General features: G+C 41.9%; 1 protein-coding gene across 1 annotated transcript; it reads right to left on the minus strand.

Moving 5' to 3' along the window:
- Positions 1–4476: 4476 nt before the first annotated feature.
- On the minus strand, positions 4477–57971 carry NDRG1 (N-myc downstream regulated 1). The gene is made up of 16 exons (XM_034763656.1): positions 57942–57971; positions 43254–43332; positions 39528–39563; positions 26059–26164; positions 23642–23762; positions 19576–19638; positions 18140–18200; positions 17607–17693; positions 14646–14702; positions 13202–13305; positions 12695–12751; positions 11423–11474; positions 10558–10605; positions 8022–8057; positions 6495–6546; positions 4477–5156 (listed from the first exon to the last, which is right to left on the minus strand). The coding sequence occupies exons 2-16, from the start codon at positions 43314–43316 to the stop codon at positions 4891–4893; spliced, it is 1209 nt and encodes a 402-aa protein (XP_034619547.1). The 5' UTR covers positions 43317–43332; positions 57942–57971; the 3' UTR covers positions 4477–4890.
- Positions 57972–72089: the final 14118 nt, after the last annotated feature.

The following is a 72089-nucleotide window of genomic DNA, read 5'->3' on the forward strand; positions in this document are numbered from 1 at the left end:
TAGGAACTAGTTTGTCTTCTTTGAGCAGGAGACTTACTTTTTAAATCAGCTCTAACCATCTGAAAACGAAGTAAACTTTGAAAGGCCAGTCCCACAATTCGTTAATCTGATGAAAGTCACAGTCTCCTAGTAATTTAAGCTTTTCTGAAGCACTGGGGAACACTGACCCTTTTTGTATACGTGTAGTTGCATCATGCCATAAAGTTATTAAAAGAAAATCTATTTAAATGTATAGTATCAGCTAATGTGCTTATTGAAAACTGACATCTACCAACCCTGGCATTAATGCCTGACACACACACACACACACACACACACACACACACACCCCCTTAGTAATGTAGTATGACATATCACTATAAGATGCTTGCTAGGTAAATTCTGCTGTAGCTTAAGAGGAAAAGTCCTCTGGACAAGATTTGGAAAAATGATTGGGAATTTTGGATGCTTCTGGCCTCTTTAAGACCTGTTTATTTGGGCACCCAAAAATTGGTATTTTCAAAAATCTTGACTCTGGATGAGATTCTTTAGTTTTGTACATATTGAACAAAAATTCATCCTAGCAACATGATTTGTAAAGTAGGGATGTGAAAGTAGTACAGCTGCAGAGACTTGGGTGCAGGATCATGAGGAGTTAGACCTGAGTGCTAACTCAAACTAGAAGCTACAGTTCTTCAGTAGCATCAATCCTAGCTCTTTGTATAGTTCAGCATTGTTCCTTGCCAACTGAGTGCTTTTGTTGCAAAGTTGCCATTCGTCACAGAGGCCCTGAGCAGCAGGTCTCTTTATTGCAAGAGGGATTGGATAGCTTCCTGCTTGTCTTAGGGTACGTCTTCACTACCCGCCGTATCGGTGGGTAGCAATCGATTTATCTGGGATAGATATATCGCCTCTCGTTAAGACGCAATATATTGATCCCCGAACACACTCACCGTCGACTCCGGAACTCCACCAGAGTGAGCGGGGGTAGCGCAGTCGACAGGGGAGCCGCGGCCGTCGATCCCGCGCCATGTGGACCCCAGGTAATTCGATCCAAGATACTTAGAGTTCAGCTACGCTATTCGCATAGCTGAAGATGCGCCTCTTGTAGCCCCTCCCCCCCCCCCCCCCCAGTGTAGACCAGCCCTTAAAGTCAAACAGTTAATTTTTGTGTAACAGGCAGACTATACTCCCTGGTAGGAGTGTTTACCCATTCCTGGAAGAGAGGAGAGAAGGGCACACTTGTACCCTTCTTTCATAGGATGGTTTGGCACACATTCACACTTGGGTTTTACAGACTGGTTATTAAAAAACGAGTCCAGCTCTTAGGATCATGCTGTCTAATCACTGCTGCCTGAAATGCTGTTACTAGGCTCAGAAACATTAATGATTTTTAAATGATTTATACTTAGACCAGAGGGAGAAAAAAAATGGGACCAATAAAGTCAGAGCAAAGCTGTAAATCCATCTATTGAAAATCCTGATCCTTAAATCACTCCCCATGTAAGGACAGTTTATTTATCCAACATGTACTTACTAAGCTCTCTTTATCCAACACACACACACACACCCTTCTTCTGTTAACCTACTTCAGTTCTCTACAGAACCTGCACACAGGGAAATATTGATCAAGTTCAATATTTCCCTATGTCAAACACTCACTCACCATACCATTTTTGAACTCTACTGCTAACTAGAGCTTGTAGGGACTGCTCCTCAATGGAGTGTGAAGGTCATGGCTGTCCCAGGGAGAATGATTCCAGTTCAGGCTTCATGTGACTTATGATGCCACTACATTGCAGAATAAAACTAGGGTTTTGCAGTAAACAGACACTCAATGTCTGTAACATCCTATGCCCTGGAAAAACATACAATTCCAATTAGTTTTAAAATGGAGTTGGGCAGAGATTGGTTTAAGAACAGACTTAAGTTTTAGTTAACAGGAAGCTGTATTTGAGACATGTTCTGGACAGGTCTATTAATAGGACTGAGAAAAGGAGCTGTAGTTTAGCACTCAAGACCATAATCTCTTCCCCCATGCTCCCTTTGCAGGCATAGGACAAAGGGCTCTTCTCCAGATCTCCACCAAGGGAATGCAAGTCCAGACTCCTGTATTCCACTCCCAGCTTTACTCCCATGTGACCTTGGCCAAGTATTTTCCCTATTTATAAAATGGTGATAACATCTCCCTCCCCTGCAGGGGTGTTGTGGAATTCAACTTCTGTTGAGTACTTGGTCACAGGATTTCAAATTCAAATTAGAAATTCAAAGTATTATAGTGTGGGACAAGCTAAAGTCCCCATTATGCCTACACATGGAAAAACAATTCTTGCACTGAACAGCTTACAGCGAAAACGGACAAGGGGGAAGAGGATCGTAGAACTGGAAAAGGCCATGAGAGGCCATCTGGTCCAGTCCCCTGCACTCAAGGCCGGACTAAGTATTATCTAGACCAGGGGTTGGCAAACTACAGCCCGGGGGCCACATCCGGCCCTTCAGACATTTTAATCCAGCCCTTGAGTTCCCACTGGGGAGCAGGGTCTGGGGCTTGCCCCACTCCGGTACTCCAGTCAAGGAGCAGGGTTGGGGGCTTGCCCCACTCTGCGCCTTCTGTGGCTCCACGCAGCTCCTGGAAGCAGCAGGTCTCCCTTCAGGCTCCTAAATGTAGAGGCAGCCAAGGGGTTCTGCATGCTGCCCCCGCCCCAATGCCACCACCACAGCTCCCATTGGCTGGGAACCACAGCCAATGGAATTTGCAGGGGCAGTGCCTGAGGCCAGGCCAGCATGCAGAGCTGCCTAGCCATGCCTCCGTGTACGAGCCAGAAGGGGGTACATGCTGCTGCTTCTGGGAGCTGCTTGAGGTAAGTGCTGCCTGGAGCCTGCACCCCTGAACCCCTCCCAGGCCCCAACCCAGACCTGATCCCCCTCTTGCCCTCTGAACCCCTGGGTCCCAGCGTGGCACCCCCTCCTACACCCCAAACCTCTCATCCCCAGAGCCCTCACCCCCTCCCCCGAACCCTGTGCCCCACCCAGAGCCCCTTCCCACACACTGAACTCCTCATTTCTGGACCCATCACACAGCCTGCACCCCCAGCTGGAACCCTCATCCCCTCCCACACCCCAACCTGCAATTTCATGAGCATTCATGGTCCGCCATACAATTTCCATACACGGATGTGGCCCTCGGGCCACAAAGTCTGCCCACCCCAGGCTAGATAGCAGGCAGGGTAAGCTTAGCTTGAGAGTTAAGACATGTGGAAAGGATAAAGTGCAATCATCTTGAAAGATTTCTCTGCTCAGGATACAGGATTAAGACACAAGACATTGCAAAGTTACAAATTTATTTGTTTTGAAATAAATACAAATAGTTCGTTAAGAAAACTTTTGATAGACTTTACACAATAGTTCATTCTCTTTAATATCTGTTCTTCCTACCAACCACCATGGAAACTCTGCACAAGAGTAAGTTAGTCAATGTGGAGTAACCTAACATTAAGTTGTGTTCTTCTGAACACAGAGAACTACCCAAAAAATTTAGGTATTAACACTTGCTATTTAATTACTCAGAATCTGATTTTTCATAGCTACATAAGAATTGTGATGTAGCAAATATATATCAAAGCAAGTGAAAGACTGTCCCAGTATGTATGGAAGAAAAGCTGAAGAACACTATGAAAACTGTGGGTGCCATGCCCACTTACTTACTTCCAAAAGAAGATAACCTGGGAGATATCAGTAGGTTACACTGAGATGCAGAATCAAGCATTGCTAAATTTACAGTCACTAAATATTATGTTTATCAATTACAAAATTGCTCCTCCCACCGCTGTGGAATACACTTCTCAGCACCAGCAAATTCAAAATCAGAGATTTTAGGAGCTAGTAATTAGTGACAGTTGAGTGTACAGTATTTAATTACAAGCCATCCCTCAGTTTTTCATCTTTCCTCAACAATTAACAGCTGCATCTGGCTTTGTTTACAGAATTCTGAGATTTACAATTGGGCTGGATGCACAAAACACCTCAAACTCCAAAGATTAAAAGCCACTGAATGTGAAAGTAAAACTGCTTCCACTGAGCAGTCATCATTGTCATGTACAGCTACTTAAGTGTCAACTACGTCACCAAGCTTTGCTGTGTTGTGAGCTCTTTGGTTTAAGATCCCGCCAAAGAGAAAATATTAACCTGCTTATAAAAAGTTAAACCTTCACTTTGTTAAGCAGGTCTTAGGAATGGGGAGGGTTGGGGGGACTAAATCTCAAAAAACCCATCAAATACAAAAAAGTTGCCTATTTTAGTAACACATTACTGTACTTAGGTAAAACAGGCTCAAATACTAATTAGAAGACCTATAAATGCACAAGTTTAATTTCAAATAGGAAAAAATTAAACTATATACAGTTTGAGTTTAACTCCAGCTTCAACGTGAGGCTGGACCATGTTTTGTTGTTTTTAAAGTCACCCATAAAGCACTGCTTTCCCTCCCCTACCCCCAAATTTTTTTTTTTTTAAATATGTGCCACAAACTGGGTCACTTTATTTAGCCAAAGAAATAAGAGATAAGAAGTGGGCATATCCTAGTTTCAAATCTTTGTTTGAACAGGATGTTCGGTAAGTCTGGTTTGATTTTGAAATGTTCACAGCCATGTTAACTTTTGGCAAGCAGCCCTTAAATTGTGGCATCAGTTGGAGGGCACAATAGCAGCAACCATCCGTATTAAGTAATAAAAATAGAGCAATTGAGATGTTTGCTTTCTTTGGTCCCTTTTAAACTCTGGTGAACAGAGTTCATCTTACAGGAAAGCTTGAGATTAATACCAGCTATGTGTTGTGATACACAGTGGGCAACCATTAAAAAGGTTTACAGTTTCAAACTACATCCAGGTTTTTGGTTTTTTTTTAAAAAGGTATTTAACAGGAAACTTCCATGGATTTGGGGCTAGGTTGTTCAGCATTGCTTGCAGAGTTAGGAGTGAGCTCAACGCGTGTGTCTGTGTGAGCGCGGTTCCTGGACCCATCACCAGTATGGGATCTGTTCCTGTCACCCTCACCGGTATGGGACCTGCTTCTTGTTCCTTCCCCAGTGTGAGATCTGCTCCTTTGTCCCTCCAAAGATGTGACACTGGAACCAGATGCTGTACGGGACCTCATAAGCCTGGTCATACTAGCTGAAGGCACTGAAAGAAGAGTCCTGTATTAGTGGATTTGTTTAGAACAATTCAGTGTGCTTGAAAACAAGCCCTTGTCTTGAATTCCCAAGCTGACAGACTAAGGCCCTGATCCTGAACACTTTTGCACATGCTTATTTTACACATGTAAGTAGTCCCACTGTTCATGATGCATGAAGTTAAACAGTGCTTTGGTACTACAGTACATGTGGGAAATTGGGTATAAACTGAACAAACAGGACTAACTTCTTAGATGTGCAAACTGAGGGGCAGTCTTTTTTTTTTTTTTTTTTTAAAAACATGCCTCAGTGTTTAAAAGCAGACTAGTAATTTTACTCCAACAACTGACCTTGATTTTTCAGTTCCAATTTACACACTCCAAGTCAACTGTGTCTGATGGTTATTACAACGTAAGAGAATGTGTAATGTCTAAAGCTAAGTAATTTTAGATTCATACTACAGGTTTTCTGCATGCCATAGCAGAGCCAATGCTGTATACAGAAGATGCCAACTCAAACATTTAAAGGAGGGTTAAGTTTTCCCCTCAATTTTTAAAATTCAATTTAAATATCCATTCATTATGTGAATACAGGGGATAGGCACAGAAACCAAATACCAAAATGTCTGCTTTGCAACCAAGTTGTGCATGTATTTTTACAATTCGCACACATTTCTAATTGGGTGCACAGACAGCCAGTGTCCTATCTACCTGGCCTTTATACAGCCAAGTCAGATGTTTACAAGTTTGTGCACAGCTGCTAGTGTGCCAAGATGACCCATAGTTGCATGATCAGTTTGAGTCAGGCTCTGAAAATACTGGTTCAAATTGTGCAAGAGATTAATTTCTTCAATCCATGAGGCAAAAACAGAGAAAGGGGAATAAAAGGCAGTAAAGAGATTCGACTTAGTTCAGTTCATCTCGGATGATTTGATATAGCAGTAAGAGACTATTTCGTTCTGTGTCTTCTAGTTGGAAAGGAGCACTTTAAAGGGCATCTTTACAAGCCATGCATCCAAACAACCTCTGAGTTGGCACCATGGCAATTTATTACCACTGAAGTACATACAATAGTCACAGTCAAGTCACACTGAGATAGCAGGGACAAGACAGGAGAACTGCAGTATCTCAGATATCACTACATATAATATCTGTGGGCAACAATATCACTGATTGGACTAAGAGTTCTCATGCTACTCTGCTATGGTCCACAAGCCCTTCCTTCCCTCACAGACAGCAGAAATTTTGTGGTGTAATCTAGATTTTCACAGACAACAACAGGTTACTCTATTAGTCCACTTAACTACAACTTAACTATAGCTAGTAATTTTCTTTTAATAAATACTTACTATATCCCATTCCCTGAACAAAATATTTGAAAGCTTCTGCAAGTTTTGCAGGCTGTAAAAGGAAATGGAAACATATTGAATACAGTAATAGTCAAGTGAGAGACCGTAGTATATACTGTCTTACTGTCTCCCTGGGTTCTACTCAATAGAGTTACACATGTAAAGAATGAGTACACAACTGAGAAAATTCCCCAGTTCCGATTTTGTTCTCTCCTCTGCCCTGCTTCCCCCCCGTCCCCGGTTATATACCTATTGTACATTAATATTAGCATGCAGCATATTAGTTCAGTCAATTCTCCAACTGATCTCAGCCTGAACCAGACCCAAGTTTTGCTAATGCAGTTACTGAAGCAGAAGGTTCAAAGGACCAGTTTGTCTCACAAAGCACATAGGACAGTTTATTTATAGCAGTTTCTAGACCAATTCCAACTAGCTGAAGTTTTAAGTGTGTTCTGCATTGACAAGTTTTTCCCGCCATAAAATGAGTGAGACTATACAAGCATCATTTAATAGCCTGCTACTACTCTTGAACTGCTGCACTGACACAAGAATGTTTTCCTCTGCTGCCAGGCAAAGCAGTGACTCAAGTAACAAACTGAGGTGACAATATTTGTAATTGAACTTATGCAAGATTGTAGCTTGCAGTGCAGGCAACTTTCTTTTTTACACCCCAAATCGAGAGAATAATGGCTCTTTTTGGTCTAAATTTACATGCATCAATTTGAGGGGCAGAATAAGCTCTACATTGGTATTCAAGCTTCTTACTTAAAGTTTTGCCATTCAAAACAACTTAAAAAAAAACAAGGATGGAGTGTCTTTCTTGCACCCCTCTGTCACTAATCACACTATACAATGCTAGCGCAGTCGTCCTCTTTTCAATTGTAGCTGTTTACAAATTCCAGTTTCTTCAGAGTAACAAAAATTCAGGCCTACATTTCAGAATGCCTCCATTTGGCTCAGACTATAACAAAATGTATACCCTACAAGCTAATGTAGAGGTCAGCTTCTTTAGTAAATCACCACTAAATAATATAGTTAAAATTGTAGTGTACATAGCCTGTTGTATTGGGAGCCTTGGAATTTATGTCTAAACATGTTTCAAAAACACTTCATTCTCCTAAACCAGATTAGTGCATGCAAGAACAGACTAGTTATTTCCTGCCTCCCACCATGAACTATAAATAGCACAAATAACTAAATGTTTGACTTAATGATCATCCAGAAGCAGTAATCCATGTTAGTTTAGTAGGCATTCCTAATTCATTCTACATTCCCAATGCAAACCTTTACACAGTTAAGGCTTAATTAGTGGAAATATATATCCCATCCTAACCTTAATTTTGTGCTTGGTTGGTCTTTAGAGAAGTGAGATCAGGTGACTGAATGCCATCATTACTCATGAATGGCCACCAGTCACTTAACACTTGGGAACAATGAATACCCTTCAAGATGGAGCCCATTTGTCACATTTTGCAAAACAGACTAGTGTAAGTAGCATTAGCAAGTTTTCAGTCAGTCAAATCGTACCTGGGAAACTTGAGGGAGACCACCACAGTCTGCCATCTACGAGAAAGTAAACAAAAAATAGGTCAGCATAATGCCAGACCAGGAGTTCCTTTCTGAATTCAGAGATTGTACCAAAGAAATATATTCAAGGTTTGTTTATCTGGCACTTCAAAGCACTTTAGAAACAGACATTTATTCTCATCACAGATAGGAAAGCTTGAGTAGAAGGCAACGTGTAAGGCTTTTTATAAAGTGAACACCAGTTTCTTAATGTATTACCCTAGAAATCTGGATATCCAGCTCTTTTTACTGGATTTCAGTGGTATGCCTTGGCGATGAACAGGGAGATGGCACATTGGTGAAGAAAGAAAGTACCTAAGATCCTTACAGGTGAGGGTATTAAAATCCAGCAGCAATGGCTGAGACGGTGGAGGACTCTAACAGAAGGTAGATTTCTTAAAGGACGCCAGATCCGTGAAGGCAGTCCGACTGCCTTCACATTTTTTGTACCACTTCAATTTTCCTGCTTGTCCACCCCTCAACCAACAAGAACAGGGCTATTCTAGTGAAAAACTATGAACAGAAACAGTCAAATTGTGAATTACAGAAAGCCTGCAGTCCTATCTGGGATTAGCCAAAACAAATCCTGCTAAATTCAGGGCTTTGGAGCGGAGCCCAGAGCTGGAGAGCGGAGCAGCAGGTTTACCTGGAGCTGGAGCACAGCTCCAAAACCCTGCTAATGGTCTAGAAATAGAACTATAACATAATTCAGAACCTCAACCTCAGAAAGAGTGGTCATGTAAGGAGGTCTCCAGCTGAACAATGGCAGAGATGAAAATTTATGATTGCAGTGAAGGGGGCAGAAGAGGATTTGGATGGCTAAAATTCTCTATTAATGTTAGACAACAAAAAAACATTGAGAGTCTATTGCTTAGGCCAGGGGCAGGCAACCTCTGGCACGCGTGCCGAAGGCGGCACGCAAGCTGATTTTCAGTGGCACTCACACTGCCCAGGTTCCTGGCCACCAGTCTGGGGGGGCTCTGCATTTTAATTTAATTTTAAATGAAGCTTCTTAAACATTTTTAAAAGCTTATTTACTTTATATAACTAAACTTTGTTGTATGTATTACAGACTTCTAGAAAGAGCCCTTCTAAAAACGTTAAAATGTATTACCGGCACACGAAACCTTAAATTAGAGTGAATAAATGAAGACTCGGCACACCACTTCTGAAAGGCTGCCGACCCCTGGTTTAAACATTAGCACTGACTAACTGCCTTCTTTAATTATATCCTAGTAGGGAATATGGCAAGAACTCCAAATCCTGAGCAGACACTTTTTTCCTATAACTTTTATTTAACAATGGTTAAGTACTGCAAACTACAGATGCACCCACTCCATGACTATCAAATAAAGGGAAATATTAAAATACATTTCTGATTCTGAGCTATCTGGAAAGTAGCCCAGAGTAACAGAAAAGGTAGCCAGGTAGGACAGTGCATGTAAATCAGAAGATTATGTATTTATTCTACAGAGTAATTACAGCTTGTTTTGTTACTGCAGGAAGAGGTAGTGAGAGTATGGGTACGCATAAACAAGGAACTCACATGACGCTAGCACAAGTATAAATGCTGGTTGCAGGTGGGTTTGTACTTGGTATAGAGCAGTAATACCTCCACTGCCACCATGGCTAAGCTGCTGCTCTGGGCTGTAGCCTGTGTCTACCAAACTCAGTAAAATTGATTTAAGTCTGTTTCTTTATACATGTAAAATATTAAAATGGTTTTCATTTTACTTCCGATATAGCCTAGGTCTTGACACAAGACAATTAAGATAAAGTTGTTCACTTGCGATTAATAGATTCTACAAAATGTCCGGCTACTAAAATCCAGAAGGAAAGAAAGACATTTGTGACTATTCCTTCGGAGGCAAAAATATCCTAGTAGCAGAAGCCTGACTAGTTCACTCTACAGCAGCATTTTACACTGACAATACAGTTTTACTTCATTAAATGACCTCCTAATCCTGTTAAGTTCCAGTTTTTAAAAATAGGATAGTTTCTAAATATACAGCCAGTATCATCCGCCTCTGAATGTTTAGCTCAGGGTTTCAACCCCTGAGGTTCTGTATGTTCATGAATAGGGAATCTACAGGTTAAAGCCACTTTTGTCCGCAAGTTTAAAGTACTGTGTACATATGTTGTGTATAACGAAAGCGGTCTCATCTTTTTTTTTTTTAAATTAGAGTGAGCCCACAGCTATTTCCCCTCCCTGCTAAGTCTGAAGCACGCAAGCAGATTTTTCTCCTCAAATATTGTTTCTGCAACTACTGACCTATTTTCTATCCTCCATTCCAGTAATGATTTCATTCACTAGTGCTGACTGCTCTGTGCTCAAGAAAACACTTTCCCCAGTTTACTTAAAACTAATCTTAAACAAATGCTCAGTATGTACAGTCACACACCACATTGGGCTAACTTGTGCTCTCACTTGTTTAAGACCAATGAGGTTGCATCATTGTAATACAAATATGTACTTTACAGTTCTTATTCCTATTACCTTTAGAAGTGTGGTCTTTGTTGGGTCCAGTTTAGAGTTGCACTCTACCTATATGGAAAAATAGCACTGTTAGCATCTTATTCTCATCTTCAAGACCATTATTCTGAACTAATTAGTTCTTCACGGTTCTCTCATCCAACTACTTTTTCCTTAACTTAATTGTATTAATATCTGGTTCTCCGAAAGGGTTGGTATATCCTAAAATTCCCCCCCCCCCAAAGCTTTTCTAAAATATTATTCAAATTTTGCTCTAATAGTCTATTCCCACATGTACAAGCAAGTCCATTAGCAAGGAAGTAGGAGAGTTTTGTGCTTCACACACTGTAGTGGCAACAAACCCTGTCATGTGACTGGGGATCATGTGTTAGAATCCCAGATAGTAAGCAGCCATATGGCCAAAGAATGGACATACCCATTAAGGCACAGTGTTTTAAGTCATTCAGCCATTGAGTCTAGCTATATCGGCCAAAGCAACACACCGCTTCCAGAGTAACCGAGGGCAAAACTCCATTTAACAGCAGAGAACACCTTACAATACTGGCTACAGATTCTCCTCTAAAGGAAAAACATTTGTAGTTTACATTTTTCTCAACCAGCTCCTTATATGCCTAAAGTACTGCTGTGGCAACTGTCCTAGAACAGTAGCCATTACATAATGGTAACCAGACAGAGGCAGAGACATCTAACAGTGACAGCTCTGTCTTGAAAGGTGGGAAAGGGAAGTGTTAACTGGCCTGGGTCAATAGCAGGAGACTTTCCTATATGGGGTATGATTTCTGCAATGCCAGCATGACTTCCCAGTTTGCATACTGATTAATACAAAGGAAAAGAATGCTCTTTATTATGAAAGTCTGACTATACATACCACAGCATCAACAGCAGGAGAACTGTCACCAACCACCAACAGTGAAGGGCATCTGCAAAGAAGGGGGGAGGGGGTGAGAAAGAGTGGAATGAGTTTGGTTACAGAATTTTATTTACATGTTACATTTCATGAAACTTGTTTTTTCTACTAGCTAATGTGCAAGTTTGTTTTCTTATTCCCTCCCCACCCCCAGTAAATAAAAGCTTTGTAAAAGCACTCATGCTTCTATTTGTCATATATTATTCATACTTCTGTTCAAATTGCAAGGTGATTGACATAATTTGGAGCCTTACCCCACATAAGGGAACAATTACATCCACTTCCTAAGTAAAGCAGTTTAAACACCTTAAACTCAGGTTTGCAAATCCATCATGGGTAAGAGTACAAGCACCACCAGGCATCACCATCTTCTCCACATTTAATCCCCATTTGAAGAGCTACCCATCACCGGCATGCTTCCCCTGTGACAAATTTAACTAGAGACTCTTGGGGGGTGGAGGGGGGGAATGGATTAGAGTGACAACACACACAGAGATTTAAATGCTTGCAATTGCTCCTCCCTTCAGGCTAATTAAGTTTTTAAACAAAACACTATACTCTGATCCCTTCGCTATTCAAGTTTGAGGGTCACTTTACACCCAACTTGTGAGACTAGGAGGCACAACAAACTCTTCCTAAGGAAGTCCAGGATGTGCAGCAAGTTTTTAAACCCCAAATCCAAATTTTGAGACCCCTTTGTACCCATAAGCAGCAGCATGCATCTGCAATACTGAGCTTTAAAAAAAAAGTCTACTGGAAGCTTTTATTTCAATTACAAACCTGGAACGTGTATATGCAAAACACCCACCAATCATACCACTGCTTTAAGGCCTTTAACACAGTGATACTCAAGAGGTGCTCTTTAATGGGTCTCCTTGTGGCATATTATATTAAAACACTTATTAACCAACATTAATCAATCAGGATGCTTTTATTAGGTTATTAACCAGTTGTAATTGGGACAATACTTGGTCAGTCATTTTATACAAATATATTTCCCATCATACTATTTAAATATTAATATACTAGTATTATAGTAAATGAAACAATGAGTTCACACTCATGTGGTTCTTTGGGGGTAATGCTGATTGCTAATTTGGCTCCTGAACCACTGAGGTCTGAGTATCACTGCTCTAATGACTGTCCCCATAACAGTGTCCATGCCATTAATAGTTACTCAAATCTAGCACAGATTTTATATTTTTCCAATTCATATGAACCAGTAATACTTACTGTAGAGTAACAACATTTGCTCCAGGAATAGGACGCTCAATCTCAAGATCTCTTCGACTGAAGATTGAGAGACAAAAAGCTTATTGATACATTGGGATTCAGGTATTCATGTGAATTTCTACACATTTCCAAACATTAAAATATACAAGTTACTTAAAGAAAAGTGTGTGTGTATTTTATATATATATATATAAATATATATATATAAATATATATATATAAAATACACACACACGACAATGAGAGAGAAAAAGATCTATAGCTATACACACAGCTGAGTTTTCTTTGGGTTTTAGTTTAGTCAGCCCCTGAAGTTAAAAAAAAAAAAAAAAAAAAAAAAGACACTATAGGCAGTGTCAAGATGACCCTTTGCCAGAATTCCAATACAATTCTGCTTGACCTTTCATTAGAGAGCATCTCTGCTGCATAAATGATATTTGCTGGTCCCCTGAATGATTGCTTAACATGTTTCACTGTAAAGACTAATTGGAGAACAAAGTATATTACCTGTTGTACGAGTTGACAAAGAGATGAAGATTGGTTTGATTCATATCGTTGACAATATGTTGGCGATAAGTATGGATCAGATCATGGTTGTTATGAATCTCTTCCTAGATTAAAAAGTGTAATTTAATATTAAGATACTACTATGATAAATGGCATTGTAGCATTGCTTAATTACAAATAAAGACTTATTAAAAACAAGCAAGCCCCTTTAAGAAACTTTTCAGGTATTAAGTGTTCTCAAACCATTAGTACCAATATTTTTTTTTCAGGGTTGAAGTAATGCAAGTTGTCTGAAAGTCAGTTCCAGACTTAAATACATTGTACAGTTTTATTAATTTAAGGCACTTAATCTCATAACATTGCATGGTTTGCAGTTTGCTCGTGCAGTGTTGATGATCAACCTGAAATCCACATCCTTTCTAACAAACCAAAGGATGCAAAGAAAAGTCATTGAAGAGATGTATAGTATCAAAGAAATACAGTTGAAACTGCTGAGAGACTGCAGGATTAAAGAGCCAGATTTTTAAAAACAAGTCAAGTTAAAAAAAAAATATTTAGTAAGTTCAGACCAAAACAGATGTTCAAAGTGTGACAAAAATTAGTGAACATCTACAAAACTGAGCTCAATTTTGCAAGACAAGAGCAAGTAGCAGAGCTTCAAGGTCGTTAAAATGGCTGTCTTTGAAAGTTAGTACTACTTTATTTTCTAAGGCTTGTGTAGAGGTAGACTCTAGAGTATTTGACATTAAGGTAGACACACAAAAAAAGCTTAGTTTATACCAGTAACTTGTTTTCCAGATTTATGACTTATTATGGTGCCAAAATACAGCAGGAGAGCTCTTATCAGGAGCTAAAACAATAAGCCGTATTGTACTATCAACGTTTAGAGCAGAAATTGCCACTGAAATCACTGAGGAGTTCTGCTTAGAACTTTATTTAAACAACCAATTTAACAAGCAATTAAATCTCTCCACTATGGCTATATGCTGCCTTTCATATACTGCATATCAAACTTCAGTGATAGGGCAAGTTGCACCTGGAAACATTTGAATTTAAAATGTTGTGAACAGTTTGTGGTTGATACAGAAGTTACAGCTTGTGTTTTAGTTTTGGTATTTTAAAATGGTACAAAGGTACATGTTTTCCAGTGTTTGAGGGATGATACATTAGCATTACAGAGCGTGCATGCACCTGTATTCCCAGCTACCTAGGAGGCTGAGGCTGGCAGATCATTTGAGCTCACAGGTTCTTGGCTGCAGTGTGCTATGCCAATCGGGTGTCTGGTGCCACTGACAGCCTGGCCAGTGGGTAGTTAAAGGAATGGCTAGAACACGAACGATGTGTTGTGATTGGCACTCTCTATGAGAGGACTGATCGATCAAGGGGACATTAGCATTCCCCACAATATGAGAGCTAAACAAGTGGGAGCCTCAAAGTAGCTTACCTTCCCAAAAAGATGTGAAATGACCATATCTGGAAGGGCATGAGCCCATCCTGAGATCTAAACAATGAGAAAAAAAGAGTTAAAGAGTTAAACAAGAGACATTGAACAGCATAATCAAAAAGGAGGATTTGTCAGCTAGAAATATCTCTGCTCTCCCATGATTGGTCAGATATTTACACTAGTTATGTCAGAAGGCACTACAAGTGCAAGTAGCACAAATCACACTTGAAAAGTGCCCACAGGATAGAACTCTTGGACTATCCTTGCAGTTTACCTAGTGTAAGCTCATAAGCGTCAACATAATGAACGCACAGTAGATGGGGAAAGAATGTCCCCTACTCATGCAATCATTTCTTAGAACTTTGGACTAGCTGACATGATATGGGCAGTTTGTGAACAAAATTCTACCCTTAGGACAAAACGTGCATCTGGATAACATTCCTAAATTGGTACACAAGACACATGCAGTAGTAGTTCCCAGAACAAATGCAAATAAATTTTGAAAGGAGAAAGGGGTAAAATCCAATGGTACCACCTGCTAGGCTCAGTGATTCCAAATGAGTGTTGAGAGAAGCATGGGGATTGGGACACTGAAGAATTTAAAATGAGCTAAGGCTATTGGGTGAGGTGATCACCTATTTTGCAGGCCAGTTAGCCCATCTTTATAAGTAGCTTTCCAGTCCCTCCCAGATCAAGTAATGTTTGTTAATCCAGTAAAGTACAAGAAAAACCACCCTCTTCTGTTATTAAACCAAGGAAGTAAATAGCTTTCAATCCGAGAAAGATTGTCCTACACCCCCATCTCTGGAACCAGAGCACATTGTGTCATGGCATTACAAAGTGTGCATTGATTTGCTCAATTTGGGACTTGGCAGATAAGTTGTTTAGCCTAGAAATACCAGAGTTTTTGTAGCTTCCAATGGATAAATGTAGGAAGTTCTATATGCAGAGATTTAGAGCCAGCCACCTGTTTTCTGGGGGGCGCAAGTGTGCCCACACACTAATATAAACATGTTACTGGACAAGATGCATGTTTTTGGACATGTTTGTATTATCTTGTACAGACATACATTTGTGTACCATATGCAAGCCTAAAAATGGTAACATTAAACCTATTACTCCTCACTCATTTAAATGTTAGGCCTTGAAGCTTATGGTCGTTAGTATTCAGATTAAAATGTGGTCAGAAGATGCATGAAGATTTTGTTGTGCATTTTCCTGCACAGAGGTGTCACTTCTAAAACAGTAGTGACACATTCTTGACAATCCTTTGTCATGATCCTCCTTGCTATTTTAGTTATTTAATGCATTTGTCCGAATCCCTTAACATTTTTGAAACATGTACTTCCCCCCCCACCCCCGCCCCCAATTTTCAATGCCCTAGCTCACATTATGGATTGCTGGTTGGCAGACAAAGCTATGGGCAAAGAAAGGGTTACTTATCTGTAAGTGAAGGGTTCTTTGAGAGGTGTGGTCCCTATCTGTATTCCACTAAGGGTTTACACATGAATACCATGCATCTGGAGCCGGAGAATTTGAAAGTATAGTGTCCATTGGTTCATGCATGCGCCCTTGCTTTACCTCCTGGTTTCAACCGAGATAATAAAGAGCAGAGCGGACTGACTGGGCCTCCAGTTCCTTCTCCACAGCAAATGAACAGATTCACAGCAGAGGGGAAGAAAGGTGGGAAGTGGAACCGCACATCTTGAAGAACCTCCAGTTATAGGTAAGTAACCTCATCATCTTTGAGTGATGGTCCCTATTGTATTCCACAGAGGGTGATTAACAAGCAGTACCTAAGTTGGAGGAGGGTGCAAGGAAGAGGATGGAACAGTTGACCAGAGGACAGTCACGCCAAACGAGGCATCTGTCAGAGTCTTGTGCAAAGGCGTAATGAAGGTATGTGCTACCCTACATGTCTGGAAGCAACACCTTGCACAGGGCGGCAGTAGTCAACGCTTGCACTCTTGGGGAATGGGCTCTCAACCCAAGGGGTGGAGGCAATCCCAGTAACCAACAGCAAAGAGGGGGAGGGATAGCTCAGTGGTTTGAGCATTGGCCTGCTAAACCCAGGGTTGTGAGTTCAATCCTTGAGGGGGCCACTTGGGAATCTGGGGCAAAATCAGTACTTGGTCCTGCTAGTGAAGGCAGGGGGCTGGACTCGATGACCTTTCAAGGTCCCTTCCAGTTCTAGGAGATGGGATATCTCCATTACAAAGTGTAACGCATCCTAAAATCCATTTAGAAACCCTGTGTGGAGATTGCCTGTCTCTTAATCCTTTCAGCTATAGTGACAAACAGTCTAGGAGATTTCCTGATTGGTCTCTTCCTCTGCACTTTTGTAAAAGGCCAAGGTCCTGTGGACATTGAGGGAGTGAAGGCGCCGCTCCTCTGCTGAAGTTACATAAAGAAAGCAGCTAAGTATGGGTTGGTTGAGATGAAAACCAAGAAACAACCTCTGGTAGAAACTTGGCTTGCAGGTTCAGGGAGACTGCCCACTTGGCTTGAATGGTCTGCGGTCCTTCTGTTTGGGTCAGTACTTGCCTATCCCTCATTGGCCACATCAGCCTGCACGTACATCACTACCTTTCTTGCTTCGCCTTTGCTGTCTTCAGCTGTGGCTCCAGAGAGTCTAGCCACCTATGCTAGCAATGGGTTGGGGGGAGATCCTGGGTTGCTCTTAAATTCAGAAAGCGATCTTGGGCATAAAAAAGTTGGAGACCACGGAGCTAAAGTTTACCAACCCGACAGGAAGTACTCTAGTTAAAACTGAAGAATGGAACCAAAAGCAATTATCCTTCAATATTGCAGCCACAATTTTAATAGGGAATACACACTGAAAAAAGCTTAGCTAAAATCTGATGTGACATTTTAAGAACCCATTGTTCAAGCGCAAACCTTCACATGCAATCTCAAGATAGACATTTATTGTTTATTTAAAAAAAAAAAAAATTTTTAAACCTTAGTCGCTGCCCAGTCCATCCATCCTTCAGCACAAGGGTTTATATTGATGAGAACTAGTCCTTCCACCATTTCTGGATTGTTCAGCTGCAATTTAAGAGATCATGTGAACATGCAAGTAGCCAGATACATGTTGTAAACAGATTAACAATACAGACTTTAAATTAGAGGGATAATCATTTTGGGGCAGGGCATTGGGAAGTTAATTTTATCATGTGAAAGTTATGCAATAAGCTTGTGTCTTTACTCAAAGTAATTTGGCTGGACAACTTTGATAATCTTTAACTTCTTCTCCATCTTAAATTTAAATAGAGAATTTCCATTAAGAAACAACCATCCACAAGTTAAGTGGGTAGAGCCCTGGGCTTAACAGATTTGATCTTCTGAATTTACCATCCTGCAGATCAGGTTATTCCACTTTAAAAACTTGACTGCTTAAATAAGTGGGTATGGCAGGGTAGGAAATATGTGCATAGGCTACAGGTGTCATGTAGATGAGCGTCAACGTTTTAAGAAAGCTCCATGAAACTTACAGCAAACCTAGTTAAGATGTAGGCACCTGCTCCAGTTCCCATTCCAATAACACTTTTCAGCCTACAGAGAGCAGTTACGTGCAATAAAACAAAAAGAGAAAGTGTCAGTAAAAGTGCACTAAAACTAACGAGTTCCATCCAACCAATTTCGCTCTTTTAGGTCACAACTACTATATGCCAGTTCATGTTTATTATAGAGCAAGTCAGCAGTTGATGTAAGTGGTCACAACTGCATTGACTTCAATGGGGCTTCAAAAATTTACACCAAGAGCAGAGCTGTTAATAGCAGTTAGCAAAGTAACTCTGCTCTCTTGATTTCAGCTAAATAGTTATATTCATGGGACAACTGTCCATCTGCTTTCCAGTACTGTGACAGTTACAATATTTCTTTAGAGAAATATACTGGGTGAACTATAATATTATTCTGATTCTGGCAGTCATGACTACTGGACAATGTCACCCCAATTTTTTTTTCCCCTTCAGTAGTGAAAGAAAAAGGCTGCTATGCCAGTTATCAGGCAATACATAAAGTTACCAGAATACACTAAATTGAAGCTAGTCTTACGAATAACTTGAACGGCATATACCCATTAGGCATGAATAGTACCAATTTCAGTTCAGTGCAAATTAAAGCATTTACTGCAATGGGGTCTTTGAAAACCAGTAGAAGGGGAGAAAAGTCAGCACAAGACAAACACCTTCACAAAAACAAAATCATACAATATTTTAATAAAAAGCTGACATGAGACTGGTGTATTCTAATCAGTGACATTAATAAGTGGAAACATATACCAAACAGGCTTATTGTTTAACTTTTATCTGAATCCACCTTAGAATGTCTTGCTCTCAGAGGAAAGATGCTAGGAGAATTTTCAGTGATTCAGAGTCTTACACTAATAGAGACATTTGATCACATTACATTTTCAAGACAACTTTATCACCATTGGGGCAGGGAAAGAGCAAGACAAAAGGAGTTCTGTCCAAGTTCTTGCAGTAAGTAGTCTGCACCATGAACAATTTAAATTAAACTAAATGAGAAAAGTCTACCCATGGACAAATTTGAAATGGTTTAAAACTTTTTAAACCAGCAATACCTGAACAAGACTTCTCAAAACAAGGAGAAGTACCAATAAAATTAAGTACTTTTAGAAAAAAAAAAAAAAGGACAAGTGCAATATAGGGAATAAGGTGGAAATTAAAACGAAGAATAGCAGTGAATCTATCTTTCTATAAAAGGATTTTTTTTTTTTTTATAAAGAGTTGGACAAAAATTGAGAAGCAGCGTATATGAACATTTGCATTTAGAAGCTGGACACATTCTCCCAAAAGTTAGGTGAACTTTCTTAACTATTCAGTACACCATATGCTGAAGGAACTGTCAGAAGACCATAAAGACCAAAATGAAGGCTGAATGATTAGTAAACATCTCTACTCACCCAAATTGTTTTAGGATCCCAGGGAGCATTTCTGCCAGCTGATCCATGGAGGGATACATGTATCTACAGGAAAAAGGTATTGGTAAAATTTGGTAATTATACATGCCAGGAAGGTCTCATCCACTGGAGAAGACAGACATTTAAGACTAAAGAAAAAAAGACATAGGTGTTACATCTATAATACTTTGCACTTCTGGCTCAATTCAGGAAAAGATCTGTGAGTGCTTTTAGAAACAATTAAGCCTCAGCACTGGTACAATGATGAAGTCATCATTTTGCAAATGGTGTAAGGAGAGCCACTGGGGTGGGGGGAGGCGGGCAAGTTGGGCTGGAAGGAAAGTTACATTTCATGAAAAAAAATTAAATTTTGATATTTGTTTTTGTTCAGATATGGAACCAAAGCCATCATGAGTTTTTGTAAGACAGCCTGGTGGTTGGGGCACTCACTCGGGACATGGGAGACCCCGGTTCACATCCCTGCTCTGCCCGATTTGGAGCTGAGACACAATCCAGGCAAGTGCCCTAACCACCAGGCTACAGCAGCAGTCTCTCCATCTCTCCAGTTGGAGCCATTCTACTGTGTGCAAATTAAGTGTTCACTGTGCCAGAGAAACTGACTGTATAGCCCGCGGATTAAGGCACTTCACCTGGGTTGCAGGAATTAAGCAGAGCCAGGACTTAAACCTGGACCGCCCACATCCCAGGTGAGTGCCAACCAGACTACTGGCTATTGTAGAGTCTCTCCTCCCCCCACCCAGATCCTGACTGATCTTGTTGAAACAGAAGTGTTTCGTGAACCTAGACCGCGTTTTATAGAAAAAAGTTTAATAAAAAAATAATGTTGACCTCCAACTCTAAAGCTAAGTGACTTGCCTAATGCCACTAGTTTTGTGGCAGAAGCAATTAAATGCAGAGCTCTTGACTCAGTTTTGTTCTTTGGTCATTAGATGCTTCTTTAGTAAGGAGACGGTTTACTGCCTAAATTGAATGACCGAACAAACTCCCCCTTTAGAGCATGTTTCAGCAAAAAAAAAAAAAGTTGTGTAATTTTTTCCCCACATGATTTATTGCCTACTAGCTAACAAGCCTAAAAAAGCATCAGAAAACCAAACAAAATGTGCCCTAAATCCCACCATGCAGTGAATAGGCTGGAGAAGTTTAAGGGTCAAATTCACTGTAGATTTAAATTGGTGCAGCTCTATTAAAATCAGAACTATGCCAGCTTGCCCCCGGGGTCTAAAATAAGCCCATTTGCCTTAAGCGTACTTCATTATTAGCATTAACCTACGGCAAGTCTAACAGTCAGTGTGTCTATTGTGACAATAAGAGAATCAGCTAATGGCTAGCTGGGCAAAATTTTGGGAATTAACTCATTACTAACTGGTCAGAATTTTAATACCCTGAAGTACTGGCCCCTACAAGGGCAATAATACAGGACTTTTATAGAAGGCGTCCAAGTGGATTTTGTTTTGGAATCCAAGAATTATCCCACCAAAGTAGATGCTACTGGGGTAAGCAAAATGAAGCCCTTGCTGTTGATTAGTGTTGAATAACTGATGAGCCTCTCTTAAAAACACTCGGTAGAAAACCACAGCTATCTCCTGTGACATGCCTACTTTCACTCATTATCAATTTCCTTGAGGTGAAGCTATGTTGGGTCATGAAAGAGGTTTTGTATATTGGGCAAGAGAGAGGAAAGGTATTTGGCTTCCTATTCCCCATTGAACCACAAACCCCCAATTAATGCTGGCACTTAACAGTGGAATAGAACTACATTTAAAAGTTTTGAATAAAGGAGGCTCTCTTCTCTCTGTGATACCAATTGGGGCAAGGGGGAATGCCATCATCCCTGCCCCCAGCCAGTTTTTGCACTTGCTCAAAGTTCCATAGGCCATGACCTGACCACTTTTAAGAAGAACCCTGCTTAAATCAATACAGTTGCTGCTGGAGCATTACTCTGGCCGCATGGTTGCATCATCACTGACATTTGACCTGCCATCCCTCTGTACAGACAGGAGAGGCAGCCAGGCCAAATTTCAGTGGGTGGCATTGCAAACTGGCTCATGGGGTTGCAGTGCCACCCCAGATAAAGGGGAAGCTGGGCCAAATGCTGTTGCGACCTGCCATACAAAGTGTTCCTCCACGACAGCATACAGGGGAGTCCACAGAGAACTCAACTCCTGATGGCACTGGCTCCCGCACCGAGAGTAAAAAAGGGGAGACTTCCTGGTCGACAGACAGGGGTCTCTGCAGGAAGACTGGTGAGGAGGGATGAGCAGGGACTAGAATAGGGTCCCTGACAGGGAGGCAGGGGCTAGAATTTGCCACCCCACTCCACCAACAAGAAATATCTGAATTGACACCACACTGCTATCTCTATCCATTTTGGGCTAGAAAAAGTGTTAGGTTAAACAAAACAACAAACACCCACCCACACACAGTGTTTTCCCAACTATTTCTACCAACGTGGTTTAAGAACATATGTACAGAAGACAAACTGGCACAGGGGAAGAATCTAATCCAGTGGCCCTGCCAGAGACTGAAGTGACATTCCTGACAGGCCACTCAAAACGACAGCAAGCACCAAAGAGAAGATATTCCACAACATGTACAAATTGCATGCATTTCTTAACTAGTAAAAGCAACACTGACTGTGGTACATGTAGTATTTTCAGCAATGTCAGCTAGGGGTGTGATTTTTTGTGGGACCGCATTTCTATACTGGCAAAAGCCCCAGTGTAGATATAGTTGTCCTATAGTTGCTTTCTGCCAGTATACCTGATTTTGCTCAAACTGGTATGAGCTATCTAGCTTAGACTAGGTCTTTGTCTATGAAGCCTCTAATTCCTAGGTTGTGCTTTTTGTTTTTGTTTTTTTAATTAAGTCTGTTATAGGAGATGTTGGGCAACGTTAGCGGTTAGGTTGCTTAGAAGCACAAAATCTACAAGTTTGAGTAGATGAGAGACAAAGCTCTTGCACCAAGAAGTACACTGAATTCACACAAGGTCAGATTATCAGCGGTTGTAAAATCTGTGTAGCTCCACTGATGTAAGTGAAGCTATGCCAGTTTAAGCCATCTGAGAATCTGGCTCACAATCTTTTCCAACGAGACTTCTCATTGCCATACCAGCTTAAAAGTAAGCGATCTAGCCCAACTCACATAACAGGGGTAAAAGTAAGCTAAATTAATTAGTACTACTATACCTAGCTCTTACACAGCACAACTCTTACTTCCTTTGCCCGTTTCCCTTTTGCCTGTTGGCAATTCCTTCTATATCACGTTGAGTATTATAGAAAATACATCTTAACTTAGGGCAATCCAGTCTTATTTGGCTAAAAACATCAGACACACACTTTGGCCAAGATAACCCTTTAAACGTTGGCAGACTTTACTAGTACAAAAAATTCACACTGAACAGGACAAAGGATTTTCAGCAGGGTTACAAAAAACAATGCTCAGGAGTTAACAGCTTAAGATGTATAAGGCATCCTATTAAGGAACTATTTTTGTTAATAGAGTCAGCAAATTGGATTTTCCAAGTAGCACTAGCATTTTAGTTTATCAGTTCTGTTTTACCACTTTTTATAAAAGTAATTTATAAATTACACGGTCTAAAGATACCACAAAAATTGAGATAAATACCTATATTGTTTTTATTCTGATTTCATTGTATGTTTGTACTTTGGATAGATATAGCTATGAAGGAACAAGATACAGATCCACCCCACTAGTAGGAATAAGAGAGCTGGAAGACATTCTTTAGAGAGTAAATTAGTTGATTCATAATTTAAACTGACCAAAGCACAGACTGCTTTGAGAACCACTCTGGGACCAGAGTCTCATTTAAGAAATAACATATTGAAGTGTGAATTTGCAGACCCAGATTCTGATCTCTATCACACCACTGATTTAAGTGGAGATTCTCTACAGATACCAGTTCAGAACATACAGAAGTTTCCACAAAAGTTCTTTCTAAATTAAAACTGCAGATCAAGAATATTCTTTTCTGACCAGTTAAGAAGCCAACCCCGCAAGCATCAAGATCTTTTCCCAGCTCCAACTCACCCAGCTGGGAAAGATGCTGCTCCATCTTGTTGCCCCGGTGCATCCACATGACAGACTGCGAAGTGCTGCGTTATTTCCTGCATATCTTCAAAGTTGAAGAGTGGGTTGAAGCAAGTTTTGTCTTCAAGAAACAGAGGGGGAAAGAACATAATAGTCATTAAGATGAAAGACTGAATGGCTTATACAGTTTTAATCCATCTATCACAAGAAACTGCAATTTGAGAGTTTGTCTGAGTATTTTAGTCTGAGTTTCTTTAAGTTTCTCTGCAGATTTAATTTTTCAGTAATTTGCAGTATGGTTCAACCAGTTCAACTGTTACATTCTTGAAGAATTGGCAGCTCTTTATTGTTAGAAAGGGGATTAACAAAATCCTGCTCCAAAGATAACTTGCTTTATTACTTTACCACCATTTAACACCTTGAGGCAGAAAACTGAACTGTTTCTCAAGAAATTCTCTCATGTAAGTGGTTAAATTCTGGCACTCCTGGTCAAAATTTGTGGCAGACCAAAAGTTTCAAGGAAATTCCTGACATGAAAGCTAAACTAGAAGTCAGGTGGGGTAGAAGTGTTTATCTCAGGATCTGGCTTTTAAAACAACTTCCATTTAGTCATCTTTCTTAGGGTTATAATAAAAGGGGAGAGGGGGGAAAAGACAAATCCAAAGTAGAATCCAAAGTCAATCATCTTTTTTGCAGTATTCTCTTGTCCTTATGTCCAAGGACTGCAAGTTACACCAAGCTAGTCTGAGATTTCCTATGGTAGCTACAAGCAGAATACATTAAGATGAAAATTTTTACAGGAATGCTATCAAACAGATTAGGCCTAAAATTTAGGGTTCTTTAGAAATATGAACTTCTCACATTAAGGTTTCAGCAGACGCCTGTTTAAGGCTTATTCATTTCCTCCTGAACTTAAAACCTACTGCCAGCTGTATTGCACTAGGGTGAGACCCAGACAGAAATAACCTATTTATACTGTTCAAAATGAAAAGAAATCCAGAAGTTAGGCAATGCACCACAAATGGGTAAATTAATTTTTTTAAACCCTTCCCTTGTTAAAATGCAAGGTAAGTAACAGCAAAGTTAGCATAAAAATGTTTAAATATCAACTCCTTTAACATTACATGCAACTTAAGAATTGAGTAGTTCTAGTATAAAATGTGATGAGCAATAAAACTTTACATAGCATAAAGACAGGTTTTTCTTCCTTCCTAGATAGAAGTCTTACAATCTCAACAATTGTTAAGGCCCAGAGGCCACCTGTCCCTAATCCATGGAAAATAGGAAATGAAATATAGGGATGATTCTATCAAACCACCATGAAGAAATGAGTTACAATAGGCTTACTGATGGAAAGGTAAACTTTGGAGCAGGGACCATTGCTTTCTGTGTTTACAGGCAGCACAATGGACCCCTAATCCTAAATGTGGTAGTGTTCAATAGTAAACTTTAATAACTGAGTAAAGTAGTGTCGAGTCTTGTGGAGTAACAGTGGCCAAAACATATTTGGTATTAGATTTTGACTTTTTTGTCAAACTGGCATTTTATTGGATTGCATCTATACAAGATTAAACCATGCAGCACTGAAGAGAAATGTCACACTTTGTGCTGACATCATTAATCATCCACCGATTTATTCTAGTTTGAATCTATACAAAGTTCTAGACATCTAGACATAGCTAAATACATAAAAACCCTCGGCAGTATTAGGACAATTATTCAAAAAGGAATCTTCCACAAGCTTCTTTCCACCCTTGTGTCATTTTGTGACATACCCTTTTCCCACTCCAAAATCCCTATCAAGCACACGTTGCTGCATGGTGCTTGGAAGGTCCCCAAATATAGGCTATTTTTGACCCAGAGGTCCTTCGCCTTTCATCTAGAAAGATTTTATTTATAGGTACAAGGATTTATACAGAGGGAAAAATCCACTTAGAACTCAAGCCACTTTGTCCCTTACATCAGGGTATTAAGGAAGTCATGTCTATGAGAGGAAAGAGTGGCTCCACGCAAGCCAACAATTAGTCTTTCGATGCCCTTTATCTTAGTAGAAAGCCTGTCAAAGGGCACCACCTTCTACTCATATTTGCCTGCATTCAGCCTCAAGTCCCTCCTCCTGACTGCCAGCTAGCCCATTTCAATCAGGAACAAACTCTGGGCCCCTTGTTCATCTGTACCTCCATGGTGGTTTGTTGCATATAATGGCTCACAGCAAAGTCTGGGATGCAGCGAAGGCCAATCTGGATTAACCTGCACTGTACAACAATTTACTGGCAAGCTCCCACACCAGGACCTAATTTTACCCCTGAAAATTATGTGCTGCAAGGATCATGGCAGGTTGTAAGTTAAAGAACCACAGAGTGATCAGCTGTTACAGCTGGCCATCACTGTGCTGCTGTATGAAAGATCACACTTACGATTCAATCCAATATCATGGTATGTTAGGATGGCAGGCCTGTTTCCTTTGGGAGTCCCATACATAGTAACATGGACAGAGCCATGCAGAGTCTCAACATCTTGCTCCTGCAAATAAGGAACAATTGATTACTTATTTTAATGCTCCACTCAGTAAATACTATTAGATCTTTTGCATCATGCACATCCAGCATAATCTGAACATCATTCAAAGTGAAAGGAAAAACCTTAAGGAACTCATCACAGCAATATTCAGACTCTTGAGACAGACACCAAGTTCATGGTCATTTTTGTTTTATGGGATAGATGTCAAGAGCACTGGATGGGTGTCTATAGATGTGTTTTAAAAATCAGACTAAATAAGACAGGGGGAGGGAGGGTTCATACACTTTGTTGCTTCTTTAGGCCAAGCTTATTGCACACAAAGGGTTCCTTGTATCCCTCTATTCTCCACCACAAAATCCATGTGCCATCCTCCCATTCCCCTTTATTTTAGGGACGGAATGCAACCCTCCTTCATGCCAAGGCCGGATGACCCCCCCATACCAGAATTGATCATTCCCCACATGCCAGGGGTTGTGCACCCCTCATTCCCCCCCATCCATGCCAGAGGATCTGTGGGTCTCCCACCACGGTCCCCATTCTACCCACACCGGGGTTCTATGTGTATCTCCAATCCCACATGCCTGCCACTCTTCCTGCCCCATTCTCTCTCTCTCCTTTCTTTGGTCTTTCAGGATGTCAACATTTCTCAAATGTATTGAGGAAATGGGCAGACCTAAAGTGAAGGGTTCTGTTATCCCGGAATGCATTAATGGACACCATCAACTGGTTATCTGATCTACAGACACTTAAATGGGCAGCTGAAGCTGCTAGCTCTGCTAACCAGATGCTAGAGGGTAAATGTGTCATGTCCCCCTTGACACCCAATTTCTTCTTTTCAGTTTTCCAATTATCACCAAAAACAACATTCTGCCCTCTAAGGCCTTGAACACTCCCTGAAGTTCTGGGATCGACTGGATATGGTGTTCAAAAGTTAGTATTACATTATCCAAAGAGAGAAAGGCTTTGAAGTGACTATAAGGCCTTGCAACCTTGGCCAATAAATAACCACCGTTAACAGCATGTACAGAAATCACAATGAGTCACATGCAGTGCTGTTGTAGCCATGTTGATCAAGATATTAGAGAGATAAGTAAGATAGCATTTGTCAAGAATTCCCACACTGTGGTGCTTGTGGTGACTACAACATAGCCCTTTGCCATAGTAAAGGTTATTCTTTAAAGTAAAGTGCCCTGTTAACTTCATTGATTTTTACTGTAAGCATCCACACAAAAATGTCACACTCAGAAAACAGGATGATTGCATCATCTCTATACATCTGTGGTCAGTACTAGATAAAGCCACTTCATGAGTGTTATAACCAGTGGTAGCCCAAATCTTAACTCCATTAGAGGAAGAGACACTAAAAAAACCAAATACAAATAAGTAGTACAAATTAAAAAAAAAAAAAAAAAAAAAGGCCACCCCTTGCTATGCCTGCAAGTGTTAAATGACAAACCCTTATACTGCACTAGTTTGAAGTTTAGAACATCTTACAGCAACTCTGTGGAAGGCCATTGTTAGGGGGCTATGTTTCTCATTAAGCAGATATCAGTAGCTTACTCCTGGGGGAATTCTGCACCACTGCACAATGCAGAATTTTGAAGAAATTTAACATCATGTGTGCAGAATTTCCTTTTCCCCACAGTAATAGGCTGCAGTGCTGCTGGCTGCCACTAGTGGCCACTGGATCCAACAGAGCCCAGATCTCACACACACAAGACACTGCTTAGGGGAGGGAGCTAGAGGGTTCCTGGCAGCTGCAGTTCCCAGCACGCCCTGAGGGAAAGAAATGTTGGTGCAAAGGAAACTCTGTGCAAGCCTGGGACCAACTATCAGGCTGTATCTCCCTCTGGGTTCTGGTGTGTGGAGGGGGCAGGTGTCTGGGCTCTGGGGGAGAAGGGAACATGAGTACCTGGGCTAGGTGGGCCCTGCGACTGAGTTTGGGTGTATTGGCTTATGGGGCGGGGGAGGAGGAGAGTTGTGGGTGTCTGACCCCCCAGCCGGCCTCTAGGGGAGGAGGGGGCAGAGAAACAGGAACTGGGTTTTCATAGGGGTTTCTTTAACACTATTTCTGGGGGAATTGTGTATCTGTATTGTTACAGACATACTGGTTGACTGGCATTTTGAAATAAATTACCAAAATAAATGAAACTAGTGTGATTATGTAATGTTATTTTGACAAATAAAATTTGCAGAATTTTAATATTTTTTGTTGCAGATGTCCTCAGGAGCAGTAGCTGTAGGAGTTGTGGTTCAACCTTGTACTGTAGTCTAATATCTGTATGATTTAAAAAAAGTTAATAGTTTGAAGTTATTTCACTCACACCCACCCATTAGTACTAAATTCTCAACTAAGTCTCCTTATGTTTTTAAGTACCAAAAGAGGTGGTGGAGAATACAGGAGTTTGTGAAATATTTTATTCACATGTTAGTTGTCTACATTATGGTTGACTTAATGCTTATCTAGTGATATGGACTTACACTACCTAGTCATGAGATATACATCAATGTTTTCAGTCCCATAGCATACTCCTCCACCCTAGGCGTAGTTAATATTAACTACAAGGGGGAAGGAATGCAAGCCAAAATAGGGAAAGAACTGGTTAAACAATTGTGACACTATACCTTGGGGAACACCCTGCACCTCCCCCATGTTCATCCTTATAAAGGAATTGTGTAGTATCCAATGCAGTTTGTCATGGCAGGTGTCTTGGGAAGGCTCATGATGCACTCAGCATTGTTAGCTGTTGTAATTTCATGTACAGTAACTCCTTGCTTAATATTGTAATTATGTTGCTGAAAAAATGCAACTTTAAGCAAAACCATGTTAAGCCAATCCAATTTCCCTATAAGAATTAATGTAAATGGGGAGGGGGGTGTCAGTTCCAGGGAAATCTCACTCACATACAATTTAATTTGGTGCACAGCCATAATGATTGTGAAGCTTAGTTGAGGTGGGATATTTCCCAGGGGATGCCTTACTGCTAAATGATGAACTAGCCATCGGCTGAGCCCTTGAGGGTTAACTTGTTAATGTAGCCTCACTCTACAAGGCAGCACGAATGGAGGGAGGGGAGATAGCATGGCAGACAGACACCCTGGGTGTGAGAGATGCGCATTGCTCCTTCCTTTAAGTATGCTGACCCCACTCTAAGGAAGCTGCCTTTCTAAGGTGCACAGCAAGCTGAGCTGGCAGCTGCTGCCAGGAAGCTCCCTCCGTCCTGAGCCGTCGTGTGTCCCCTGCTCTATGGAAGATGGGGTAAGTGGGGTGCAGGAGCATGGGGAGGGGGACACCCTGACATTAGCCAGCCTCCCTCCCCCACCTCAAGATAGCAAGCAGGAGGCTCTGGGGCAGAGGACAGGAGCAGCACATGGCAGTGGGGGGGAGGGACAGCTGAACTGTTGGCAATTGATAGCCTGCTGGGCAGCTGCAGCACAGGAAACTTAAGAGAACGAGGAGCTGGTGGGGGGGCTGCTGGTTCACCCTGGTTCCAAGCCCCCCCCCACCCCCCAGCTGCAACAGGTTGCTCTTCCTGCAAGCAGTGGACAAAACAGGCAGCTGCCAAATGACTTAAAGTTTTGCAATGCTCCCTTATATGAGTATGTTCCCTAACCGATCAGCAATGTAACAAAATAACGTTAACCAGGATGATTTTAAGTGAGGAGTTACTGTATATATTTATGAGGCTGAAATGGTGTCCTCATGGCTTAAAACAAGCCCAGTCCAGGACTGTCCAGGAGCAGAGGTATAGGAAATCCCTCCAGGAGCAGAGGGGCAGTTCACACCTCATCAGGGCATGTATTGGACAAACCCAGCGCAGCCTCACAGGAACAAAGGACACCTGTCTAGGCAACAAAGAATCTGTTGGACTCTTGAGTTACACCCCCCCCCCCTCTCTTGGGGAGTTTGGGACTAGGATGAGATAATGCTCACCTGACTGAAGCGGTGGTGGGGGAGAGGAAAAGCCAGAGGAAAGAAACATTATAAAAGGGAGAGATGTTTGCCATACGCTCTCTCTCTTTTCCACCTCGGTCTACAGACATCACCAAGCAACTGAAGCGCTGATCAAAGGGGAAAGCCTGGCTGAAGGGCGACCAGCCAGCTTGTGGTGAGAAGCATCTAAGTTTGTAAGGGCACTGAAAGTGTTAAGATGAGCTTAGAATGCGTTTTGCTTTTATTTCATTTGACCAAATCTGACTTATGTTTTGACTTATCACTTAAAAAAAAATCTTCTGTAGTTAATTTGTTTGTTTATTCAGTGCGCTTGGTTGAAGTGTCAGACACTCCCCTTGGGATAACAAGCCTGGTACATATCAATTTCTTTGTTAAATTGACAAACATATATAAGCTTGCAGTGTCCAGTTAAGCCTGCTGGACACTGCAAGACAGATGTTCCTAGGGTTGTGTCTGGGACCAGAGATATTGGCTAATGGCATTTGGTTGTACAAGCCAAGCAGCGGCTAGCCAAAAGTGCTCACTCACATAGCTGGGAGCAGCTTAAATGCTAGAGGCTGTGTGTGAACAGCCTGGGAGTGGGGGTTCTCACAGCAGAGCAGGGTAAGGCTGGCTCCCAGAATCGAGGATTGAAGTGGCCTAGCAGATCAATGGTCCAGATAACACCAGGGGAATGTCATACCAATATTTAGATAAGTTAAATACAGTCAAGTTGGTAGGGACTGATAAGTACCTTAGGATGAATTTTAAAGAAGCAGCTGAAGCAATCTCAGCACCATTAGCAATTATCTGCAAGAACTCATGGGGTAAGTGAGGTTCCCACAGAGATGGAGAAGGGCAAACATAAAAACATTTAAAAAAAGGGAACAAAGAGGATCTGGGAAATTAAAGACCAGTCAGCCTAACTTTGATACTCAACGATGCTGGAACAAGTGAAGTAATCAGCTAGAGGGATATTAGGGTTAAGGAACAGCCAACTAATCATGCCAAACCAACCTAATTTGATTCTTTGACAGGGTTACTGGCTTAGAGGATGGGGCAAAGCAGCAGACATTTTGATTTTAGTAAGGCTTTTGACAGTCCCACATAACATTCTCATGTGTTAAGTAAGGTCTAGATGAAATGAGGTAGATGTACAACTGGTTGTGAGACTGTACTCAACAGCAGCCATCAATGGCTCACTGTCAAACAGAGGACATATCCACTGGTATCCCACAGGGGTCAGTCTTAGGTCTGGTACTATTCAATATTTTCATTAATGACTTGAATAATGGAATGGAGAGTATGATTATAAAGTTTGCCAACCAAGCTAGAAGGGGTTGCAAGCATTAAGGATGGATTAGAATTCAAAATGATCTTGACAAATTGGTCTGAAATCAACAGGATACAATTCATTAAAGATAAGTGCAAAGTGCTTCACTTAGAAAGGGGGAGGGGGGAGAAATCAAATGCACAACTACAAAATGGGGATAACTGGCTAGGCAGTAGTACTGTTGAAAAGGACCTGGGGGCTATAACGGATCACAAATTGATTATGAGTCAGCAATGTGATGCAGTTATGGAAGAGGGCTAGTATTCTGAGATCTACTAACAGAAGTGGTGTAAGACAGGTGGTAATTGTCCCACTTTGCTTTGCACTGGTGAGCCATCAGCTGGAATATTGTGTCCAATTCTGGGTGCCACACTTTAAGATGTGGACAAATTGAAACAAATCCAGAGAAGAGCAACAAAAATGATGAAAGATTTAGAAAACCTGATCTATGAGGAAAGGTTAAAAACAAAAAACAAAAACAAACCTCTGCAAGTTTTTTTTTTATAGACTAAAAGAAGAAGGTTGTAAGGGGACCTAGTAGTCTTCCAATATGTTAAGAGCAGTTATCAAGAGGACTGTGATAAATGGTTCTCCATCTCCACTGGAATTAAGACCAGAAGTAAGAAGCTTAATCTGTAGTAAAGGTAGTTAAATTCTGGAATAGGCTTCCAAGGGAAGTTGTGGAATCCTCATCATTGGAGGTTTTTAAGATGAGGTTAGATGAACACCTGCCAGAGATCATCTAGGTTTACTAGGTCCTGTCTCAGCACAGGAGGCTGAATTTAATTACTTCAATGTCCCTGCCAGCCCCACATTTCTATGATTTGTGAAAATCAGTACTAAAGATAGTTGAAATAAAAACTCAAAGAAAGGTAAACCACAAAAGATTATGCTCAATTGTAATGAGTCTGACTAGCCAAGCAATGAAATTCAGGTAAGAGCAAGAGTGCTTAGTTGAACCTTATTCCTAGCTATCCCATCACTGTACTGTATGGTATGGAGGCACCCAATGTTTTGGCACCCTGCCAGCTCCAGGCATGCATTTTCTTTTTAACTTGCCTTTAAAAATAAAATTAAAAAAAAATGAAAGAGCTTTGCCTTAAGGCATACTTTCAGGGTAGGTTTTTATCAAATTAAATAAAGGACTGCACAGAGGAATGAATATATATCCATATCCAAACACCTTTACAGTACAAAGCCAAAATATCCAATACTTATAAGTAGGGTCAAAAAAACAAAAACCTTCACCTTTAACCTAATTCACAACTCAGTAATTATAAATTCACAACTATAAAAATATAGTACACCTTAGACATCTAATACTAAAGTAAAGTAGAATTTACAAATTCTAGCATTAAGTTTCTCTTTTTAATCACATTTTTGGTTGTATCTGCACCAAAATTGCAAGACCCACAAACACTAAATGAGCCTAGATAACACTTTCTGACCTATGTTCAATGTCACTAACATTCAGTCTCAAAAGTATTTTCACACCCGCCCCCCAGATCTCAATACTTACTGCATTATTTATTAGGTAAACAGTATCTTCCACATCCAGCACCATTTTTAGAAACAGCAGTGTGATAAATCCAACAAGTCACCAGGCAGAAACAAGTAGCAGGTTTTAGTTTTACTCTGTAGAAAACCGGGTTATATAGACAAGCTGCTATTCTGCATAAGCTCACAGCTCCCATGATGCTCCAGACAGAAAACCAAAACAAACTAATTTAGGAGGACGTCATTCTTAAATAGGATTTGAGTCAGGTTTGATCAGAAGACATGCCTATTCAATACAGTTCAGACAAAGTGCAACTCTCCACTGTACATAATGCTGAACAACCTGTTCTGGGGGAGGCATGGGGGGAGGAAAAAAAAATACAGCCACACTTAATGCATCCAAAATTAATTTGACTTGGGTGTAACTCCTGTTAAATGTCACATTCACTGGTAGAAGCAGAACTCCAAACTCAACTATTTCAGATACAAGAAAATTCAAAGCTTTTAATTGCAAAGTCTACATTCCGCCCCCCCAATGTAAAATTAGATACACATTTTTCTGAAGAGTACTGAGTTTGAAGAAGCTTCTAGTAAGAATTTGAAGATATACAATGACTTTAAAATAGCACTTTTTCTTCCAACAGGAATGATTAGAAGGGCTACTTTTTTTTGTTACACATGCAGACACTTACTTTGCACTTGTATGGCTTATTTTCTAAACAAGGCATGAACTATAGATGGGGTAGGCAACCTATGGCATGCGTGCCGAAGGCGGCACACGAACGGATTTTCAGTGGCACTCACTGCCCGGGTCCTGGCCACCGGTCCAGAGGGCTCTGCATTTAAATTTAATTTTAAATGAAGCTTCTTAAACATTTATATACAATAGTTTAGTTATATATTATAGACTTGTAGAAATAAACCTTCTAAAAATGTTAAGTGTATTACTGGCACACAAAACCTTAAATTAGAGTGAATAAAATGAAGACTTGGCATACCATTTCTAAAAGGTTGCAGACCCCTAAACTATAGCATTTATAGATTTAGTACACTTCAATACCAATAATCTCACATATCCTACAATTATTTTTTGTTCTAGCTAGAGATACTGGTATGGAATACTACTGCACGGTAGCTGCTGTAAATGTTCTCTCCATTTCAGTGGTTGCTCCTGGAAAAAATGCAACTCCCCTCTTTTATAAGAAGAGTCTAGATTTAGAATTTAAATACTTTTTTCATTTATCCATTTGATGGAAAGATCTTTAGACTTCAACTAAACAAAGCCATTGACATTTAACCTACACAACCCACTGACCCTTCAGTATTCCAATTTGCCTAATCTAAAATTTGTCTTAACTTCAACCCCTAGTGTCACCAAACTATTTTTGGTTGAATCACATGTAGGATTGGGAGACAAAAAATTCTAATGGTTGATGTGAATAAAACTGTTCTTAACAGGAGGTGTAATTCTTCAGTCTTTATTAGGAGACTATGGTATAGATTTTTACCTGACAGACTATTTTCCCATCAGAGTTTAATCATTAAGAATTCCAGAAATTCTCATATACCTGGCCAAATCAAACCAGTGTCCTTTATATAAAGCTAACTACTTCACATCTCGTTACAGATGTAGAAATCTGTCTACGTGATGTTGGGGATGAGCGTTTTAAAATGTAGAGCACTGAAAACAGATGGCAGCACATCCCAATCAACGTCAATGTTATATTAAGAGGCTCTTCACTGACCAATTCGTATTAAAACACTGTCTTGGAAAAAAATCAGAGGTACACTAATCCTATAGAAGGATAAAAGACAAACGTGCCATCTGTTCTTATATCTCTAGCTTTTAAAAAAGGCACATCCCTACTGAGTGTCCTATAAACAAAAACAAAAATCACACAAAGTTGTTATGGGAATGTTCTATATAATGCAATTTGAGAGAAGACGTTTTAGTCTGAAAAAGAGTTTATCCATTTTAAAATGGACACTTTGGTTGTCAAATGACTGTGTAGTCATTCGGTTAGAGGAATGAAGCAATTTGTACATTGATAGCATACAGAGAAGCCCATTTATTTCCTCTCTTCTCTAAGGCTTTGGCTACACTGGCTCTTTGTCCTCAAAACTTTTGTTGTTCAGGGGTGTTAAAAACACTGCCCCCGAATGACAAAAGTTTTTACTGAAGAAAACAGTGCTTTGTCGGCAGGAGAGCTCTCTCCTGCTGACAAACAGTAGCCACACGTGTCACTAAAAGCCTCGTAGTGTAGCCATAGCCTTAGACTGTTGAGGAAGGTGGTTAAGTTGGATATATGTTTATAGTTTTTAAACTATGGGATATATGCTCAGACCATCGTAGACACTAAAAAAATAAAGAAATAAGGCAGGCATTTTGCTTGAAGCTAAATATTTTGTGTTTCAACTCAAACTAGTGCTACATCAACACTATTTGAAAGATTAAGCTTATCCTTAATCCCTTATTCTCTACAAGTGCTTTATTTGGATTAAAGAAAGGTACCATTCCCTCATTCTATGCACACTAGGTCTCTCACCTTCAAGAAATTCTAGGGAAGCAGGTTTCCAGCCTTTTTTTTAAAAATATAAAGAAAGAGGCTTATTAACCTAAACTTGTGTAAACTGTATCCTACCTTTAGGCTTGTTTTAAACCCATATTACTTATAGCTTCTTGGATAATTGAAAGTGAAAATTTAAAATTCCATTTACTATTTATGCTCTGTTTAATTTAATTCTATTTCTCGATTGATTTTTTTAAATGTACAAAGCATTTTTACTTCTAATTTAGCACACAATGTTTGGTTCTCTAATTGCAGGGTAATGTTGGTCTAAAACTGCGTTCACTGAATTTTTTAACGATGGTCACCACATTTTTATCTATGTTTAGTTATGTGTAAAAGCTTGGTCAAAGTTTAAGCATGGAGCCTACATTTAAATTGACAGTGTTCAGTTTCGTGGTCAAAATCTCCCTACTTCAGTTGCATGGAGTTGGGCACCTTACCAGTTTGATTTCAGTGGTGCTGGGTGCCACAGTCTTCCACAGAAATAGTTACTCAGTGCCTCAGAGTCAGGCCATTTATAACATGATTACCACTGTCTAGATGGCATTTTGGTACCTTACTGCAGGCACTCTAATTCTGGCCAGTGATTGTTCACATTGTAATTAGCAAATGGGTTACACTATTTTGCCAAGGTAGTGTTTCAATGCATCTCCCCTCAACCATCCATTTGAGAGAACACAGCTATGGGGCTGATCACTGTAGGTAGGACTACTTGTACCAGTTGGGGATCTGCCCCTGTAAGTACTGAAAAGAGATAGGCTCTTGTCCATTTATGACATGGCTCTTTTTGTAAGAAAGATACAGAGCAGTAGGGGGGAGATGAACGGACAGTCACTTTACCAGTGAACAATGATGGCCAATAGCCATGGAGTTTTAAGAAATAATTGCAACTCATCTCTGCCACCTACAACTATAGTGCAGCAGAAACAGTTGCACTCAGTTATTTGGTAAATAAAGAAAAGTTTGATGGCTGACAACCCACTTTTGAACTGCGATCATTGTAAGGAAAAGAATTATGACCAATAATGTCTACCAACCCTTACCTGCTTAGACAGGTCCTAAATTTATGATGCAAAACCAAAAAGTTTATGCTCTATTCCCCATCAGTTTTACCATAGATTGGTATTAAAACAGCTCATGTCTAGAATTTCCAGTGCTCATGAATTATGATGTAACAATTCCAAGTGATAACTCAGGTTTTAGGGTTAAGTGCCCAACTAATACTGACTAACACATCCAAACTACATTTGCCAGCTTTCACACGGTAAATAAGCACCCTGACTGTCCACAATAAGACCCCCCCCCCCCAAAAAAAAGCTAATCCCATTTTAAAAACAAGGCCAAAACAAGCCAATCCCAAGAACCCCACCACTATGTGACTGGATCCCCGCAGCATGCAGTCTGAGACTATGGTGGGCCCACTGTGCACCCAGACTGTCTTCCCCTCCCCCTGCCCCCCATCCCCTGCTTGCCCCCCCCTTGCCAGGAGCAGATAAAAAACCAAGCCAAAAACTAGTCAAGCAACTCACAAGCCAATTAAACCAAAAACAAGCCCAATTTCTACTCCCCACCCCGGTTTGGCATGTGTGAACCAGACATGAGAAACAATTTAGGAGTTAATTATGTCAACTTTTCCCTTGTTTTTATTATGCTCCCTAGCGGAGCGCTTCCACACAGAGTAAATGTATTAGATTATATAAACTCTTCAGGACAGGGACTGTTTCGCTGTATGTTTGACAGTGATAATTTCCATTTCTGCCTAAGGCAGAAAGCTAAAGCCCTGCCATGCAGAACTGAAGCCCAGGGCTCTGAGCTCTGCCACCTGGGGCTGAAGCCAAAGCTTGAGCAACTTCGCTCTGTGAGGCACCCTGTGGCACAGTGCCCCAGGCAATTGACCTGCTTGCTACCTTGTACCACCGGCCCTGGCTTTTATATGCAGAAAACAGTTGTGGCACAGGTGGGTTGTGGCATTTTTATAGCATGTTGGGGGGGGCTCAAAGAAAAAAGGTTGAAGTTTTCGTTAACTGGAAGAAATAAAGTCACTAATTTACAAATATTTTAGATAGCCCCATAAGATTTTGAACAACATTTCTGAATCTAAAGGTAGGCACCCAAATCCATATTTAGGCATAAAAAAAGCCCGATTCCCTTCCCTCCTCCCCCCCCCCCAAAGGTGCTGATCAGCTTAGCTCCCATTAACATTTGACTTGTGGGTGCTCAGCACCTCTGAAAAAAGTTGCCACTTATTTAAATACATAATTTTAGGTACCTTAATTAGCAGCACATGTGTGCTCTTCCTTAGCAGTAGCAATTCAACATACTGGACTATTGTGTTTCAAAAAGAAAAAATATATATAATTGCTACTAAAGATGGCAGATGTCTTGTAAAGCAGAGCAAAGAGAAAGATCATAGATTTGACACAGTTATTGTTGGCTAAATACAGTCAGGACATTGTTGGTCTGGATTAGTGGTTGATATATCTGAATTTTTATTTTTGGTTTTTCATTGCAGTTAATACTCTGATTTATAAACCAAGCAAATTTGAAATTAAAGTAGTCAGAATAGAGACAGGACACAAAAGGTCATTTCTAGTCATTTAATCAAAATATTGCAATACTCCAGTTAGCAACCTTAATCTGGGATTCAGATTAATTTGGAACAATCGATCAATCTGGACCCAAACAGGAAGCTTATCTTCCATGTGCTGCTTAATAGCAATAGGAAATCACATGCTAACTAGTTTATTCCATCAGCTGTTGCAAAAACAACCAAGCCTGCTTTTGCAACAACTCTTTAGCTAACTACAGTTATATTTAAAATAGAGACTGTCAAAAATCATAAAGATAGAAAGAGGACTTACTTCAATGAGTGCTATAAAACAGATATTTACTGTAGATAAAACACAGGAACAAGCCTCAAGGGGAGATGCACTTGAGGGTTTGGGGTTCTGGTTTCCAAGAAAAAAATTGCTTAGTTTATTAAGTGCTGTATTTCTCATAGCAAAATTGCACAGCACTCAAGTGAGAATGCAAAGAGATGCATTTAAAGTATGCTGTACTTTGCAAGTTCACATTTTTCTAGTATCTACTTCCCCAAACTTAGTCATCAGCAGAAGTCTGACACTGTATTTAATGCCGGTCTCATTTCTTTGAGGAAACTGCATCCCTTGGACAAGAATTATAAGTTAAGGTCCCCTACAAAAAGGGTAGGTTTTTTTTACATGGTCTATGGGTTCTGGCAAATTCTGATGTATGAACAGAGGAACAATCTTACAGTCCTTACTCAGACAAAACTCCCATTTGAGTCAAGTGTGGGATGAAAATATTTTTCTATTTATGTTCACATTTTCCATTGTTTCAAAGTTACATCTCTGCAAGAATAGGAAGCAGTGTTTCTGGACATTTGTTTAGATTAGCCTGATCAACTATCTTTGGCGAAAGAGGATACTGCTAAATACAAGAGCCACCACAACTTTAAGTTGTAAAGAGATTGAAGAATTTGGGAAGTCTATCAGGCTTTCAAAGACAAGTGTGGCTAATGAGAAAGACATCACTTTTTGAACTGGATGTGGAGGATTCACAAGTTTAGAACTGCAGACCATGGACTTTGTCTGCTCCTTACTTGTAATTTTTCCAAAAAAACTTACTGCTTTCCACTGCTCAACATATGCCAAGAATCTCTTGGAAACTAGAAACTATATACAAAAAAACTGAAGACATACAAGACCTACCTGCCAAGAGGAAGTGCACGTACTTCACTGCAATATAAGAAAATTCTTAGAACAATTGATTTCACCTTCAACCAGGTTGCCAGTCACATCCTCTTTAGCAAAATGCAATGCTTTTTCCTCTTTAAGTGGATACTTCCTCAGAACCAGTTTCTGAAGACCTCTCCTGAATAGTCCTCTTTACAACATTATGAAATAATTCTGATACTATTCAGCTTCATGCTTTGTAATTACACAATTGATCAGATTTTGCATAAATTTTGATTTACCAAATGGGAGAGTGGAAAAAAGGGTTTTTACTTGCCTGAACATCAAAATCCGGAAGAAGGCGAGTGATTGCCTGTGAAGAGAGATTTGTAACCTATTAATGCAGATATGCATTGCAGCTGCAAAATTAGTCTGAATTAAATAAATTCAGAAAAAAAGACCAAATTCAAAAGCGCTCCCCACCAAAATACAGTAAGACTTCCATTACCTTCAATGGGAGTTTTACTCAGCAAGTGAAGAATTTAGCCCCAAGTATTTTACAGACACTAGTTATGCTTCAAGAGATATACTTGCTTAATTTGTAGAATGTATAGTGAAGTACAGAGAAGCTAATTCATTACTTTAGGTTAATCATTAAGTCAATGGACTGAGAACAGAGAATAGAATCCAAGAATTTTAACTTCCATTCCTTGTTCTAGCAGCTAGGTAGTACTCTTTTAGGGCTTCCCTCCACTGGAAAGTTACATTATATTAGAACAGTGGTTCTCAGCCAGGGGTCTGAGGCTGGCCCTGGTTGCCAAGCAGGGCCAGCTGGGGCAGAAAGCCAAAGCCCTGCCACATGGGGTTGAAGACCCGCCACCCAAGGCTGAAGCCTAAGCAATGTAGCTTTGTGGAGCCCACTGTGGCATGGGTCTCAGGCAGTTGCGCTGCTCACTACCCCCTAAAGCCGACCCTGGCTTTTATATGCAGAAAAGCAGTTGTGGCACAGGTGGGCCATGGAGTTTTTAATAGCATGTTGGGGAGCCTCAAAAAGAGAAAGGTTGAGAACCCATGTTTGAACGAGCTGTGAAAATGTTAGTGCATGTTTATGCAGCTGTTACTCATTTATGTGAATTTCCACTGAAGTCAATGGGACTACTTGTCTGTGTAAGGCAGGAGAGATTTAACCCTCAGCATAAACAAGGATTGTGATGCTTAACCCTGGTGTCCGCCCAACATTAAACAAGCCATTAAAGGCTGCCCAACACAAAGTAGGCATACAGTACCACCCTCACCCCCCCCCCCCCCACACACACCTGCAAGCCAAGAGGTGTTATAACCTCCTTAAGACAATAAAGAGCTAAATGTAGGTCATCTTAAATATTTCTACATGCAATAAAATAAACAATGTGTACATATTAGCTGCATATATTTTGAGAACAGAGAATTTAACTAGAAAGGAGATGGTGGCCAAGGACAATATGGATAAGAGCAGCAGGACCTAGAACTTCATATTCATCAAGCTACACCAGGGAAAGGGCTGAAAGGAAAAATATACATGCAAAAAGAACAAACAGACCAGAGGCAATGAGACCCCAGAAGACTAAACCAGGATACTTTAGTGCAGAGGTACTCAAACTTTTCTACTGGGGACCCCTTTCAAGTAACAAGCCTCTGAGTGAGACACCCCCTTATAAATATATAAAAAAAGTGTTTTTAATTTAACACCATTATAAATGCTGGATGCAAACTGGGGTTTGGGGTAGAGGCTGACAGCTTGCAACCTCCCCATGTAATAACCTCATGACCCCCTGAGGGGTCCCAACCCCCAGTTTGAGAACCCCTGCTTTAGTAACTAACATTTTGGTCTTGACCAATAGCATCATGATAAACTATCAATTAGAAATATAAAATGAGGCCTCAATGGAATGATTGCTTAATCAGAAGTCTGAGTCTGGATTACAAGAGGGCTACAGAAAGCAAGGTATTTATATTGGTAGCTAGGCAAATATCTCATTGTGCAGTAAAATATAATGTAAAGTCTGTAACCCCCAAAAGCATCAGTGTTGCAGGGTGAGAAGTTTCTGATACCTCCGAGAGCTGATCCTGTTTTTTTTTTGTTTTGTTTTGTTTTTTTTAAAAAACAAGTCCTCCTATCTTGTAGGAAATGGGTTTTGTTTTGTTATAACCAGGAACAATGTTATATATAGGAACATGTCATAGATGGCTCTGGAAATGTTAATGGTAGAAAGCATAGCTAATTCATTTATTCACCACAGGGTTCTGTGGTACTCTAGAGCTGGAAAGCAGGTAAATAATGTGCATCCAGAGAGATTGTGCGCTATTTAGACTGTGTTTTGAACTAAGGTAGCATCTTGGGTCAGAGCATGTAATATATTCCTCTTTTGCTCAATAAGACCAATTTTTCATCTGCCCATGACAGAGATCCAGAGAGTTCTGCAGTGTTTTGTTAGAGATGTCAACACCTTTTAGAAATAATACATGCTTAAGGTGAGACATTAAAGCTCAGTGCTTCTCCTCTTGCAAATGTCACCCGGAATTTGAAGTATGAAAAGAGGATTGTTGTTTCTGAACAAATTACCTGCTCTTCTTACCCAGATTCCAAATTGTTTTCATGCAAGCATTCTTGGTAATAAAGGAGAATAGAGAACTATTTTAACAACTGAAACAAAGTGGTTTGTGAGTGGATTTCCAAAGTTTTGAAGTGTGTAACTAAGCTTAATGAAGGTGGGTGGATGGAAGAGAAAGTTACAAATATAGGAATTAAGAGTTCTAGCATGGAACAGTGCAGAAACCTGTGCAAGATTTACTGTTGCCAGGAGTTACAGCCACATGTTAACCAGACTTTGTCTGCAAAGTTGTAGACAAAAGTTTTGTCTTTCATGGGTATTTAAAAGAGCGCCCACCCCCTGCAAAACAAAAATTTTACCCAAGTGGCTGTGTGAATGCAGCTTTGTCGGCAGAAGCACTCTCCTGATGACAAAGCTAATGCTGCTTACGGGGCTGGAAGTATTTTGTTGGCAAAAGTGCAGACAAAGTACTGACAAACAGCATTTACACACTGACTTTCAGCGACAAAGCTGTTTGTTGCTAAAAGCTGCGTGGTGTAGACAAGCACTAAGGGCAAATTTGAGAGATCCATTCGCAGGCAATAGCAAACATTTGCCAAGAATGTATTCCCATTACAGCAACTTTCCACTCAGAAAAAGAGAAGGCAAAATTGTTTGCCTAGAATTGCACAGATTAACAGAACAATCTGGCCTACACCTGGGACATTGGCGCTGCTTCATGGATCATTGGGATGAGATGTTCTAGGACTACTGGTGCTTTCTATCCAAGAATACAGGTGATCTAGAATATTTAATAGAATGTGGAACCAGAGCCAATGAAGCACACTGAGTGTTAGTGCTATTGATGATTAGGATGGCCATGAAACTTGAATGCTGTGGACAAGAGAGCAAGTTGAAAAATACTCCAATACATGGGGGAAGACAACTAACCTTAAAGTAGAAACAGTGAGTGTAAGGGTGAGTTTACAGTTTTTGTGCTGTTTTAAAGTGCTTCTATCAGTACAGCTTATTTCTGTAAGTTTATCAGTAAATATATACAAATATATAACTGCATACACATTAGAGGATTGCACCAATGTAATTATCAGTTTCTAAACTGATAGTCAAAGTGGTATAAAAATTATGCAGACCAGCCCTAAGAATGAGGAATGAATAGCTGAAAGGAAAAAGAGAATGACAACCTTCCTTGCTCTGTGTGTCATAGTATGACCTGTATGAAATTTTCTTTCCAAAGATGGAGGTGAGGGGGAGACTTGAGTATACATGGTTTGTTTTTTAATTAGAGGACTAGATAACAAGGCCCAATCCTACTCTGATTATTTTCAGACAGCAAGATTAGCCCCCAGTGTTTCCATATACCTAACATTTGCTTTTTTCTGAAAGGATTAAGAATTTAACAATTTTTCAGATGAAGAAAAAATGCAATTCAAGCAAGTCCCAGATTACAAAATGTAACTGTTTAGTTAAATTACCTCATCTTTCTCTACCAGAGGTTTCACCTCTGTGAGGTGAGCATCCTGGAGTTCTGTCGACATGGTTTGTAGCTGATACCTGCAAAGATCAAGAAAGCTTCAGCATATTTGTTATTTTATACAAAGGAGTTTTAAACCCTTGGGGGAGGAGGGGAGAAAAAAAAACAAACAAACCACCACCACCCACTTCCTACCTTCTAGAGTCTCAGATTAAAGATTGTGAATCTGCTGGGAAACATACACACCCCTTCTCCCACCTCCCTAGTTAGAATATGAAGGTTACAAAAATCAATTAACACTGCACAGAAGTGAGGCAATGATTCTATAGCAAAGATAGAATGTCTTCATGTCACTCAAGGGTGTATCAAAGTATATGCATAAGGAGTCAGAATCAAGGTTGCATGGGTAATTACTTCTGATATGTCCTAATCCAAATATTTGATTTTGTAACCCTAGTTGTTCCCCCCCCCTTCAAATTAAACTTTCCCCATGAAGTTTCCTATATTTATGGGAGTGGGAGGGAATCAAATCCAGTACACTCATTAGCAGTTTTTGAATCTTAGAATTCAGTGCTGTGAATCCATCCACCACTTTAGCTAACGGAGTAACCAATAGCAAATATAAACGGAGTGCCTCCATGTGGACAGCCACAAGAGGGATGTAATACACTGCTATTTGCTGGACAGTAGAAGAAAGGTGGGAATCAGGATACTTGCATTCTGTTCCTGATTCTGGGAAGGGAATGTCATCTAAGACCAGAAGTAGGAGATAGCATAGCTAAGGATATGGATTTGGCACAGTCTGAAAGGTAGTGTAGCTAAGTGGATAGGATTCTGGATTTATTCTATTAGACACCAAGTGCACAGTAATCTTAACACAACAGTGGTAAAGGTGCAATCTGAACTCAAGTCATCTGGTTCCCAGACTAGTACACCTAGGCTAATATGTTTTTTGATGTGGGAAAATAGGATGGTGCAGGCAGTTTAAAACTTCACCCTGAGCAGTGGTGATGGGATTTCCAGAAAATTAAGAAGCAAGTGTTTAACAAATTCAGCTGTGCAAAGGCACAGCAAGTTTCCAGAATTTAAGAATCTGGATTATAATTCATCCAAATTGGATGACATTTGGGAATATTACTATCCCCTATGAAAACAATCCCTCTGTCAAATTTCAGTTCCAAGTTTTCTGCTCCAAACTCCTGATTAATCATCAATTTGTATTGTGGTAGCACCAGGAGATAACCTCACTATACTAGATATACTAGTCTGGCCCTACCCTAAGAGGCTTTCAATCCAAGTATGATCAAGTGCTAGCAGCAGCACCCTGATCAGACATTTCTGCAGCATGACTGCAGGCCCAGCTGGAGGAAGTTACTCATAATCCCTGAATAGAAAATGGTTAAGGATGTGGGTTTGTCAGAGGTCATGGAAGTCAGATTCTGTGACTTTCTGTGACCTCTGACTTCTGCAGCAGCTGGTGTGCCTGGCTCAACGGCAGCTCAGGCAGCCCCTGCTGGGGCAGTCTGGGATCATTGTGCCCCCCATTCCCACCCCCAGCAGCAGAGTTTGGGGTGAGGTAGACTCTGGGTGGTGCTTACCTGGGGGGCTCCCCAGAAGTGGACATCCCCCTCGCTCAGCTACTAGACAGAGGAAGCATACAGAGTGACTGCTTCACAGCACCCATTGGCTGGGAACTGCAGCCAATGGTAGCTGCAGGGGTGGTGATTGTAGGTGGAGGCAGCATGCAGAGCTGTGTGGCCATGGCTCTGCCTAGGAACTCAGCAAGGGGGATGTCACTGCTTCTGGGGAGCCCCCCAGGTAAGCGCCGCCTAGAGCCTGCCTCACCCCATCCTGTGCCCCAACCCCCTACCAGACCCAAACTCTGCTGCTGCGGTGGAGGCACAGAGCCAGGTAGGGAGCCTGCTGCACCCTCCCCCTGTCAAGTTTTAGTCAGGGGTATATAGTAAAAGTCATGGATAGGTCATGGGCCGTGAATTTGTTTATTGCCCATAACCTGTCCATGACTTACTAAAAGTACCTGTGACTAAAACAGCCTTAATTGTGAACACCTGGGTGGTAATTACTGGGCTAAGGATGTAATTGGGAGGACATAAGTAGAAGAAACAGGAAGCTAAGAGTAACTGGGCTAAGGAGGAAGACTGCATGGAAAGTGCCTGCTACAAGATGCTTGTGTTATGTTCTGGGTGTAGAAGTGCAGAGGAATAAAAGTTACACATGGTGAAAGGGAAACAGCCTAGCCATGTTTATGACAGTGAGTTGAGACCAAGTACTAAAGCTATTCAAAGTGGTCAGGAGACAAAAGAGTTACTAGCATGACTATTTTCCACCTAATCTTGTTCTCTGAAATGGATTTACCATTTTTGCTTAAGTTTTTCAGAAAAGTTTCAGCCTTAGGTAGAGAGTGGGAATAAAAGTTTTCATCTAAAAAAGTGTCAGTTACAAGCAACTGACAATGAAGGCAAGGGAAAATGTTAGGCAACCTTGAACAGAAATCTATGCAAGCCATATACAATACATAGTCAGCTACTGTTCACAATAAATGCACTATTTAAAAGCTAGAGATATTTCTCTACTGTCTGATAGCTAAAATGGGGATACTGTGAAATAAAGTTAACCTTTCACTGAATTCTACAATATGGACTGAAGAATGCAAAAACAAAAACAAAAAACTGTCATGCTTTGCTACAAGTCCATTAGTTTCAATTCAAGTTCATAAAAGTAATGCAAACATGTCTTCGTGAGGGATTGTGAAAGGTAAGACTGCATTTTTCTAGTATTAGGTGGGAACCACACCACAACTTGTATTTTTGTGGTAGAAATACCCATAAAAGTTTTTACGTGGAATGGTTTAGGTTTCCAGGACGTTAGAACACAAAACAAAGGATTTAAAAAGCCATGCCAGAAAGAATACCTTCGCTATCTTATGGCACTGAAATGATTGTTTTTGCAATAGTTCAAAGTTGTTACTTTATGTTTAGTAAAAACTAAAGCTAGGAAGTGCTGACCAACATGCTTCTCCACTACTTCTGTGAAGATCTAAAGAGAAAAAGCTTTGTGTGTAACAAGATTTATTTGATATCTGGAAATCACTGGATCTTCAAATCGTACTACTGCATCAGCTCAGGCATTTCTGATTTAGTATGTTTTCCTTCTATCAATTAAGAGTACTTGAAAGATTTTCAACAAAAGCCAATATTCCTGATATAATTGGCATAGTATTGTTCCACTGATTCAAAGACTGAAGCACAAACAGTATCTGACCTCAGTGAGCCAATTTATTTTCTGAAGAGAAAGTTGCTTGGGGAAAGTGGTTTTACACATGTTCACTGCAAGTTTCATTATGTTTAAAGAGGTGCTGTGCGTTGCCCTCTAATACTACACTGTAGCTTGTAGTTGATGTACCGGCATAACTTTCCTGGATCAAAATAGTTTTCCCCTGCCCAAGTGCTCAATACACAAAGTTCATCTATATTTGCAAGCATTTGTGTAAAGTTGCCAGCACCAGGGAAAAAACAAAATCCCAAGGTTTTCATTTCACTTCACCAGGTCAGCTTTTGGGTCTATATTAATTGAACATCCTGCCAACATATTCAGCAGTAGGCTCCCACAAACTTGAACCTGGTTATTAGATGCAATTCCAGCCAAGGTAAAGGATTAAATTTCAAAAGGCTCACACATGATCACTGAGGAGAATTAAAGCCTTAATGCACCTTAATTATTGGAACAGAGTCTTCTCAAAACTGATCAAACATCAGTGCTTGCCAACCTGCAGGAGCAGAATCACATTAGCTTATGGCAAGGCAAGGGGAACAGGAAAGGAAACCTCATAGTTCATCCGTTACAATGGGGGCTCCAACAAAAAAGTGGGGAATCTCATTCATGTTTTTAGGCCCTATCTACATTTCACTGGTGTAGCTACAGCAATCCTCTAAAATACATACTATGCTAACACAAAGAGGGCATTGTGTGTTGGTGCAACTTGATCTTCAATAAGACACTGGTGCAGAGGATCTACATTATGCGTCTCCTACAGGAGTAGAGAAGAAAAGACGTTCAATTAGGGCTAGTCTACACTGGCAATGTTAGAGCACTGCCGTGGCAGAGCTCTAACATGGCTTGTGTAGTCACAGCAGAGCACTGGGAAAGAGCTCTCCCAGCGCTCTTAAAAACCCATCTCCACAAGGGCCGTGGCTCCCAGCCCTGATGCACTGTCTACACTGCTTTACAGCGCTAAACCTGCTGTGCTCAGGTGGGTGTTTTTTTTACACATCTGAGCGAGAAAGTTGCAAGCGCTGTAAAGTGTCAGTGTAGACAAGCCCTTAGACAGGCTAAGTGTTGCCCTAGATACCTCAGATGAGTCAATTATTCCTTTGGTAAAATAATCTTTTCAGTTCTAGTGATGGTGTTCAAATACTGCATAATTCAGGAGTTGGGGAGTTTAGTAATCCCTTGCTCTATTGGACTATTTAGAAAAAACTGGATGAGCACAAATCCATGGGACCGGATGTGCTGCATCAGAGGGTGCTAAAGGAGTTGGCAGATGTGATTGCGGAGCCATTGGCCATCATCTTTGAAAACTCATGGCGATCGGGAGAGGTCCCGGATGACTGGAAAAAGGCTAATGTAGTGCCTATCTTTAAAAAAAGGGAAGAAGGAGGATCTGGGGAACTACAGGCCAGTCAGCCTCACCTCAGTCCCTGGAAAAATCATGGAGCAGGTTCTCAAGGAATCAATTCTGAAGCACTTAGAGGAGAGGAAAGTGATCAGGAACAGTCAGCATGGATTCACCAAGGGAAGTCGTGCCTGACTAACCTAATTGCCTTCTATGAAGAGGTAACTGGCTCTGTGGATGAGGGGAAAGCAGTGGATGTGTTATTCCTTGACTTTAGCAAAGCTTTTGATACAGTCTCCCACAGTATTCTTGCTGCCAAGTTAAAGAAGTATGAGCTGGATGAATGGACTGTAAGGTGGATAGAAAGCTGGCTAGATCGTCAGGCTCAACGGGTAGTGAGCAATGGCTCCATGTCTAGTTGGCAGCTGGTTTCAAGCGGAGTGCCCCAAGGGTCGGTCCTGGGGCCTGTTTTGTTTAATATCTTTATTAATGATCTGGAGGATGGTGTGGACTGCACTCTCAGCAAGTTTGCAGATGACACTAAACTAGGAGGCGTGGTAGATACACTAGAGGGTAGGGATCCTAGACAAATTAGATAGAGGAACCTAGACAAATTAGGTGATTGGGCCCAAAAAAACCTGATGAGGTTTAACAAGGATAAGTGCAGAGTCCTGCACTTAGGACTGAAGAATCCTATGCACTGCTACAGACTAGGGACTGAATGGCTAGGTAGCAGTTCTGCAGAAAAGGACCTAGGGATCACAGTGGACGAGAAGCTGGATATGAGTCAGTGTGCTCTTGTTGCCAAGAAGGCTAACGGCATTTTGGGCCTGTATAAGTAGGAGCATTGCCAGCAGATCTAGGAATGTGATCGTTCCCCTTTATTCGACATTAGTGAGACCTCATCTGGAGTACTGTGTCCAGTTTTGGGCCCCACACTACAAGAAGGATGTGGAAAAATTGGAAAGAGTCCAGGGGAGGGCAACAAAAATGATTAGGGGTCTGGAGCACGTGACTTATGAGGAGAGGCTGAGGGAACTGGGATTGTTTAGTCCCCAGAAGAGAAGGTTGAGGGAGGATTTGATAGCTGAGGATGGAGCTCGGCTGTTCTCAGTGGTGGCAGATGACAGAACAAGGAGCAATGGTCTCAAGTTGCAGTGGGGGAGGGCTAGGTTGGATATTAGGAAACACTATTTCACTAGGAGGGTGGTGAAGCACTGGAATGTGTTACCTAGGGAGGTGGTGGAATCTCCTTCCTTGGAGGCTTTTAAGGCCTGGCTTGACAAATCTCTGGCTGGAATGATTTAGTTGGGGATTGGTCCTGCTTTGAGCAGGGGGTTGGACTAGATGACTTCCTGAGGTCCCTTCCAACCCTGATATTCTATGATTCTATGCTCCTCATGGACATTGGCTTACATCACAAAATCACCCACAGAACCCCATGATGGGCAGGAAAGATCCATAACTCAAATCAAGTGTGTTGGTATATTGATAATTAGTTTACCACCACCACTCTTGGACTTCACACAAAAAGCTATGGAAGCAAGGAACTAATATCAGTCACCCAGAGATCTTCTACATAACAAATCGGGAATTGCTCATGAAAGAAAAGACTGCAATCCATACTCAATATTCTCCAAAACAGACCATCCATTCCACTCTCCAGTAGTTCAGTGAAGCAAGAGATAGTAGGAATGGGAAGAAGTAGACCCTGGTCCAGCTTATCTAGGCTGGCCAACTGTATCTGTTTAAGTGCAGAATGGATCACCCTATGCTCCAAAGGAGCCCTTGCTGGAAGCCTGGTTTACACTGATAAAGAGTCAAGAGACTCAGCCAAAGGGTTCCCCCAGACCCCCCCATTCCAAATCTTTTAATGGACTACATTTTATATGCTACAAGTGTAATTTAGCTTCAGTACAGTTGAGTATTCAGAGGTCACACAAGCAAGAAGTTGGTGTGACAGATACACAGCTGAATTTACCCTTGCCTAAATTGCATTCTCTCTTCCTAGTTACCTGATGGGGTGAGGAGAACGAAAATCTAAGGTGTGGGAAAGATTTAAGACTGACCAGTTCATAAGGCAATTTCCATCTATCAGCTGCTATAACATTGATTGTAGTGGAGAGAATACTTAAAATAAGAATATATAGTGAGAAGGTGTTCCAAGATGCAGGACAGCACTGCTACTGCAAGCAGTACTAGTGAGTAGTTGGAATAGTACCCACTACTTACAATTCTGCAACTTTTGAATGTTATGTGCTTAAGTGGGGGAGGGATAGCTCAGTGGTTTCAGCATTAGCCTGCTAAACCCAGGCTTGTGAGTTCAATCCTTGAGGGGGGTCACTTGGTCCTGCTAGTGAAGACAGGGGGCTGGACTTGACCTTTCAGGGTCCCTTCCAGCTCTATGAGATTAATATATAGAGATATACCTATTAATAAGTTGCATGTATAGATTACAAAATAGTTTACTACTTGTACTATAGAAGCTCCAGTAATGGACCTGAAACACTGCTGTTTTAGGTGCTGCACAAAAAGCAAAACACAAAGATAGCATCTGCCCCATAAGAGTTTATAGTCTAAGCAGGAGAAGAGAATGATGGATACAGTGTGATGGAGGAGGACATGGTAAACAGCGAGACAATATGGGTCAGCACGATAAATTGTTAAATTAAGGTTCTAAAACATCCTCAATACTCCACAAAAGTTGGTAATTGAAACTGATGAGAATCCTTAAGCTAGTAGCAAGTTAAACATCAGTGGAGGGAAAGTGACAAAAGTCCCATTGTTTGACCCTAAAAACAAAGAAAACTTATGTGATGCCCAAACAAGCATTGTCAGCCTTTTACTGGACCACTTAGACTATTCCTGTTGCTAACAATGGGAGCTGTATACCAGTCTGCCATGGCATTGACAAAATAATAATAGTAATAATGAGTTAACACCACCACTGTTTTAACTGCACAGGGCCCTTGAGCTTTAGAAAAACTCCATCTCAGTTGAACTACAGAAGACAGGAATTCAATCAATGGAAGCACCAATGTATAATACTGCAAAATTTAAGCTATGTTCATCAAAGTAGTTCAGCTTTCATTAGAGGTATTTTTATAAAGAGATCTGAAAAAAAAAATCAGTTTCTCCATGTTTGACTAATTGGAAAGTCATCTTGCCATAAAAATTATTATGATGAATAAGTATTCAGATAGTTCATGCACAAGTGTCAGCCTACACTTTGTGAACAAACTATTTAGTCTATTCACTATGTTATGTGGGAAGACTGGTCACTGAAGTCATATTTTCTATGTATTGACTGAATTATTGGTACTATGGTGAGGTCATCAGCAATCCCTAGATTCAAGGATTATCTCTACCACAGATTAACATATGGGTCCTGAGATGATTCAGGAGTCCGATCCTGGAACCACAGATCCACCCACAGCATGTGCAGACATTTCCTGGCACATCAGCTGCCTGCTGGGAGAAAGTCCTCTTTTTCCTGACTTCTCTCTTCAGCTTCAAGGACAAGGCACTTCTGCTCAAAGCAGGCCACTGCCTGATGGAGGATGTTGGCTGGTGGCTTACTTCTCCCAACTTGCGATATCTGGTTTTCTTGAGATATGCTTTCAGTTTGCCTTCGTAGCATTTCCTCTGGCCACCAGGGGATCCCTGACCATGGGTGAGCTGAGAGTAGAGGCTTGATTTAGGAGGTGAGAATCTGGCATTGGCATACAATATCCAGCCCAGAGAACTCATTGCTCATTGTTCTTTTTGTTCTCCTATGATAAATCTATCTTAAACTCAGCATAGTTAGTTCTCTGAAAGTTTCCATTTGCACATGTTCAATAGAAGTTGTTCTACATTTGCGCCTTAACTTTCTGACCCTTCCTACTGCTTGCTTTCCTGTCCACCCTCTACTTCAAATTACCCTTTAGTCTAAGGGAAAGTGCACTGATCTGGAAGCTGTGACTTGGCTTTTTCCACAGATGGGTGGAAATTTGGGGTATAACAGTTTATTATAAAGCAGAGCCCCATCTACCCTAGCAAGCAGCCAAATGTCAATCTGAAGTTGCACATGGTCACTACTGGCAAAATTGGAATCAATAAGCACAGATTCATACACCTTGCCATGCACCAAATCATCATGCTTGGCTTTGCTTTCAGTTAAATTCAACTATCCAACCATCAAAGGATTTGGAGCATTATTTATTATTAACTAACAGTACCCCAGATTCCTATTTCAGTCCACCTGTTCTGGCTACTAGAGCACACTCTTAGAGCCAGGATGAAAACTCAGGAATCATGACTCTAAAGCATTTCATTGCTGTCGGGCAGTCATGCAATCCACTGGCAAAGTGCCACATCCCTCTCTAGTGGCTACTCCACAGAGAATCAGTTATTACTGCCACCAATTACTTTTTTAGCTCACGTATGCGAAGTCTGCTCTGTTTGTAACAAGCAGTGTTTATTTGAAAGGAACTGTGTGGTAGGTCTCCAGCTATGCAGAGAAATACAATTCTATTAAATCTTTTTCAGTTGTCAATAATAGTAACAACTGAAAGGGAAGTAACGCAAAACAAAAGGAATACAGGAAGTGTTGTCTGACACATTAAAATCAGAACTGTAAAATTCACATGCATCCTGCTTTGTGCAAACATATGTCTGGAAAATATCACCAGACTACTCAGTCTTACATCAGCAAACACACTGTATATCTATGCTATACAAAGTCAAATTTGGCCTATGGAATTGGAGATAGTCGAGAGACAATAACATTCTGTTATGAGAGTATGAAGAAAACAGGCCTGATCCTGCACCATCCTCTTGATCTAAGAGTAAGTGGAAACTGACTTCTTTAGTTCAAGGTGTAGGGGCTGCTTCTACTCTTGGGGCTAGAGGACCCAAGACTGATGAATATGATGCCTGCATGTATGTGAACCATGTTCTCCTGCCACTCTTTATGAAGTCAATGTGGAGAACCCACCAAAATCAAGCACTATTTAGGCTGTGTTATATTCAGATATAACTATTTGAAGGGATACCTATTCAGGAATAGTTCTGAATTGCTTCTTACTGCTGCTATTCCTTTAACATACATTCAAATAAAGATGGATAAGTTTATGAAAAGAATCATGTTGGGTTGCTTATGATGCAAGGGACTGGACTCAAGACAAAGGAGCTCTGTTCCAGTCCTATGTCCACATCATTGCACTGCTGGAAAGATTAGATTTTTATTGTGTCAAGTAAGGGTCATTTCACCATGCACAAACCCATGAAAAAATATTTCTATTGAGAATCAAAATTTACAGATAGGCAAACAATTTAAAATGATAAATGCTTAAAGGTAATTGATATTATCCAACAAAATTATAAAAATCTAATTCTGCCAAGCCTCATAGCCAAGCAGAATTGGCGATGGGGATTACATCCAGCCAACTGTTCACTTCATCTTGACCAAAGAACGCAGAAGGGAGAAGGATAGGGATGAGAGCATGATTGGAGAGAATTACTGAAGTATTCAGTGGTACGGAGCATGATTTTCAAGTGGCCTCACCCAGATTTTAGTCATCTTCATTGGCATCCAAAGCAGTATTTGAAAAGGGTGTTGCTGTCTACTGCAAGCCTTATATAAAAAGGCTAAGGCTACCTCACGTGTTTTCAATGCCAAGGAAACTATTTTCTTTTTTAAAAACATGCACCTCTGAGAAGTACATTGGGACCCAAGTACAGTTTTTAAAAGGATGGAATTTACTATTTCTTCCTCCTTTTGCTATAGAGCAGTAAGACTCACTGAGAAATTCTTATACAATTGCAGGACATGATGGTACAAGTTTTCCAAACACCAATCAACTTCCAAATATGATTAGTTACAAGGCAGTGATGGGAGGAAGATTAATATTGTGCATGCAATTTTGATTAATGGTACACCAATTCTCTAACATTACTTCATTTTGTTTTGGAAGAAATTAGTAATGTGGTTATTGATAATTGCATGCATTTTGTTCTTAGTATTCTTCTGGTCAAACTTGCTTTATTATTTAAGGGACAAGAATGTGAAACTTAGACCTGAGCTATAGAAAACTGAAAATGACTACAATGATTTCATTTTTTGTTTTTTTTTTTAAATCAGCATTTAGTCATTCATTATTTCAATGACTGATGCATGCACTTACTGCTTGAAGTTCTCACTGCTACCACAATAATATTCCTTCAAGCACTCTGCAATTTCTATTTTGTTGTTCAAGTAGGATTTGCTCATTGGTACTGCATGCTGGCACAGTCTGAACTAATTCCATCTATTTACTTTCCCAGGTTTTTCTATTTGTTTCATACAACTAAAACACACTTCTAGACTCTAGAGAGGACATATGTTGAGCTAAAGAGAACAAACAGTTAACTTTCCAGAAAGGCCCTCATGCTGCCTATGTATGTAGTTGGTAAATCTTAAGTTTTTATTAGTTTTGGAAGACAATAGAGTCTACTGGATAAGGCACTGGACTGGGAATCAAACCACTTGGATTCTGTTCCCAGCTCTGTGAGGCCATAGGTAAGTTTTTTGCATTTGTCAGGAAAATCAAAATGACACTGTCTTAAGCTGACCCAAATCAAAATACTTATTGTTGTCAAATCAACATTGACCTTGGTCAGTTGCTGCAGTGTCTCATGGGAGTTGTAGTTTGAGTGCCTTGTGAACTCATTCTCTTTAATAGACCTGGCTCCCCAACTGCACTACATCTCCCATGATTCACTGTGGTTCCATATCTGGTTGAACCACCACTGCTCATCAGTCAAATCCCATGACCAGAGTGTATAATGGGAAATGTAGTCCAGCTGGGGAGCCCAAACTATGAAAAGAGGGGCAGGAGACAGCATGGCAACTCAGGTGGACACAGATTAACATCACTGACCCACAGTGTTTTTATTTTCTTCAAATAAACAAAACATTTTAGTTTAGAACTATTGTAACATTTCAAATCAGAAGTGTCTGAACAAAACAGTGATGTTTCCAAACTGATTGAATAGAAATTTCTGTTCAGAGAAAAAAAATTAAGATGTTTTGTTCCAAAACAAATGTGGAAATGGACATTCTGATTTTCATCCAGATTTATTAATAAGTTTCCAAAAAAAAAAAAATACAACCACACTTAAGTGAACTAGCACCAATACTTCATTTGGGCCAAGTATTCTTTTTATCCTGTAGCACAAGAGTTCTGCTTTGTACTACAATTTCAAATAGATTTAGTGGTGCAAAGAATCTTTCTGCCCTAGTTCTGACAGCCATTGCCCAATACAGTACATTCAACTCTTTAAAAACTTCCAGGCTGTGCTCACCACAAGCTTGGCTGAGTCTAACCACTATCCTATGTGTTCATTTCCCTATCATGTGACAGTTTTCATGTCTCTGCTCACTCATGTTCATTTTAGGAACTCTGGGCCCAAATTCTCAAAGTTGAATGCCAACACTCAAGTCTCAAGAGACTACCTAGCCTTAGTTTTTACCCCAGTTTGAAACTACTCCACACTATAAACCCTATGTGATGGTATCTGTGCAGGTTGTACTGCAAAGTACTAGGTAAACAAATTTCTGTAATATTCCTATATACATTAATCTATCAAAAATTTTCATCCTCACTGCATTAACTCTGTTTTCATTGTATTGAGCCTTTTACAATGACTAGCTCAGACTAGTTTCAGAGTAGTATTTCATAAAGGATTGTACACACAAAAAAAGATACACTATACAGTTTCTGAAAACTCATGCTTTCCAAACAGACTAATGCACAAACTTGCATGGAAGAAATTTACTTGTATTCTGGGTATAGTCTTATTCTCTTGCTTCCAATTTACTTCCCGGTTTTACTATTTGATCTGTAAAATCATTATTCTTACAGTGCATGGAAGTATCTAGAGCATAAACACACCACAAACAGCACTATGTGTTTTTATCACATGCGAAGTAAAGGCATTCTGAGTCAAACTATGCTAGAACAAGGATTTTAGATTAAGGAATACAAGTACCTGTTGTTCCCAGCACTAAATTTAAAGTGACAGTTTCTAATGCATTTGTCTCAATTTTTGCTGCCATTGTTACAAGTTACATCTGATTGTTGGAACTGCAAATTAGACAAATAATGTTGGTTTCTCCCTATTTTTAGCATTTATTTTGACCATATGACAAGTCAGTTTCATTGTTTCCCCTGTATGGTCAGTTTCTCTTTGCATGTCTTTTACACAACAGGAGACAAAAAAAAAAGATATGTCAAACATAGGAAATCATGACCCTCTAACCACAACATTTGGCAAGGGCACTCGAGGACAGCTATAGGGCCTGAAACCACCTTTGATTTTTTTTTTTTTTTTAATTTTTTTAAAATGTTCTAGATTTCAAGCTGACCATTTACAAACCAACCATTTCCCTTTAAGTTACTTCTTTTGGTCCTCCAAGATCTATTTTTAGACTTTTCAGGAAAAATTAACAGATGTTTACTGCCATCTTACTCATTAACCTCTGCAAGCCTTAAGTAGGGAACACTTCTTGGGAGCTGTATAAAACAATGGGTAAGATACAGGGACACCTCAGTTTGCAAGCATTCTAAAGGAAGGCAGCAACACTAAAAAAACTATCCTTAACCACACATTTTCATCCAATTCCATCTTCAAAGCATCTTGCTTTGAACATGAATAGTGCCTCAGAAGTAGTCCGTCTACTTAAACTACAGCTATAAACACATAGTGAGACACACAAGAGTAAACAATGAAAACTGATCTGTTGCAGTCAAGGCTACAGTTCTACTACAAAATTTGGTAGATATGACTGAAATACACTAATAACTAACTTATGTAATGCCTTTCACACAAAGAGAAATCGTTTTTCAGTTCCAAACCCTTCCCAATTCTGTCAGTGCAAAGAGGCTGAATCATAGCATCAGCATCTAACAAGATTCCAGCTGTTTCGCTGCTTTCAGAGAGGGGCAGGGAGAAGAGCTGGGACATCTGCTATGGAAACCTGAACTGCCAGTACTTTGTATCTCTCCCATTAGCCACAAGTCTCCAGTGAGATTTCCAAGCCCTAAGATTCTAGGGGACTTAATATAGAGCCCAGCTAGTAAATTTGTTCAGATAATACATTATTAACTGGCCAAACTGAAGAAGTCAATAGGTACCAGGATTTCCCCCAATTCTTCAGAGTCCAACTGGTGGACACTATGGATCTCACCCATTTTGATTCCTATCAACACACTGCTGCTGATCCTGCCTATTCCATTCCTTCCCCCCCCCCCAACACAAGGGACTAACTTCCTCCCCAGGGTGCAGCCCTCAGATTCCACACCTCCCCTGTCCCTCATCCCCACCCACAGGCAGCAGGGACCCTGCCAAGCTGGAACATTGGAGCAGAGAGGGGCAGGTGCTCCGTTCTCCAGGCAGGGCTCTGGGAAGCAGGGTGAGGGAAGGCAGAGGAGCTCAGTGCACAGCCCTTCCGGAGCAGCAGAGCCACTCTGGCTGGGATGCTCAGCCCTCAGAGGAGTCGCACTTTGGGAAGTTAAGTAGCCCTCCTTCCAGCCTCTTGCAGCTCGCCACAGCAGAGCAGCTCTGACCGCTAGGTCCTGTGGGACTGATCCCCACAGCCATGGGGACTAACACACCCAGCCCGCAGGACAGGACACTTACATCCGGGACAGCAGCACCAAACTAAGCCCACTGGGCCCCCCTCTTCCCTGCAGTCAATGGGGAGAATGGGGGCAAGCACGCCCGAGGGGCCCCCTGCCCTGCCAGGGGGGAGAAACATGGAGGAGGGGGGGCATGGCCATAGGAACCCCCTTTCTCTACCCTGAGAAGCGCCTAGGGGACAATATGGTAGGCAATGGCCAAAGGACCCCCCCCCTTCCCTGACCTGGGGGGGCGGGGAGGATTATGGGGGGGCCGGCAACGGCCGAAGGACCCCCCCCGTCCCGTCCCTGGGGGGAGGAGAAGTGGGGGGCGGGCAGGGTCCGCCCCTCGTTTGCGGGGTTTCCCGGACACCCCGCGGACGAGCGGGGCAGGAGCCGGGCTAGCGCCGCTCACCTAGCGAGGGAACCGCCGCCTCTGTCTGTCTGTCTGTCTGTCTGTCTCGACCCCGCGCCTCAGCCAAGTCTCACCGCGCCGCGATCCCGCCAAGCCGAGCCTGTCTGGGTCCGAGCCCCCGCCTCGCGAGGTATTTATACCGCTCCGGCCCCGCCCCCCGCCACCGCCCCTGGGGACTCCCCGCCCCGCCCCGCTCGAGCGCTACCTGCGGCCGCCTGTTGCGCGGGGCTCCGCCTGTCCGCGGGCGGGGAGAGGCGCGCGCCCTGCCCCAGCCCGCCCCGCCCCCAGGCCCGCGCTGTGCGCGGAAGCTGAGGGAAGCTCCCCTGGCCCGTGAGAGGTCCAGGCTGGCACCCTCCGCCCCTGGCCCGTTACAGGCCCGCCCAGCTGGAGCTGAGGCTGCGGCTGCGGGGAGCTGGGCCCCGCCTGCCGCTTTGGGCCAGGGATAGTCCCAAAACCACCCTTTGGCTACCAGCCAGCCAACCCTGCAGGCCCCGATGTTTCTGCCCCCTGGCCTGACACCATTGACAGCCCGCAAGCTGGAGGGAGCCGTTGCCAACGCCCCACCAGCGAGATGGGCACACGGGGTGCTCGTAGCCTAGCTTGCCTGCGGGGCCCAAGGCCATAAGCCCGGCCAGAGCAAGCCTGGCCCTCACGCAAGATGGCAAAATCCACCCCCCTGAGTGACACAGTTATCTGACTTAGCCCCCGGTGCAGACAGTGCTATGCCAATGGGGGGGCTTCTCTCGTCAACATAGCGACCACCTCTCTGTGGGGTGGAGTACCTATGCCAACAGAAGATGCTCCCCATCGGCATAGGTAGCATCTTCGCTGAGGGCTTGTCTACACTTAACTGCGCCGCTGTAGCACTTAGTGAAGACACTAACTACACCTAGGGGAAAGCGTCTCCTGTCAGGGTAGCTAATCCACCTCCCCAAGAGGGTGGTAGCTGTGTCAATGGGATAAATCCTCCCATTGACAGAGAGCTGTCTACAGTGGGGGTTAGGTCGGTGGATTTTCCACACCCCTGAGTGACAGTGAAACCAACATAAGTTGTAGTGTACATCAGGGCTGAGCACTATTGTGGTGCAGCTGTGCCACTGCAGTGTTGTACATGTAGACAAGCCCTAATTGTTGAGTTTGTGATGGCTAGGTCCTCTTCGTGAATCTAGTCCCTGCTCTCTATATGCCCAACCTGCACAGTTTGGATCCTGACCTCCCCAATGTTCAGTGGTGTTCAGATTAAGTGTTCTGGTTTGGGCCCAGGATGCAAATTGCAGGTGTTTGCAGGTGGGGAGGGAGTCAGATCCAGTGCTCTGGTTTTCTAATATATTCCTTGATGTTTAAAATGTTTTTTTAACCTTTATTTTTTAAATCCTTCTTTTTCCCATTTCGAAGAGAAAATTAAAATATCAAGTAGCAATAAAATAGGTTTAATTTCTATAGTACCCTTCATTCAAAAGTTTTCTTCGACAATAAATTTCCTGGGGCAGGGACCCTGGCTTTAGATTGGCAGCAAAGCACAATGCTCGTGTGTGAATCCGTATTCAGGGGTGAATGTAGCATCCTGATTCAATGTATGCACTATACTACACTGCCATGGGACACTGACCCCCGCTGTAACTCTCTTCACCCCAGCACTAATCCTGGCCCATGAGAAGGGGAGGTCGCAGGGGGAGGAGGAGGGCTGGAGGGTGACCTAACCCCACATTCACCCCACAGCAGTAACCTCTATTACACAGGGGAAAGGGGAAACCAGGCCAAACCTGTTGTTCCACATAAATAAATAAAAGTTAGAATCAGGGATCATTTTGCCCATCTCTGAAATGGAGCAATTTGGGGGTGAAATGCAATAATAATGAAAATAAATATCTAGCTCTTATGCAGCACTTTTCATCAGTGGGTCTCAAAGTATTTTACAAAGGAGATCAGTATCATTATTCCTATTTTACAGATGTGGAAACTGAGGCACAGAAATGACGTGACTTGCCCAAGGTCACCCAGCAGGCCAGTAGTGCTTTAACAGTGCATGGTGATATCATAATACAGGTTAGGACAGGAAGTGAAGCATTCTGGCAGACAGAACAGTGTGATGGAATTTGCTCATGACACAGAGATTAACAATCATATTTTATGTGAATTTAACTGATTATATTTAAACTCTTAAAAATCACTGTATATACTTACTTATATTGAAGCACTTTACAGTCTTTAATGTATTTATCTTCACAACACCCCTGTGAGGTACAGGAGTACTATTATGCCCATTTTACAGATTGGAGAACTGATGTACAGAGAGTAAGGCTAAGTCTACACTTAAACTGCTACAGCAGCTGTTGTAGCGCTTCAGTGAAGACACTCACTACAAGGATAAGATGGGTTCTCCCATCGCTGTAGTTAATTCTCTCTGAAGGGTAGCTAGGTTGACAAAAGAATTCTTCCATCAACATAGCACTGTCTACATCAGGGGTTATGTTGGCGTAGCTAGGTCTCTCGGGGATGTGGATTTTTCACACTCCTGAGAGACGCAGCTATGCTGCTATGCATTTTCAGTGTAGAGCAGCCCTAACTGACCTGCCCAAGGCCATAGAGGAAGTCTGTGGCAGAGCAGAGATTTAACTCGAATCTTCTAAATCCTAGGTTAGTTCTCTAGCCACAGGACCATCTTTCCTTCCAATTGTAGATTGGCATTGCATCACACCTATCAAGGGCCTAAGCTGGCAACGAAGTCAGTGGGACTACTAGCATGAGCAAGGACTTTAGGATCAAGTCCCATGAAATGACCAAATGATAGTGAACCAGTGGAATAGTTGAAAATAGAAACCCAGAGTCATGGTTCTCAGTCTGCACACTTCATGTACTAGCAAGAACCTTTTTATCACAGTTCACCTACTGGATGTGCAGTGGCAATTTATAAAAGGGTCCAAAGCTCAGTAGTTTTAGGAAATGTTGAAAAATGAATGTGTATAATAGCGAACTCTCGTTGTAGAAAGTAAAAAGAGTATTATATACATGTATCAGTTTAAAATAAAGCAAAAACAGTATGGTAGACTGTGAATTTCAAAATATCACATCTGTATTCTAACACACAGTCTGCTTGTGCTCCCATTGAAGTCAATCAACAGCCTGGGCTCTGTTGAGTAAAGATTGCCAATAAATACCACATTTGTGGATATTAGATTTATGATGTACACAAGTCCACCATGGAGTAGGTTTAAATTGTTACAGGCTTGAGCTACTTTGGAGAAAAGTCCATTTCTCTGGTTTGCTGTGAGACATACTGTTTGCTATTTCAAAGAGGAGTCCTGATTTTAACATATCTATTCTACGTCCTGCACTAGCCAGAACTATGAAATACTAACATAATGATAAAGTGTCCTCATGGTGCGTAGTTGTCACACCCTCTCCCCTCCTCCCCCCCGCACTGGTCCAAAACAGCAAAGGTGACAACTTTAAAATATGGACATGTTTGCTTAGTGCATGTTTCCATAGTCTTTTACATTGGACATAGTAGTTCTACCATCTTTGTACTCATTTTATAGTTTGAGACCGGGAAGCTGAGGAAGTCACCAAAAACCGTTCATTTGAAACTTGAGCCGATTTTGAATCCAAACCTTCAAAACTAAGAGGTGAGCCAATGCACTGCCCCACTGAATCTCACTGCATTTGTTATGATCATGCCAGAATGTGTATATAGCTCATCAGTTTTTAAAACTATGCCATAAGAACAAGAACACTGGAAGGAAAAGGTAGACAGGACTATTTTCCCAAGGGATTATTCCTTCATAGAGATGAGCCTGAAACAAAACCCCAGCTCAGAAACACCCAAATTTGGGGGAAATTCCAGTCTGGACTTTGTGGCTCAGCCAATCTTCATGCAGAACTTAAGAGTTCTTCAGTCTGCTCTGCTTCGGTGCTTCCTGGGGAAGGGTCCTGCATGTTGAAGAGATCCAGTGGAACAAACTGGAGGTCAGACTAGAGCTGGGCAAAGCTTTGGCAACATTTGCAATGAAACCAAGAGAACTTGGTTTCAGGTTTTATTACTAACCTGGCTCATTGAAAGTTTTGCTGAATTTGGGATGAAAACAAGGCAAAACTTGGTCATTTCATTTGAGTTTCACTTTGAGCTTTGCAGTTTATTTGAAATTTAGGTTACACATGGTGAGAGGCACTTTAAAAGTACCTGAGACAGACAGAAAATAGATGAAGAGATGCATCCATAATATAAGGGGTGCAAACCCATGTGAACTGAAACCCTGGAAATTAAAACCCACAAAAGGCCAACATTCCAAGGTATATTGTCCATTGTAAGGATGGGATTTATTACTCATTGTAAGGCTGAGAATATCATAATGGTTTATGATGTCTTTCTGGGCAGGAGGATGGATTGCAAGACAAAACAGTAATTCCAGAAGTCCAAATTAGGAAGTATTTACTATGTGAAGATGCAATATCTAAACTATGCAAAAGGCCAAATCCTGCCCTATGCTACAGAGGAGCACTGATAAGGCTTTGAGGAGTCTCTTTCTGTGTCTGCCCCAGTTCACAGCAAGAGGCCTTCCTAGGGCTCAGAAGAGTGCTAGAGAATTACGTAAATTGCCATACAAACTAGTGTACCACAATCCCTATGGAGCTAATTAGTATTTATACTGCAGTGTGCTACATGTCCTAGGCGGGGTCACTCTCAGTGGCTGCACAGCGAGATCCATTCAGCCCCCACCATCAGTCTGTTTCCTATAACTAATGTGCACCCAGTACCATCCTGCCCCCAACTCCTATGTATGGCTGTTACTTGCAATGGCAGTATTTAACCTGGAATATAACAGATGTTGTTGTCAGTTTCATTGCCCAAGTAGCTGGAGGCCTAACAGGCAATCCTATCATTAGTGTTTTAAAGTAAGTTAGAGGTGTCATAAACTTTGTTCTATTAATATAAGTTGGTAACAGTTATGGAGGTTTTTAAAAACAGGTTAGACAAACACTGGTCAGGAATGGTCTAGTTATTACGTAGTCCTTGAGGGGAGGGCACTGGACTAGATGATCTATTGAGATCCCTTCCAGTGCTACACTTCTCTGATTCTATGTATCTATATCTATATAGCTATACTGAGAGTTTAAATCCAAAGAGAAATTGTACACAATTCCTTGCTGAGAAAAGGACTAACCTAGGGTTACCATATGTCCGTATTTTCCGGGATATGTCCAGCTTTTTAGTTCTTAAATCGCTGTCCGGGAGGAATTTTTAAGTATCTAAAAATGTCTGGGAAAATACGATGTATGGTAACCCTAGTAACATGAGGGGAAGGGGACCCTGAGAGGCTGCAATTTACAACTCTCAGGTTCAGGTCATTGACCCTAGGAGTCGGCGCCGCAAAGGTTTCCTGCCAAGCCAGCCAGATGGCGATGGTCAGGAACATTTCCCTGGAAACCCCACTCTGCCTGGTGCCACGGTCCACAGCAGCATCCATCCTAGTCCTGCGCCACCTCCCGCTGCCACTCCCAGGGCAGGAGCCAACGCCAGGCTCCGGCGATCTGCGGAGGCACAGAGGCAGCGGGCGGCATCAGAGCATGCAGCCGCCTCCTCCCCAGGCTCCAACTTTCCTGGCTCCCGCCGCTCTCCAGCCCGTGCAACTCCGGCCGGGAGCTTCCCACGTGCAGCAGCAGCCCCAGCCGGGGGGGCGGGAGGGGGGGCGGGAAGTTGCTTTGAGCCCTGTGGTGGAGATTTCCCCCCACAAGCCTTAAATCTGGAAGCTGAAATCAATCACCTGTTTCCAGTTTCTGCGCCCTGCAGATTTATTAGTCCATTAATATTAGTAGCCTGCGCGGAATTTTGAAAGCAACGTATTACTAAGATTGATATTGGACTCTCCAGTTCTTCAAAGAGAGGCTGTTCTGGCTTGGGATTAAAATATGTAAATAAACTCCAACCACCAAATAGTGGGAAACCCCCCGAGTAGGCTGAATCTCTGTAGAGACCGTTTATGCTTCTCAGTGGGTCCTACCACAAATCTGATGCAAACTGAGGATTTGGTTGAAATGATCTATCAAAATACATGCTGGTTTTTGCAGCCACGCTTCCTTTGCTGTGATCTATCCCAGGGAGTTGCTCTGTTTCAGCGGTACAGCTATGAATCGAAAGTTCTTTAGGGTCGGGTCGGGTCAGGGGGCGTGGAGGGCTCTCTGCGCGCTGCTGGCACCTGCAAGCCCCACTCCATGGCTCTGGCAGCTCCCATTGGTGCTTTTCCCAGCCAGTGGGACCCATGGAGCTCGTGCTTGTGGCGGGTGCAGCTCGTGGAGACCCCTCGGCTGCCCCTGATCCTAGGAGCCAGAGGGACCTGAGGCAGGAGGGGTGAGTAGGCAAGCGGGGTGGGGTGAAGAGGCGAGGGGTGAGCAGCGGGGTTGAGTAGGTGAGTGGTGAGTAGGTGAGCGGGGGTGGGGGTGAAAAGGCTAGTGGCAGGCAGCAGGGGTTGAAGAGGCGAGTGTGAGGGAGCCAGCGGCAGGCAGGGGTTCTCGGGGTGGGCATGGGGGTTTCTGGCAGGGGAGTGAGGAGGTGAGTGGCAGGTGGGAGGAGGCAGGCGGTGGGTGGGGAACTGAGGAGGGACGCAGCAAGCCAGCAGCGGGCTAGGGGATGAGGGGGGGGTGCGGTGGCGGGACCTGAGGCAGAGCGGGAGAGGAGTGAGGGTGGACTGTGGGTGGGGCCAACACCCCCCATGGAGTGTCTTCTTTTTTGAATGTTCAAGTATGGTAACCCTAACTAACCAGGTTCTCTCGCCTGCCTATTGTGTTCTGATAGCGAGAAGTCATAACACTTAGAGCTTGCCTTATCTACACTTGAAACACTACAGCAGCAACACTGCAGCGGAAGGTTCTTCCATCAAGTAGTTGTTCCATCTCCCTGAGAGGTGGTTGCTAGGTTATCGAAGAATTCTTCCGTCAATCTACAGCTGTCTACACTGGGGGTAAGGTCAGCTTAGGTAACTCGTTCAGGGGGATGAATTTTTCTCACCCCTTAGTGACATAACTGGGTTGACTTAATTTTTGAGTGTAGACCCGGAGCAGGTATTTAGATCACCCTTTACAAACATTAACTAATGGAGGAAGGGGGAAATGAAGCACTAATAGGTTAAGGGCCTGATCTAAAATTCACTAAAGTCAATGGTAAGACTCCTATTGACTTCAATGCGCTTAGACTTGTATCAGGCTCCAAATCAGTGTCAGTGCTACAATTGGAACACAGATGTTCGTGCTGTCCACATTTTTATTTAATCTACTAACCCACTCTGCCTCTTGTGTCAGTAGTGCATTGCGGACTTGAAATGTGTCTAAATACCACTTAAGAAACTGCAAAAAGTGCCTTCCATAGAATGCTGCTGTTTGAAGCAGGGAACGTAAAAATACAGGCAGGTTTACAATAATGCTTAGCGCTAAAGGTGGACTCAGGAATTCGAGAAATGTAGGACATTATTATTATTATGCCTAGAGGCCCCAACCTGGACTGGGGCTTCATTGCCCTAAACGCTGAACAAACACATTAAATGAGAGCGCCCTTGTCCCAGACAACTTCCCATCTAAATACAGACAGACCAGCAAAGGGTAGATTTATTATCTCCATATTACAGATGTGAACTGAAGCACAAGCTCACCCAGGAAATCTGTGGCAAAGCCCAAAATTGATCCCAGGTCTCCTGGAGTTTAACCACAAGATCATCCTTCCTTTTTTTTTGACATATAAATCAGTGCAATTCTAGTGTTAAAAGTGGGAGTGGAAGTGTTACTGCTGCCAGTTGTAAACAAGGAAGAAAAGTTGAGTAAAAGTTAAAGTTTAGTATCATTTTTTCCAGTTAGACCATTGTGCATTTAATTAAAAACAAACAAACAAACCCTACACACTCTTTACATTCAAGCAGCAGTAATATGATTAGTCACTGCATGAGTAACTCTGGGTGTTTCCATGTGCTTATTAATAGTGCTGCCGTTGTAATTTTGAACAGCTAACATATACATCATGTACAGTATATTAGAGCTTCGCTGGTCTATGCTGAAGTGAAATTCCACTCTCGAGAGACACACCCCACCAACTGGGAATTATAGTGTAATAGAACCTTCCCTTGCTGTCTATGGATCCCTTGGTGATGTTGACATGCACCCACACAGATCAATTGTCCTTCTAGAAATCATCCATTGCAGCTTTAGATCGAGGATGCTGACCTCAATTTAAAAATATAAATAAATAACACGACAGATTGCCTCCTGCTGCATCAACTCCGCCCTCCTCTTCCCCTGCCGCTTTGCTGCTGTCACAGATTTGCCTGATGCTTGCCTGAAATTAATTCATTACTCATAGCCACGCAAAAGTACTCATTTCCTTCCAGTTTGTAAACTGCTTTTGGCCAGTTTATCTGACTAATTCAGCAGAACTTATACGTGGGATGAGGTCATTTTCTGTCTGGGAGCATGAGTCTTACGGTCAAATCTGAAACATTTGTAGAGGAAGAGATTATGATTTTTAAATATTTGTCTTTAAGGTCACTCTCTCCCTCAATATGCTCTTTTGCTGAAGTGGCAAATGCAGTTTAATAAGAAAGTCTCTGAGCATTTTACCAAGAGAACTGCCTCACAGCCAGTTTTGCTAAGTAGAGAATGGAATCTATGTGATTTTAACTTCTAAGATTGAGCCTAAAACAAATGCTTCATGTCCTGAGCACACTTTGAGAACTTTGGATCCAGATCCGAACATCATCTTGGTATCTGTGATGTGATAATGCTCAAGAATAACAGAAAGTTACTTTTCATCTAACGCTGAACTTTATTAGAAAGAGGAAAGGGATATTATTCCCAAAGCTATCCCGTTTCTCTTTCCACCTCATTGTAGAACCTTCCCCAGCCTGTTCTACTAGGCTGCCTGGTAAACTTTTAAAGGAACAGTTTGTGTATCCTTACAGTCTCTAGTGGTGTAATGGGCAGAAACCCTGGATCTAAAGTCTCCCAAACTTTAGACATGCTTGAATATGATCCAGACTTTGCAACTTGAGCTCATGTTTAGTTCCCACACCTAGTCTATCCTGCATTAGTGTGCCCGCCATCGCAGAGCTTAAAGTCCCTCAAAGCTGGTTCTATAAAAGATATAAAACCCTATTATTTTGCTACTTCTTAAATATATTATAAGTTGTTAAAATTCACCCTCTCATTTAAATTCAAACCTAGGGTACCAGATGCAGTATTGTCAATGGCAAATGTTCAAAATTCATGAGGCAAGCCCCCCAAAGTCATTAGATTGTTTTAAAATCTCATGATTTTTAAGCCAATAATAAATGTTGAGGCCTTTATTTGGCTTCCGAGCAATAGGGCTTTACATTTCCAAGCTTTACTCTGCAACCGTCAGGGCTATACATTTATTTTTGAAAGCTGAGATTCTCATTAATCATTGGTGATGAGATGAATTTCCAGAGCAGCATTTGCCACAGCAGACACTGACCGAGGGACATTCATGCTTTACTCAGCTGAGGGCTGTACAGACAACTTGCCACAAGCCAGAGGGCTTTTCTTGATTTGTGTAAAATGTAGCAGTTTGCAACCACCTTGTTCAACACATTTGTGTGATCCCTGGAGACTACATGGCCCAGCATGCAATGCTCCCTCTTGATCTGATACACTAGGCCACTCTGAGCAATCCATATTGGGAGCTATGGTTGCCAAAGGCTAAATAGTTGGTTGCAGCGTTGGTTTCTGGCTAACATTTTGCCACCCCTGAATCATAGCAGGCATAAGGGATGAACAGACTGAGTGGAGTTTGATATTTTGTGATTAACTTAGTCTGTTATTTGACTTTGCAAAACCATTCGCTCTCCTGCTCCAATTCTATTTTAAAATATGTTTCTCTAGCTAGATGGAAGCCAGTGCTATACATTTGGAATTGAAGAACCCTCCTCAAAAACTGGGCTGGCACATGTATGTCCCATATATATATATATATATATCAGAATGTCTCCCTCGTCCTCCTCCTCCTCCCCCTGCATGGTCTCTCCTAAGCAGAATCCAAGTAGCCTTTACATTGAACTTTTGAACCCACAAAGTTTGAGTGAGTTTGAAATCAGGCGAAACAAGCTTGCAGGTGCCTATCAGTTATAGAGAACATCCAACTGAATACAATTCAGAAACAAGTAGAATTCAGTCTTTACTCAGATCTGATAAGGAAGGCTAGCAAAATGGCACAATTGGTGTCTACTGTCAGTAAGAAGGCAGTAATAATGTATAGCCCCTGGTTGCATTTGAAGGTATATATACTTCCGGGCTCTAAGGCAGAGTGCACATTTACATAGCAATAGCAAGTGGAATGAATATCAAAAGGAAAGAAAAGGTCTGGATCAGGCAGCTCTGTCCTAAATCACGTGTAACACTTTCAAACTGTTGGATGACCCTGGAATGTTTTTTAAAGTCATATGTTGTGAATGCTGAGCTCACCGCTTTGTACCCACTTTCATGCAAGCTCATAGCAATTAAACTTGTTCCCACAGCATACTAGAACTGACCACATGAACAAGGACTGCAACCATGTGCCCTTAATTAAGCATATGGTCTTGTGATTCTGGATTCAAAATATAAACACCCAGTAAACAAATACCTGTTTCAGTTTATTCCTTGTTCTGTATTCAGAAATAGGGTTTGGGGGTTTGTTTGTGTTTGCTTGTTTCAACACAAGGGAGAAATGTTGATTAGTTGTTACAGGGAATGACATTGCTGTGCTGATTTACATGCCATGTAATCTGACTGACTAGACAGGGGGTTAGGGTCCAATCCTGCAGCAGCTCTTGCTCATTTGAGTTCTCCTTATTCCTGTTGTAGACAATGGAGATAACATCCACAATTGGCCTTAAATCAGCACTGATTTTGACTCTGTAGCTTTAAAGATAACTCCCTATTAAATCGGACATCATGAGTCTGTCCCAGGTTGCTAGACTGCGTAGACTGTCGGTCCTTCATCAGTTGAGACTGAGCCAATCACAACACGTCTTCCAATTTTCTCTCGCTGTGGCCATCCTTCGCCATGCTTGTCCATATCTCCTTGTTAAGAAATCATCCTACCTCTTTGGAGGCCGACCACGTGGCCGTTTCTGTTCTCGCGGATACCACTTGGATATAGCTGCGGCCCATCTGTTTTCGCTGAGTCGGGCCACATGTCCCGCCCACTGCATTTTGCTGAGCCTGCTTTCAACAACAACAACGTCTCGCACGCCAGACTGCTGCCTAATTATTTCATTGGGGATGTGATCGCGGAGCAAGATGCCCAAAAATGTTCGTTCCATCGCCCTCTGTGTGACAGACATTTGATGTTCTTCAATCTTTGTCAGCGACCATGTTTCATTGCCATATAACATCACTGGAAGCACGGTCGAGTTGAAAAGATTCGCACAAGTTGTTTTGCTGACCTTTCCTTGGAGGAGGTCCTTGATGTAATTGAATGCGCACCATCCAGCTTTTTCTCTGCGCGACAGTTCGCCTTTCTGATCATGTTGACTTCCTGGCCCAAATAAACGTATTTATCAACCTCTTGGATCTGCTCTCCTCCAAGAGTTATTTGGGTTCTTGGCAGAACATCTGATTTCATGTCCCAGGTTAGCAAATCGAAATAAAAAATTCCACCATTTCGATTACCAGCTCAGTAACTTGGCCACAATCAAACCCCAATGTACACAAGTGTAAACTTAAAAGGCTCAAGCCTGGTCTACACTACAAAGTTAGATCAACACAAGGCAGTTTACGTCAACCTAGCTGTCCATGTGTCTAGACTTAAATTGATCTTCCATCTCTGTAAGCACTCTCTTACACTGACCAGTAACACCACCTCTCTGAGCGGCATAGAGCCATGGTCAAGGTACTTAGGTTGACGCAGATTCTACGTTACTAACTGTCCCCTCACACTGACCACTCTGGTCACCATTGTGAACTCCACTGCCAAGATGTCACGGAAACTGGAAGCCCTCCCGCCCTTTAAAGCCCTGCAGATTTCTGAAATGCCTTTTCCTGATTGCCAGGCTTGGTGAGCACACCTAGCAGTTCTCCACTGTTGAGTGCAACTGCCTAGCTGACCATGCCAGATACACACTCCAGGCATGCTCCTGCCTGGAGAAGACAGAAGATATTGGATCTCCTGGGCTTTTGGGGAAGAAGAGGTTGTGCAGGCACCACTTCGAACCAGCTGTAGAAACGTCAGCATCTATGAGCAAATTGCTCAGGGGATGGACAAGAAGGAGTACACCAGGGACCTGCAGCAGTGCCACATGAAAGCCAAGGAGCTGTGCAATGCATACCAGAAGGCCAGGGAGGCCAACAAGCTATCTGTTGACCAGCCGCAGACCTGCCACTTTTACAAAGAGCTGCAAACTATCACCACCCCCACAGCACCTGGGATACTTCCAAGGAGCCCAAGCCACAGGCCCCTGCCATGAATAATGATGATGAGGAGGAGATGGATGAGGAAGAGGAGAAGTGTGGGAAACAGGCGACCGGGGGATCCAGCGGTGCAGTGAGCCAGGACCTGTTTTTGACTCCACTGCAATCCAGCCAGTCAAGCACAGGTGAGCCCGATGCAGGGGAAGGAACCTTGGTAAGAGTGTAGATACATTTTCAATGACAGAGATGCTGCCCCTCCCCCCCAGAGTAGCAGGTCACAATCTCTTGACTTTTCATTAATTTACTTGTGCTAGAATAGGGTACTGAGTGGTACAGCCAAGAGAGGTAGAGTTGCTATCTGCTTTTCATTCTCCTCTAGGGCTAGGAAGGGGTAGCCATGCAGAGCAGTTTATGTAAACAGTGATGTCCCTTGAATCCTCCTGAGAGATGTCAATGAAACTTTCCTGGAGATACCCTGCAATCCTCTGCCGAGGGTTTCTGGGGAGGGCTGCCTTATTCCTTCCTCCTCGGTAGGACACTTTCCCATACCACTCAGCGATACTTCAGCAGGCGCCATTGCAGTACCCAGGCTGAAAGCATATGGGCCTGGGGGGCTTTGGGATGCCAGGAGCAGCTGTGCTCTCTCTGCCTTTGTGACCCTCAGGAGTGAGATATCAGCTAAATTCACCACTGCCTGTGGAAATTGGTGCCAGTACTCAGTATCATTGACCTATACCACTAGATTCATTCAACCAAGCAATTCCCGCCTCATTTCCCCAACCCCTGGTGGGCCATATTTACCATAGCTGGTGCTGGGAGTTTTGCTGTGCATAAGCAGTCCCAAGCAGAAGTGAAAACGTCGTGCCTAAAACTTTAGAGGAGCAATGGGAATGAGTTTGGTGTCTTAAGATTTGCTTTCCCTAGTGAATAGACTGACAGAGGTACCTCTGTGTGTTTTATCTGCAGCCATCTTACCCATTGCAGCCTTCGTGGTCTTCCCCTCCACTCTGCAGAACACCTGAGCCAGATAAGGAGGAGAAAGAAGAGTGCTGCATTGGACCATGAGCACAGGGCCTGGAGGATGAACATTGCAGACAACCTGGAGAAGAAGAGAGTGGAGAGGAGAAAGGCCCAGGAGTCCCAACTGGAAAAGGAGAGGAAGATGCACCAGGATATAATGGGGCTTCTCAGGTGGTAAACACAGATGATGCAGACTCTGGTGGACCTGCAAGTTCAGCAATCCCGGCTCACCTCCCAATGTTGTCCATTGGGAGTCAATATTGGGATCTCCTACAACCCCCATCAACATTCCATGTGGCATCAGGGGGTCTCTGCATTACCCCTACCACTCCAGCACAGGGGACATTAAAGACAATCACAGCTTTACGTACACTGACCAGTGAAAGCCACAGTTGGTGAGTGTGTAGCTGAAATGAACGTGACTCATCTTTCCCATCCATAAGTTCTGTACTATTAATTTATTAAGTTTTATTAGGTTTTTAATGTATTTGTTTTAAGATTGCACCTTTTTTTTTTTGCACAGATTTTGTTACAGAATAAAATTTTATTATTTGGAACATAATTCATCTTTATTAGTTCAAAACATATGCTGCTGAGTGCTTAGCAGTTCCAAAAGCAACCAATTACTTGTTACTGCACAGTGTCCCACAATTCATATGATCAGTCACAAACAAAATTAATATGTGCATTGACAATGTTATATTCCTACATGTACAGCAAGCACCAAACAATTCCTACCTG

The sequence above is a fragment of the Trachemys scripta genome, chromosome 2 (genome assembly GCF_013100865.1).
Source record: "Trachemys scripta elegans isolate TJP31775 chromosome 2, CAS_Tse_1.0, whole genome shotgun sequence".
Taxonomy (NCBI): Eukaryota; Metazoa; Chordata; order Testudines; family Emydidae; genus Trachemys; species Trachemys scripta.

Bases quoted from the DNA above. Each gene is read 5' to 3' on its own strand.
- NDRG1 (XM_034763656.1), bottom strand. From the start codon at position 43,316: ATGTCGACAGAACTCCAGGATGCTCACCTCACAGAGGTGAAACCTCTG. The intron at 11,475-12,694 runs GTAAGTATTACT...CCTTCTTTGCAG, and splicing joins GCAAATGTTGTTACTCTACA to ATGCCCTTCACTGTTGGTGG. The intron at 10,606-11,422 runs GTATGTATAGTC...TTTTCCATATAG, and splicing joins CTCCTGCTGTTGATGCTGTG to GTAGAGTGCAACTCTAAACT.